This window comes from Athene noctua, chromosome 1 (genome assembly GCF_965140245.1).
Source record: "Athene noctua chromosome 1, bAthNoc1.hap1.1, whole genome shotgun sequence".
Lineage (NCBI taxonomy): Eukaryota > Metazoa > Chordata > Aves > Strigiformes > Strigidae > Athene > Athene noctua.
In genome coordinates, this window is record NC_134037.1 from 114,399,716 (window position 1) to 114,460,663 (window position 60,948).

At 44.1% G+C, this 60,948-nt stretch overlaps 3 protein-coding genes across 6 annotated transcripts; all 3 read right to left on the reverse strand.

The window, feature by feature from the left end:
* Positions 1 to 6,396: 6,396 nt before the first annotated feature.
* On the reverse strand, positions 6,397 to 38,739 carry DTD1 (D-aminoacyl-tRNA deacylase 1). Of its 2 annotated transcripts, none has more exons than XM_074926574.1 (6): positions 38,616 to 38,739; positions 35,391 to 35,481; positions 32,317 to 32,552; positions 21,712 to 21,809; positions 8,997 to 9,162; positions 6,397 to 7,196 (listed from the first exon to the last, which is right to left on the reverse strand). In XM_074926574.1, the coding sequence occupies exons 1-5, from the start codon at positions 38,656 to 38,658 to the stop codon at positions 9,007 to 9,009; spliced, it is 624 nt and encodes a 207-aa protein (XP_074782675.1). In that variant the 5' UTR covers positions 38,659 to 38,739; the 3' UTR covers positions 6,397 to 7,196; positions 8,997 to 9,006. The 2 variants fall into 2 exon arrangements, with proteins under 2 accessions (XP_074782675.1, XP_074782670.1); XM_074926569.1 differs by having other exon boundaries at positions 6,428 to 7,196; positions 8,986 to 9,162.
* Positions 38,740 to 40,082: 1,343 nt separating this feature from the next.
* Positions 40,083 to 41,425, reverse strand: SMIM26 (small integral membrane protein 26). Its single transcript, XM_074926589.1, has 2 exons — positions 41,277 to 41,425; positions 40,083 to 40,481 (listed from the first exon to the last, which is right to left on the reverse strand). Exons 1-2 carry the CDS (start codon positions 41,392 to 41,394, stop codon positions 40,297 to 40,299), a joined length of 303 nt encoding a protein of 100 aa, XP_074782690.1. The 5' UTR covers positions 41,395 to 41,425; the 3' UTR covers positions 40,083 to 40,296.
* Positions 41,426 to 42,140: 715 nt separating this feature from the next.
* Positions 42,141 to 60,083, reverse strand: SEC23B (SEC23 homolog B, COPII coat complex component). Of its 3 annotated transcripts, none has more exons than XM_074897439.1 (20): positions 59,985 to 60,083; positions 57,523 to 57,758; positions 56,301 to 56,358; positions 55,588 to 55,674; positions 55,143 to 55,379; positions 54,681 to 54,766; positions 53,765 to 53,909; positions 53,048 to 53,206; positions 52,109 to 52,224; positions 50,773 to 50,896; positions 50,186 to 50,266; positions 49,767 to 49,856; positions 48,863 to 48,969; positions 48,593 to 48,746; positions 47,591 to 47,668; positions 47,135 to 47,296; positions 46,226 to 46,312; positions 44,460 to 44,615; positions 43,558 to 43,623; positions 42,141 to 42,481 (listed from the first exon to the last, which is right to left on the reverse strand). In XM_074897439.1, the coding sequence occupies exons 2-20, from the start codon at positions 57,741 to 57,743 to the stop codon at positions 42,392 to 42,394; spliced, it is 2,304 nt and encodes a 767-aa protein (XP_074753540.1). In that variant the 5' UTR covers positions 57,744 to 57,758; positions 59,985 to 60,083; the 3' UTR covers positions 42,141 to 42,391. The 3 variants fall into 3 exon arrangements, with proteins under 3 accessions (XP_074753540.1, XP_074753539.1, XP_074753541.1); XM_074897438.1 differs by having other exon boundaries at positions 57,523 to 57,815; positions 59,985 to 60,025; XM_074897440.1 differs by lacking the exon at positions 59,985 to 60,083 and adding an exon at positions 58,817 to 58,923.
* Between the last annotated feature and the right edge of the window lie 865 nt (positions 60,084 to 60,948).

Here is a 60,948-nt window from a genome sequence, read left to right on the forward strand (position 1 = left end):
GCCTTAATCCACTGCAGTGATTTTCGGTTTCTTAGGTTTTGATGACACCTGGTGGAACACAGGAAAAGAGTCTTAAAGCAATAAACATATCCATGTTCCTGCTCCACCCTCCCTCCACCAGCTACATCATACATCAGCCCCTCTGAATAGTGACTTGGCATTTCTATTACTGCAAGCCAATATACTCAGAGTTTTAGAAGAGCTGTCACGGAAGTCTTTTACAGCTTCAGCCTTGACATAGTAACATCTACCATTTGAACTACTGAGTACTTTAGTCTTTTGCATATACTTGTGTTTCTGTGCAAAATGATTAATAACAAGATACACACTTGCTTCGTAGAGCTACAAGCTTTTCAGCCACCCATATGAAATGAATCCCAGCTCTTAGTAGGAAGAAATGGTTTGCCACCATACCTCAGCTGGCACTTGCTAACATCCCCCAGATAATCTAAACACAAGAAGAAAAAACACTGAGTAGGCAGGGATAGCCAAGTACTCCCTTACCCAAAGAGTAAATCTCCTCTCCTTGTATCATGACTGAGCCACCCTCTCCATACACCAGTGTTACAATACATTCATTGTATCAAGCAGAATATGTTGTTGTCCAAGCAATAAATGGAGCAACTCTAAAACATTGTGGGTATGACGTTAAATACACAAAGAACAAAACCATAGCCACATACTTTTGACTGCAAGTATTAAAATATTTATTAAATCAGAGGAGCTCTTTGAAACAAATCAGCATGGAAAAATAAAATATTTGATATTTGGAAAAAACATTTACTTGGTACACAAGTGCCTTCAGTAACACTATGGTGTATTTATTCAACACATATAAGGATATTTGCAGTGTATTTTTGTGTGATTCTCAACACCACACGCCAGACCACAAAACAGACACTTGCCATTCAGCAATCTCATTGAGACTTGAGCAGTATAAGGGTTTATGAGCAATTCTGGCAGTATTCACAAAGCTTGTTTCACACATCAATCTCAGATTTACTTTTTCATGTGTACACTAATTTTTTCATTACCACATTTCCTGACAGAGCCTCCTGTAACATCCTGATTCACCCTCAGGGTGCTACAAACAAATCCACCAAGACACATCTCTTGTGTAAAGGCGAATGCTGTGACGATGGCTGTGACCATCCATCCATGTCACTTCCAGAGCCCCAGTGCACCAGCTCACACAGAGAGCACCCCTGGCTCGTAGCGCTGGGTGTCCGGCACAGAGATGTGCCACAGCCTGGAAAACCTGACCGCACACTTTTGCATTTTTTAAAATCTCTTGCAATGGAACCCCAAGACTGTTCAGTGGACCAGCCTGGACTGTGTAAGCACTTGGTGTTAATTACCATTACAAAGCATTTCTTTAACAAAGATTAGTAGGTTAATGCTAACACATATGGAGCATACAGGAATTAGAGATCAAAAGCCTTCAGAGAATTGTGAAGAGCCAGCTTGAGAGAACGCCCTGACAATTGCATTCTGCTTTCCTGATTTTTTCTTCTGAAAACCAAGTGCAGGGACAGGCAGGGTAGCAGAACAGGCACCACTGACTTGCTCATGGCACCCAAGTCATTTGTGTTTCGCTCACAGATCCGCTGTCTCCTCTCAAAATCCTGCTGTTTCACTGATGTTACCCTGACTAAATACAGAAGCTGTCCCTGCTGTGTTGAAATTGCAACACATCTCTGTAGAAACACTGGGAGTGATCTGTTCAAGTGGCACATGATAAAACCTGGAAGATTTCGAGGAAGAGCAGGGGACTTCAGCATCAGCAGGCCTGGCAAAGCTCAGGTGCCCAGCAGCATACCCTGGTCTCGAGAGGCTGTGTCGAACACACAAGCCTGCACGGGAGGGCTTTAGCACACTTGGAGACATCCTGCCCTCACCATCTGTCCTAGTCAGTGCAAGCAGAGATGCTCAGACCCCGATAAGTTGTGAGCTCTATCCAGCCCCTGGTATTCTGTATCCACCAACACTATAAGCTGCTCTCATCTCTGTTCCATTTACATCTGTGGCTTCCTCAAATATCCTGTGCCAATAAACTGCATAAGGGAAATAGTGGGGTTTTGGTTGGGTTTATACCTGCTCCATCAGCCCTTCTATGCTGGGTATGGGAATCCAAGGTCAGCTGCAGCTCAGCAATTCCATGATCCATTCTCAGGGACAGGGACATTGTCATCAACCCCTCAAGATTCAGCCTGACTCCTCATCCCTTTAAGAGAGTTCAGCTTGGAGTTATTTATGCTAGGACAAACAAAAGGAAGGCCAGTTTTCATAGAAAGGATTAGGACATGGCTTATTTAGCCTAGCAAACCACAGACCGGGAAGGAGACAGAGTGCTCTCCTCTTATGACATTGGAAAGAGCGTTACTTGTGATAAAATTGAGTTTGACATGGAGATGAATGGGTACTCCAGAGTATGGAAAAGTGACCGGTCTTGGGCCTTATTTCAGTGTTGTAATAATATTAATTTGTATTTGCACACCATCAGTTCTGTTTCCTGCCAGGCGTCTGCCATCTCACCTTCACTGACAACCAGATACATGCAAAAAGTTTAGAAGGCTCTCTTTTCAACTGTCACCAAACATTCGTTACTGCGAAGTCCATAGTTACATGCAGCTGAATTGACAGCTAAGCATTTCTAATGACACAAGCGCAAAACTGAGTGAAAACGGGCATTTGTAAGGACAGTGTGGAAATGCTTGGGATGGACTGACAGCCAGGGAAGAGCAGACACCTCGCCACCAGCTGAAAACCTGCTCCAGGAGTTCTGGCTCCCCTTAGCTGGGCAAATGCTACAAGACAGAAACTCCACTAACCAGTGGAGTTTCCCAGAGGATGCTGGGTGGTAAACGGGAGCAGCCAGCCTGCCGGCACAACAGGTTCCCACTTTCAGAGCCCTGTGTTTTTCCATACCACACCATGAAGAAGTACTTCTGCCCTCCTTCCTGTTCTGCAAACTCCAGTGGTCTCAGGTCAATCACTAGCACTGCAATCCTTGAAAGAATTGCAGATCTGCTTTAATTGCAAGCCCCTAAATGGCACCTGAGTGGTTTTCCCTGCACCACTATCCAGCCATGCTAGACTTCATTTTCACCATGCTATTGAAGCACGGTTTGCAATGGACTGGAAGCCCCCTGGTCCTGTGGAAGAACCACAGAAAAGTGTATTTTAGCAAAGTGACTGAATCCCATTATCACACAGCCACCAAACTGGAGCAGAGAGAGGGAGATATTACCAATATGTTTAAACAAGGTTTCTCCAGGAACTAGCATCTCTACAAATCAGATTATTTTTAATTCATTGTCTGGACTAGCTTCTAAAATTGGAAACTGTGATCTTATCCACTGAGCATTTACATCAATAGCCATAAGTTATTTTGTCTTCATTTATATTTATACACCAGATTAGAACTATCCAATCATTTTTTCCAAATAGCTTTGTAGGAACATCACTTACTCCAACTGTTTTATTCCTAAAATACTACTTTTTAAAGCAATGTAGTCCATAGATTCAGAATCTGAATGGAGATGTTTGCAAAACGCCTACAAAACAGGGTTTCTACTGTTATAATAATTAATCTTTTCTGGTTGTAACAAGCCAAGAAAATTAGCAGCAAATTTTCAAATGAGTCCTAGAGTTATTTTCCTTAGAGAGTCTTCTGTTGAAAAAATAAGGTTGGAAAAAAAAAAAAAAGTACCTACAGTGGAGTGTCTGAGTGAGAGTTTTAATACAGAACAGTTTGCCCCTTGTTAGCTAGTACTTTAAACAGTAATTATGGAAAATACATGTATTCAGATTTAGAATGACTCCTAGATACCTGCTGGGATTTTCAAATGGAAAAACCCTGTGTGGCTTTCTTACAGACTTTTGTCGCATACAAACAGTACTGGGTGTTTGCAGAAATCCTACCAAGAATATTTTCCGTAATTCTATGCACGTTTGTTGTAAAGGCAGAATTGCTTGTCGACCACACCATAGGTGTATAGAGGCTGTAGAAAATACAGCAACATGTGAACTACTGAAGCCATAACAAAAGAAAAGACTAACGAGGTTTCTTTGCTTGAGGACTGTAATACTGACTCTCACTTACTATTATTTTCATGGCACTCAGAGACTCCCCAGGCATTTCTCTGAAGAGGATGAGTTCATGAGACAATGCAAGGCAAAAAGACACCAGCACAGGAGGAAGCAGAAAGGAGTCTGAAAGATTCAACCAGCACCCTTGAAGCATTACCACAAATGGTCACAGGACATTTGATTTTTGGGGTGCTCCTCAAAATGTACACCCTTTAGGTTCTGCCTGCAGGACTTTAACGCAAGGGCAGGCAGCGTGCAGCTGGAGATCAGACATTGCAGGCTCTCTGAATCAGGAGTTGCTTTATTATAGCTGGCAAACATTGTCCATAGCCCTCTTAGACTCTACCCTGTAAATCACAAAGAAGCGAACTCTGGCAAAACTGCTCTGTGAGCTGGGACAGGAAAATGGAGAAAAGCCTATAAGTCTGTATCTGTAGAAAAGGGAATAAAGAGCAGCACCTTATCATTCATTAATATTTTATAAACACACAAAACAAACATGTCTTTTTGCTAAATAAAGTCATTTACAGCATTTAGGGGAAAAAAAAAAAACATTTCTTCCAACTAAAAACCTCATCTAGTTCACAAACAGACAACAAAAGCTCATCAAGGCACTGGAAACCAACCAAGACAAAGAAATACCAGGTAAAGGAACAGGACAAGAATTCAAGTTTCCTGGTTTTTGCTTACAACTCAATACAAGCAGGAAAAAACATGGGACAGAGTTCCTAAGCCATTAAACTGCACTTGGAAAAGTGGCCTTTCCTAAGTTTTACTGCCAGTATAACAGAGCAATAACTTTTGCTAAACAGCACTTTTAACAAAATGGACTTGGCTGGTTGGATTTTTCTCGAATCCTGAAATAAATCATGGTGCATGAAATACACTGGACACAGGACAGCAGGAAGCATCTGTCTGAAACATGCAGCTTTACTGGGTATTCCCAGGTCCCAGGCCTCCATCACCACAGACCGTGACCATGACCATACTCATGGTGAGCTTACCCTGACATCTCCCATGCGGGGCAGGAAAATGCTATTGATTAGAGAGACTCAGAAAGACAATGTAGCCTGGTCACTCAGAGAAAATGTGGTTGAGCAGGGTGTGAAGCATCAGGTCCCCCCCCATCTTTGGCCAACGGCCACTTCTTTGCAATTTATTTCTGCTTAAACACAGCTAGAATACCACCTCTTGCCTTCCCCAAGACATATTGATGAAACTTCCTTTTCAATCTTTCTTTGTAGTTTAGCTTCTACCAACTTACCTTTCAGGGTACAAAGAGGCTGTAGGATTTTCTTCACACCTTTATCTTAAGAACAAGTTGCAAAGCAGAAGACAACATTTCAAAGATGCCGGAACAAGCAGGACACTTAAACCAGATGAGATAGGTCTGAGGGCTACTTCTTCAACAACCACATCAACACCTGAAAGGTAGGCACTCTGTTATCCTCCCCACTGAATTTGCCCTCTACAGCCAATTAAGCACTAATCTGACAACAGCCTATCAGGCTGCAGTCCCAGGAGAGGGAGAGTCCAAAGGGACAAGGCACAATACGTGTACCTGGAGGTGAAAAAGCACTGCCTGTGACAAGGCTGTGACTTCAGGCAAACTAAACCGCATATAATGGCCAGATGAAAAATTACGTGATTACTAAAGGCAAGACTAAGTGTAACATTTCAACCTAACCTGGCTACTCACCCTTTTTGCATAAATACTAGGTGTGTGGCTTGCCGAATCTTTACTTAAGCTTGGGGTATTTTAAAAAGCCATGTCAGGGGGCAGTTCTAAAGCTCTCCTGTCTTGATTTGACTGATACTTTACTGAACAAACAGCCTACAAGAGAAAAGGTTTAAAAAGGCCCCACAGTGACTGCATGGTCTGCAGCATTGTAAATATGATATGCATTTGGATTAAGAACAAGGATCATCTGTGAGTTATCCCTATCACCAGGTAAAGACAGTTGTGCAGTAGCATCCTGGCTCTGATAGCAGCTGTGGCAGATGGCTAGTGAAGACCATAAGGGCAAGGCAGGCCTGGAGAACAGCCAGTATAAAAGGTAACACTACCTCTGAAAGAAGCCAAAAGTGTAATGATCTGCAGTCTTTCATTACCCCTGACACTTCCTTGGCTTTAACACTCACAGGAGAGCAGTTTTGCAGCTGCTTCTCAGCTCCTGTTGTTTGCTGGCAGCTTCCAAACACTGCTCTGCCTCTGATGAATCTAACATACGTCAGCAGGCACGTGAGGTAGTATGTGGAGCAGCTGCTGCAGCATTTTGATAGCCACCATAAAGGAACTAAGGAGCTTAGATGTGTTGGAAAGAGCAAAGATTTCAGGTCAGCAACCTGACTCCCAAACTTCCAAAGGAGAGGTGAATGAGTTACATTAGTAGGTGTTTCATGGCTTGTAACTTCTGCTCTGCGTCACTCTCATGGTTACACATGTGGCTATATTTTAGGGAATGCAATACACAAACACCAACAGGCACTCAGCTAGCATCATTTGTTTAATAAAGTCTTTTCTGTTTTTAAAAAAGTTTACAAGACAGATGTGTTCCACATGATAAACGACTAGCGGCTGATCTTTTCTTTTAATAACTTAATCCATGCAGAAAGACTAGACTGCCTGACTTGGTGGTACGTAGCAGCTGAACAATATACCAAAATATACACAGATCTACATGCTGCCATGGAAACAGGTAGCACATGACACCATAGAGTGAGAATCAATATACAAGCCTGCTTGGATCATTTTCATAATTCAAGTGTAAGTTTAAGGAAAAACCCTGATTTATTTTTGAAATGGAGCTTATGTACTGAGAGTGAATGTTCTGCTACAATCTGCCTACAGTCACCCTTTATTCAGCAGTCATGTGAAAACACATACACAAAAATGTTACAAGTCCTTTTTACTACTGATACTACACATTAACAACTGAATCTGATAGCATTGCTTTGGTTGTTTCAATACAGAATGATACAGGTTTCTAATGTCTTAGTTCTGTTTTCCCATTTTCCATTCTTTTCCAAAATTGTTGAAGAGTGGCGCTGAGGTGAATGTTGGGTCTCTCTTCAAGAATCCAGTGTAGCTGTTGTATGAGAAACTGTGGAAGGCAAACAAACAGGAACATTACTACAGGTAGAGTAGAAATATAGTAGGATTAGAGAAAAGTATCTTTACTTATTGTCACAGCATGAAAATTAATTCTAGGTTACCAGTACATCACATTTTAGAAATGTTCAGCTCCCTAGAATTTCAAATGCTATTGGAAAGATCAGACTGACCAAAGCACTCTAGAAGACCTGCAACTCCTGCTAAAACATTCTTATTTCAACACACAGCCCAGAAACAGTGTAGGAAACCTTGTACCCCTGTAGCATAGCAGCAAGGCCAACAATTGCTGAGAAACAGTACATCCTCACTTTATTTCCTAAGAACACATCCTCCTTCCCAATGTCACTGCTCATCTCCAGTATTAAAACAGGAAGGTGCACCGAACATAAAGCCAAGGAGAGCAGCACTCGTGTGATTTCAGGTGTTGCATGATACAACAATCCACTTTTGACTGCAACTCAATTAATGAATGGAACCATTTCTCAACAGCCTTGAAGTTGCTCTTCATGAGGCCAGGGAAAAAAAGCCTGTGGACTTGAAAGTTTCTTTGATCCATTTTCCATTAGCATATTTCCAGAAATCTATTCAATGCCTTATGCAAATTCATTCATATTAATACCACACAGATAATATGAACTTCTTTAAAACAGAAATGTCTGTAAATCCCCCAATGTCTGACCAGTAGGGAAATTCATGGGGTTTAAAAAAAAAAAAACAAAAAACACTTTCCAAGCAATGCGTGATATTGAATTGTATAAATCGCAAGCCAGAGTGAACCCTAGGGATGGGAAAATGAGAGAAAGGTTAGACCTTAACTTTGCAAAGCTGTTAATAATTAAACTGCACAGCCAGCTCAGGGCTTCAGTGTGCAGATGAGGGAAATAATACTTTCTTGAGAGCTTGGACATGTTTGAAAGTTCAAAATCAGCAATGTAGCTATTGCAGGGGGGAAGGCAGGCAAAGAAATCTGTGTTCTGAAGACTTAAAACTGACTGGAGAGTATGATAAATAGAAATCTACATATGTAGATAATCCATGAAAAAGGATTCAGGTCTATAATCAGTCTAATTCAATTCACTCAGGTCCAGGCATGTCCTGCAGGTCAAGTGCCTGAAGTGAGAGGAAATCCCAGTTCTCATATCAAATTCAGGCAGCAAGTTTGGCTCTAAACACCTGGCCTAACGTTCTCATTAGATGGTGAAGGTATATGAAATAGCCTGTTATCAAGTCATCCTGGGAAAGAACAAACTGAGGAGGGAGGAGTAAGAACCATGATAGGAAGCTGCAGTTCTGGCCTGTCTCCAACCTCTGAAATTCTTTCTGCTTCCATTGCTGGGGACTACGTGTTGTTTGGGTATTACAAATGGTGGGGGCTGTTCCAGAGTGACCTGCCTGCTAGGTAAAGACAGGGAGAGAAACACAACCATGTATCTCTGCTCTGAAGAATACCAAACTGGATTGTGAGTTAAGTCACTGCTGTGTTTTAAGAGCAAAATTTTGTATTTCCTGAGTCAACCTGGAAACAGTCGTGGCTGGGCCAGACACAGATACATACCTCCAGCCAACCACACAGATGGGAAGGGGTTTTCACCCACTTCTACATTCTTGTGTGCTGACTGCTGATAGAAGTGGAGGTTACCTGCCAGCAAGATTAACAGAATTTCACCTTTCAGCACTTCTAATGCCCCTTTCTGCACGTGCTGCTTCAGTAAAGCACCGAGGGTTAGAGACTGCCAAGCAAGAGGACACAGCCTTACAGAGGAGTGGAAAAGCCAAACCTGATGCCTGCCTTGGGTGAGCTAAGGCTCTCTTTCTGAAGATACATCTCCTTCTGCTCCACTGCTTGCGCTGGGGTCATCCTTGTTACGGGGGGCATTTCTTTCTCTACTCGACTCAGAGGGCACCTTGGTTCTGGTCTTCTCTTTTCTTTGTTGCTGCTTTTCAAGTTTTGTCAGCTATGCACAAAGTAAGAAGAATGAGAAAACACCTCATGGAATTAAATAATTTCAGGATATTATTTCTGAAAAATTGTGAATGTGAGCATTTGTATAAAACTTTCAAATCCAATTCACACACCAATACATATATCAATAAAAGAGAAAAGAAAAAAAAAGTCCAAGGCTTAGATTTTTCAGATGTTTGAAGACTGTAAATTATCACACACTAACATAATCACCCTGAGTACAAAAGAGAAGTGCATATATACAAAGGCCTACCCTCTGCTTTTCAGAGTTCCTTCTCCACTCAACACAACCTACAAACACGGAAAAGAATAAAACACAAGGACCATAAGGGGGAGCTGGATTCCACCAAACTTCTGTTTTGGGTCTTAAGTGGTAGTTTTGTAGTGTCAAAGTTGCTGACCACAGATATACCAAGTTAGGCCATCCAGCACACAATAATAAATTTATTTTATTCTTTATTCAGAGGAAGAGATACGTAAGTCTTAGCATCACCTAAAATATAGAACAACAATTTCGACTCTGCTTGGAGAAAACCCTTGGCTAACACTGCCTTGCCACCTCTCAGTAGAACTGCTTCCAATGTTACTAAGAGTCAAACTAAGTTGCACACAGCTGTCACTCCTACATCTCTTTCTCATTTTTCAGAGAAGCAGGACACAGTAAGTTTTGGGGACACTACATATTGAGAGCTATTTAAATCACTACACTTTGTCCAGTTTATCCATTTGGATAATTTCTGTAATCTACTAATTTTCTCTACTGCTTCCACAATTTCCCCAAGATAAAGCATACTAGTCATAAATCATAATTTCATGCCAGAAGATCTGAGATGAAACTTTCATAGAATAAAATAAACGAGATTATGTGTGTCAGTTATGAATTAGACAGGCTCATGGAAGAGGCATACAAAGATATAAATCTGAGCTCTAAGTCAGTAAAAGCTAACAGTGCAGACTGCAGAGCCCTGGGAGGATGCACAGCATCCCCTTGTACCTTATCGCACATATACACTCTCCTTGAATACATGGACTTCTAGCCTAACAGAGAATATTCTTAGCTGGCTATTTCAAAACTAAAAATAGTTTTATTTTTGCTATGTGAAATGACAGAGTATGATGTATCTGTTTCTCTGGCATGATCCAGTCCTCAAGTCACGTGCACACATGTAACAATGTGTTGAGCGTGATACAGGCAATATTTTAACTCCCACATCTGACAACATGCACACTACTCCTCTGCCAGCAGGCCTATACAAATAGCACATTGATGTTAAAGGTAATCAAGAAAGTGAGCACATCTGAAGGAAAGGAAACAAAAGTTTGTGAGCCTCTAGTATTAAACGTACTCAACCTTAACTAATGGTAGTCCCATGGTCTCTATGCAGTTGGGTTTTATTTCTGAAAATAGTATTGGGGTCATCCAGCTGCTGAAATCAGAATAGGGGTTTCAATTATCTTGATGGTACAGAAATGTACTGGAAGGGGGAAGGCACACTATATTAGCTGCAGGGTGCAGAGACCCAAAAGCACAGTTCCTAGCTTTCAAAACACAGATTCCTACACATTTAAATAACTACATGAGCAGGTAGTAAATATTCATCATTCCTTAGTGGCCCTCAACCTAGCAGTCAGCAACTGCAAAGAGCCCCCCAACACAAGTCAAACCACAGTCAAACCTGCTGCAACAAACCTATAAGCAGCTGTTGCAATATGTACTTTTACTGCAGCATTGAGGCTCCAAGCAGTAACCTTTTTTCTACAATAATGATGCGGAAAAAAATTTCTGTTACCTCATAGTTCTGTAACTTATAATCCATGAAGCCTCATTGTTTCTGTAAATGTGATTACTGAATTACATGATATCCCCTCTTCTCTAAGTAATGTTTCTTATTACTTGAAAGAAGAAAAAGCCTAAGACAGGTGACATCGATAGTGCAAATTGAGTTGCCTTTATCTTTAAAAAAGCTGTGAACTAACCAAATAAAGCTAACCCCAGATTGTCAAAACATGGAAAACCAGTAGTGTATTCATACTGTGAACCTTGTGTTATGCATACAGAATTCACATCCATAATGTATTTGTTCATATATAATTTACATATAGAGGCAGAACTGAACATTTTCCAATGTGGTCTTGAGGGCAAAAAGCATTCTCACTAAGACTTCTGAAGTCTATATAGTTATATAGAGAGTTTTATAAACAATATATATACACATATAGTCTGATTTACAAGGGGCCATATTCTCTGTTGAAATAAGAGTAGTAAGCATATCCTAGAGTAATCAGCATGCAACAGATGGTCTCCAAAGTTGGTGTGTGTATTTATCACGAAGGACCTCATAAGTTACCCAATTCTGCAACTAATTAGTTGAATTGAAAACAGTGAAGTGCAGAGGGCAAACAAAACAGCAGATATACAGTGATAAAGCCAGATCTACGTTCACACCTAGCTCTGTAGCAGAACCAAAGCTCTACTCATGACTACTCCACTACCTCTCTTACTCAGAGGTCAACATCTCTAACAGATGGAGAAAAAACAGGAGCAAGCACAACCTTGGAATATTTAGAACAACTCCCTGGCTGGCATGATCTGACAGCAGTATTCACCCGGCTCAAAGCAAAATGACAGAACAAGCTCATTTAGACGAGGTGAGGGGATAATTTGACAAACTGTGTTAATCCATGTCTCCTATGAACAGGATTTACTTTTTTTTTTTTAATTATAACAAAGTTCATTTATTAACTGCTTCATCCATCTAAAATTCAAATAATACTGTTTGTACCTATGTGTGTACCTAGGGACATAAGCACACGCATGTGTGCTCTCCAATCTGTGCATACACAGGTTCAGACACAAAGATTAAAATGCACTTCTTTGTACTCAAAATATACACTCTTATTATTACACGGGCAACAAAAGAATTACACATCTCCTAAATTTTTTATTTCTGTGCTTATAAGGTGCTTGAGTAATTCAAATGGAAGTGTTACAGCAGTACACTCCACCACTAAAGACCTGCCAGTGAGTTGAAAAAAGTGACAACAGTTAACTTTGTCATATTACAGACTTCAGACACACGTCTGGTTCAGAACAACATATCTTTATTTGGACAACTGGCCCAAGCCAGAGTTGACCTATAGATGAATCCTGTATATTTTATAACTGAAAGCCATTGTGCTAGTAGGTATTGTACTAAGTTATAACAACCCACTTATGCTGATGTAAAAAGTGCTAAAGCATTGAAATACTGAAGCCTGAACAACAGGCCCCAAGCCAAAGCTGTTTAGTGTGTAATCATTAACGAAGTATGTAAACTCGCTAGTGAAAGAGGCAGCTTAGACAAAATATAATCAGTAGTGAGGAGAGAATGTATCCAACTTCCCTTGTTTAGCCTTGTTCAAGGCTGAGAACCCAAGTATCTGGCCTTGTTAGAAACTCCCTTGGTTTCCCCCTCTGAGCCCTGGCCAGGCTTTGGGTGGAATCCAACAGGAGAATGAAACCAGAAATTTTCTGCTCAAAACAAAGGTGCCAGCTGTTCTGGCTTGCTGATTTGGGGGTGTATAAGGCTGGACCCGCTCACAGTGACTTTGGACGCCTCAGCTACGGGTGGACGCACCGCGTAGGATTTCCCCCTTGCCGGGACGGGCTCTCCAAACCCTCGCTGTAACCGGGGCTGCCCAGCATCTGCGGGTCTGGATGGTGGTAACGTGTGCAAGTGGTGATGGATCTTTCCTAATCTCCATTCTCTCTCTCATGTAGTAATGATTTAATGCATTACCCTGTTTTGTTTTTTGCTGTTTGCTGCTTTAAGTGCACTATTCTGCTTTTTCTTACTGTGTGTTTTCTGTATTACACTGTTAACACTAGTAAAATACGCCTGCTCTTTTCACTCTGGTGTCTGAGTTTAATTGGTATCCTTAATCAGCAGAACACATAGAAGCACAGAGTGCGTTCCATACTCATTGTCTCATCTACACAAATATTATGAGCTGTGGCGGCTACTGCTTTATGATGTTTGCTGGCTAGCTGTGGACATGGGGCACCTGTACAGACAGTGTCTAACTCAGCTTTACATCTATAAAATTAATTCTTTTCTGAGACATCCTGGAAGGCTCCTAAGGATTCAAAGTGTGGGCATCTTACAGCAGAAGCAACACTGTCTCACAGCAAAAGTACTGTGTCTGCCTAAGATGTAAAGCTGGGCTTACTTACATATGCACAAACACTGAAATATTCACATTTATAACACAAGACCAGACATCCTGCACACTGAGCTATGACATGCTGCATCTAGGCAAAAATTTGTGCATAGGATTAGAAACAATGCCCCTCAATCCATTAAGATAGTCTTAACTATGGACATAACAGGAGTAAGTAAGCCTGAAAACTCACTTGGAAAATAATGTGAACCTGTACCTGTCAATCCATCTCAAGCCACAATACCCTGGAATCACTGTGTGTTATGAATTTGGCCAGAGCCAAAACCCACAAACCAACTGGCTCTTCAGAAGAAGTACTTTATGGTCCCTTGTGAGCAGCCAAAATCTGTGCTTTGGGGATTAATACCTGGTCTGACCCAACTGCTGCATTTTTGAATCATGAAAGACGTCAGGAAAGTGGTGAAGCATCTCAAACATCTCAAGTGTTTAAGACCATCTCTATCATGACCATAGACAAAAAGGCAAGAGTCCTCAGTCCACAGAAGGCAACTTTTCTTTTCTCCCATTATAATACAGATATTTTACATTGCTGAGACACCACCAATTAACTAACAATCTCCAACTATGTGGACATTGCTTCATCCCCAACAGACTGACCAACCTACAGAGTAATAGTTTTGAAAAAGATCAAAATTTACATTTGGTTTGACAGGTGCTTTGACAAATTCTAACCTAATGCTATTTAGTAGTACACCACAGACATGAAATTCTAGAAATTTAATAATTACAGTGGAAAGCTAGACTGCACTGTGAAAGAAGATTTCATTGAGGCAGAAATGTCTGCCACTATTGTCAGCTGTAATACTGTGTTACATCACTTTTGCAATTTGCTGTAGCAAAAATATGCTAAAAACCTGGCACAGCAAGTTCCCTACTTGAAAATGCTAATAATTCTGCAGGTTGTTTGTTTTGTTGATCTCCCACATTCAGAAATGCCTTAAGCACCAGCCTTCCTTGAAGTTCTACCTCCTTGAATACAGAAACATACCCAGTGTTTTCCTTCTTCTCTGTGATCAGTGTGTACACGGAGGTTGTTTGCACGGCTCTAGAGACAGCTTTTCCTTTTGCAATAGCCATGAATAACACCAGAAAGAAGCAAATGACACCAGCAAAAGAATTATTTTGTTAGAAGTCTGCCAGAAAATCAGTAGCAGTGTTCATGTTTCTGGAACCTCAAACCACAAGAAGATCTGCAGATGTATCTTTTAAATTTCAGTAGTGGTTTACCAAGCTACTACACTTTCAAATCTAAAAAAAAAAAAAAAAAAAAAAAAAATCACAACAGCTTTAAAGACAGGGTATGTATTTCAGGAAAAGACCAATCCTTTAAACTGCCCCGGGCATTACAAATGTAGTAGTTTAATACTAATACCTAATACTAAGCAAATGATAGCACTGAGATAAAATTATTATCAGAGGTCTACTGCAACGTAAGAAGGGTAGTCTTCACAATCTGTTAAGGAGATGGTGATCGTCTGATTTTTTCCTTTTCCTTTCCACATATCTATACCTTAGAATCACAATCAAAATGTTATTAGGAGCTTTTTTATCTCTGAGAAGAGGACACAGTCCTTTCGGCCAACGAGCAGCTCATGCAAGAAATTCAATACTTCATTTTGTTCCTAGAAGATACGTGAGCAGCACACAATGAAGTTACACTATATGGGCCCAAAGTCTGAGGCAAGAAAAGTACTACCAGGCCTTCAGTTAGCCTGGTCTAACTGGCTGCCCAGGGTCTTGGAAAAATTCCCTAGCCAAGCAGTTTATCAGCCACATGGCTTCCCCACTCATTTTCCTCAACCACTCTTTACCATCATTTAACCAGCTGAGCTCCTTTTGGTTCATTTTCCTCAGCAAAACTTAAATATAAGCAAATGAACTCATAGGTTTTGGATTTGTTTCTTCAAAGTAAGCTCAAAAACAGTGGAAGTGGAAGAGAAACATCAAAGCTGGCAACAGGGCATCTAGAAAAAATACCAGCTGATGGTGTCAAGGAGAGGATTGTAGTTTATTTCTCATACTGGTACATATGTTCACATGGGAAGGAAGAAAAATTAGGTGACAAAAAACAAATTCAAATACAATGGGAAAATCCATTCACTGCAGACAGGCCCTCACTGTACAGTCATTTACCATTATTTATTAAGTTAAATATTTTTCACCAGCTGTGTCAGGACTGTGCTACTGATTACACAATTTCAAGAGATCCTCTACCCCTCCCTAAAATGAAAATGAAAGCTGAAGCAACACCATACTTGGTGAACTGAGAATACCTTCAGCTACATTATATTAAAGTGTTCTAACTGGAAAGTGATATAGAAGTTAAATACTAGATTTGGGTTTTCTCCACATTCAGAAGAGAAATCACTTTTGGCTACACTGTTATGAGGAATTTTTTAATGCATAAATAACAGAATATTTATGTGGAATTTATTTAATGGATCTTCTATACAGATCCTCCTGACATTAAAAATGTAAGTTACTTAAATGTCAGTCTTGAGAAGTTCCTCTCATTTAAAACACTGACATTTGCAAGGGGCACTATGTTATTAGTTACTCTTCATATCAACATGTGCGTGCTTGCTTTACCATACTGATACAGGCAGGTTCAGTAACAAGGATTTGCTTCAATGCTTTCACTCTTCTTATCCCTTCCACTACAGTGTCCAGTTCCAATATATGGTTTAAAATACAATGTAGTTTATTTTCTTCTGGACAGTAATGGAAAAAACAGGCCCATAGAATTCAGTGTGCAAGTAGAATATATGCATTATATACTGAAACTGCTATGACACTTCCCTAGCAGAAATAAAGTGCACAGAGTATTTCCAATCTGCATTCCATAATTATTCATAATGCTTTCAAAGTTCAAGGGGCTTTTTTTGAGTTGTCACCGTCTCATCTCCCCAAGCACTCTAAAACCTCTTCCTGCTCCATTTCTGTCTAGTTGCTTCTACTAGCTACAAATTCCTACAAAAAAATACAAAGTACATCTCCTTCACCTTCCCCAAAACAGGATACAGATGTACAAAGTATTCTGAGCATAGCTAAACTAATCTCAGCAATGATCACAACAAAGTTCATCAAGACAGCACAGAAATTTGCTACACTCTTAGCACTGACCTCTAATTATCCAAATGGATCCATGTAAGTTCGAAAGGAATTATCCAAAATTGCTTCAACCATTAAGTCTGGAAACCACAATGCTTGTCATTTGTACTAGAACATTGGGAAAAATACTTCTGATTTCTGCATCACAGCCAAGTGTGAAGAGAAATACTTGATCTACTTTCACTCTCAAAGACTATGTAGGAAATGTAGCCACTATTATTGAACTCAGAACAGAAACACCACATGCTCACATTGACCTTCTCCCACTGTATGCCTTTTGGTTTTCACATTTCTTATCCAGTTTCTAATCTGTGGCTTTATTTTGCCTTTCAGGCAAATTTCTTGTACATCAGATTTACCAGAAAGGTGCCTTAAGAGCTCAATTAAATGCCAGATATTTTTTTCTTTTTCTATTATTCCATTCACATATCCAAAATTTAAAAAAAAAAAATCAAAAGTCTTCAGAAAAGGCCCAACAATCATTAACTACTGCTGGTGTAAGAATCCTCTGAATCATTTCATACTTTCAAATCATTTCCTTACTATTAAATCAGACAACAATGAAACTGAACAGTTCACAACAAATTGAACTGTAGTAGCTTCCCCTGCTTACTAGGGTTTCACAAACAACAGGAATATTCTCTTTTTATACATATATACACACACAGATATATTTGCTGTATGAGGACATTTTTTGATTAATTTTTTTATTAATTCTGTGATTTATTTATACCTCTCTAGCACAAGGAATATAAAAATGTTTCAATTAATTAATCCAAGCATATTTTTACTAATTACATTGCTAAGGAATTATAATGATATGATTACCAATTACAACTACAGACAATCACTCAGAAAAAGAGGTATTTCACTGTCACATCCAATTACATAAGAGCTATTCATCAGCAATTATTTGTCTAATATCTTCCTGTTAATATCACATTAAACACTGCAGGATGGTTTATTTATTTCTTCTTGCTAAAGCAGAAAGCAAAATGATAAAAAACACACCATTTCTAAGCCTTAGTTCCCATGCTACAACCACATCAGACTGTATAACAGCAGAAAAAAAAAAGCAACAGGCATGGAAAAGGAAAGAGAATGACAAATTTAAATTGGTTCTTCCTCATCACACGTCTTGCACGATGGGTGAGAGATGATGGCACACATGTCAAACAGTATCAGGAAAGCATGCTTAAGAGTGTCAGAAACAGCAGTGCCTCCAACTGTTTGTGTGAAAATTCCAATATGAGCTAGAAAAGATATCCAGTAACAGTTAAAAGAGATGCCAATTTTTGAGTAAATGGGGTTCTTTGAAACATGGCATAGATTAAATTCTCTGTACATCCAAAGCACACACGGCTGGATTGCTTTATCAGTGACTGTACCACTAAGAGCTCATCCATTTCCGTGATGAACAGGAATCTCCCAACATCAGGACATGCAATGAGCTGGAATTCAGGGCGGCTCATGAAATGTGTGTGTGACAGTGCAGAAGGCAGGCAAATAAACTTACATTATGCCTACTCTCACATGCGGACTGTCCGGTACCCACTCTGATAGCCTATACAAGGACTCTGTTCTCCTTTTCATAGGGTCCAGGCACAGACTCAGTAAGAAGATACTTGGTGTAATTTTACCTTAGGACAAGTGACAGTGCTCTAAGCACATCCCGCACAAGAAGCCTCATCTTTGCTTGATGAAATGAGATTTAAGGAGGAAAGGAAGTCAATCAGCAAGCGAGACTGAAGCAGAATCAGACTTTCATATTAAACAAAGATTTCATGCCAATAAAAGTTTGAAAACCAGCATCCTTCCCAGTCTTCAGCCCAGGCTGTGGTGACCAGGAAAGTGTCAGACAGAAAAAGCAGGCAGTCTTGAACTGTGAGGGCAAAATCCTTAACAAGCCAACCTTCCCCAAGAAAGAGATGGAACCTTGCAGAATCCTGCACACCTTGGTGATTCCTCCTGGATTATTGTATACCTGCAAGTGTGACAGCAGGGGTAAAAGCTCTCTCAGTGACTTCCATTTCAGTCAAAAACTGCACCGTGCCATCCTTCAGTGATCCACCTACCCTTACTCCAATGATTCCCACTGACTGCTTGAGCAAAAAAAAAACCGGTAACCAGTTTTTCCTCTACAGACCAAGACACCGTGGGGCTCCATCTCACAGTCACAGGCAGCAGGACACAATGCTTCCATCCACTCTGCCACTAATGCCCTCAACTGCAGCCTACAATAAATGCTGCTACACAAAGGATATGGCCACCTTCACCTGAGACAGAGCCATGCAAGAGCATGGAGAATTTGTGCAGTAAACATTGCTTGGTGGCAGGGAGAGAACGTGTCCTCTCCTATTCCACAAAGAACTGGAGTGGCAAAAGCAGAAGGTTGATACTACTACATGTACCACAACTAAACCTCAGCCTTAACAAGTCTATACTATAAACATGGCACCTAAAAACAGTAGGCCATAACTCTCTTGAGGGTTAATGAACAGTTCGAAGGGGACATGAAAACACTCTGTTTCTCTGCTATCCAGCTTTTTGCAGACTATTTCCCAGACAAATCAAGCAGCAGCTTAATTCTTCCAAGAAGGGAGGGATAGGAGTGCTTACATCTACAAGTAATTCTCACTACAGAGCTGCTGCTGCTAATTACGCATGATTTGGGCTGAGAACTCTTTGTGCTAAAGCTGTGAGGGTACAGAAATAAAGACCAGGATCAGACATAGTTCTTTCAGGGGCTAAAACAACACAAAAAGATACAGAACAGAATTTGTAGGCAGAACAAAACTGACTCCAAACCAAGATACCCTAGCTATTTAAGGCGTTAAGAGATGCTTCTTTAGGTTTTCCCACGGTCTTTTCCCAGTAGGTTCCAAATGCCTTTAGAGTGATATTTTGAGATATGCAGAATTTCCAGGAGATGTGTAATTCCCACCAATTACAGTCACCAGTTGCACTGCAGTTATCACAGAACCTATAAGCAGGCTGTAAAAGAGGACATATAAACATACATGGCTGCCTAAAAACCCCAAAAGTTTGACTTTTAATTCAGGAGAGTGATGGTCAGATGGCAACTCAAGGACAGACCCAATCAGCAAATAATTTTATCTTTCTGGTCAACTGGTCAGGTAATTTGGTAGGATCACTGTACATGGGACAAACTGCAGCTAGAATAGAGTTCCAGTTGGAAGGGACCTACAACGATCATCTCGTCCAACTGCCTGACCGCTTTAGGGCTGACCCAAAGTTTAAGCATGTTATTAAGACCATTGCCCAAATGCGTCTTAAACACTGACAGGCTTGGGCATCAACCACCTCTCTAGGAAGCCTGTCCCAGTGTTTGACCCCATCCCGGTGAAGAAATGCTTCCTGATGTTGTCTCAACCTCCCCTGGTGCAGCTGTGAACCAGTCCCATGCATCCTATCACTGGATCCCAGGGAGAAGAGATCAGCACCTCTCTCCCCACCTCCTCTCCTCAGGAAGCTGTAGAAAGCAATGAGGTCACCCCTCAGCCTCCTTCTCTCCAAACTAGACAAGCCCAAAGTCCTCAGCCACTCCTCAGAGGACATGCCTTCCAGCCCTGCCACCAGCTTTGTTGCCCTCCTCTGGAGACATTCTGAGTACATTCACATCCTTCTCAAATTGTGGGGCCCAGAACTGCACACAGCACTCAAGGTGAGGCCTCACAGCACTAAATACAGCAGGATAATCCCCTCTTTTGACCAGCTGGTTATGCTGTGTTTGAAGCACCCTAGGGTGCTGTTTCCCCTATTGGGTACCAGGGCACAACTGCTGACTCATATTGAACCTGCTGCCAACCAGCACCCCCAGACCCCTTTCTACAGGGCTGCTCTCCAGCCACTCCTTTCCCAGTCTATACTCGTGTCCAGCATTACTCTGTCCCAGGTGCAGAATCCAGCTTTTGGTCTAGGTAAATTTCATGCCACTGATGACTGCCCAGTGCTCTAATCTATCTAGACCCCTCTGCATGCCCTCTTGTCCTTTAAGAGAGTCAACAGCACCTTCCAGTTTGGTATCATCAACAAACTTGCTACTCCTGCATCCACATCACTGATAAATATATTTAACAGAACTGGCCCTAGAATTGAGCCCTGAGGAACACTGCTGGTGACCAGTCACCAGTCAAATGTAGCCCCATTCACTACAACCCTTTAAGCTCTGCCCTTCAGACAGTTCTTCACCCAGTGAACTGTGTACCTGCTCACCTCACAGTTGGACAACTTGTTGAGAAGGATGCTGTGAGAGACAGTATCAAAAGCCTTACTAAAATCCAGAAAAACTGTATCTACTGCCTTCCCTTCATCCACTAGGCAGTTGACCTTATTGTAGAAGCGTATCAAATCAGTCAGACAGGACTTTCCCTTCATGAACCCATGTTGACTGTGGCTGATGATTGCATTGTCCTTTAAATGCCTTTCAATAGCACCCAGTAAAATCATCACCATAATTCTTCCAGGTACTGAGGTTCAATTAATAAGTTTGTAGTTTCCCGGTTCTTTCCACATTCCCTTCTTATAAACTACAATAACGATTTTAACAAGGTTAAGTGAAGTGTTATACAAACAGGGTTGATATGGCCTTGCTGAAGCACAAGTGATCATAACAATCCCTCCCCCTTCTCTTTCAGCCTGGAAGAGTTGGTCACTGTTGTGTTTAGAGGATGAGAAAACCACATCACTGCATTTGGTTTTCAGCATAGCTTGTGCTGTTCTTCAGCAGAGCTAGCTCTCCACTCCAGACTTAAATTTGCTGTTCTTTTGTTTCTGCAAAGAGGCAACTCTTCAGTTCCATCCAGCCACCTACATGCAAAAGCTCCTTAAATATCAAGAAACTTGACTAGAAAAAAAAAAAAGGGGGGGGGGGGGTCCAGACACATTAAAAACATAGTTAATGAGTCATGATTAAACAGTAGGTTTAATGATGAGCAAGAATAAACTGTAAAAAGCTGTTTTGCATTACACACACATGACATTTACCGGGACTGCAGGCAGCTATCAACAGGCCAGGGAACTGAAGAAAACAATGAAGTTATTTAACTTTTCAGAGACTGCACAGGAAGCACAAGGTCCTCATGCCTAAGGGAAGCTATACTGCCTCATAACAGGAATGCTACAAATCCTCAGAGGAGGCACAGCCTATACATCCATCCTTTCCTGACAGACATTCTGGCTCACTTACCTGTTTAGGGTCAACAGTGGCAGCCGGGGACTCCAACTCTATTGTTACAGGACCATCATTCTGGATGTGTACCTGCATGTAGGCACCAAACTTGCCATCTGGAAAGGGAAAAGACAGAAAGCGCTGAGGGCTCTTGGAAGGAAAACCCATACCAAAATCTTTACCAAATGTGTTACTAAAACAAAATAAAAAAACCCATACAAGGACAGCCAGCTAACAAGCTGCAGAAAACTATGAAGAGAAAAACGGTCTGTGTGCACCCAGCTATGTGGTCTGACAGTCAGAGATGATAGAGCTAAGTACAGAAATATCCCCAAAACAAACTAGTCTACAGGTAAACAAGGTGCTCACAGTTCAGGATAGGCAGGATAATTCTTACAAGCAGGAGATTTTAAAGAATGGAAGAGCTAAACCTAAGGATCCAGTCCAGCTAACCAGTTGATGTTTTGAAGAAATCTCATATATAGGTAAAACATAAAAAGACCTGAAGCTTACTCTGAGGCATTTGCTCTAGAGCAGGGGACATTGGGGTACAGCTCAGCCCCAATCTGCTACAGCAATTTCTACATTCTTCTTTGTAACCTAGGCTGTTCTTTGACAGAGTCTGGCAAAAATGGCAGAAAAAAAAAAGGCACTGTTTACTCCCTCAACCCTGTCTACTTCACAGGAATACACTTCTGAAATCAAATGTCCATGTCATTTGTCACCAATAGCATTTATTAGCACACCAGCTGATGCACAAACCACATTTGTGGTAAGCATTTGAGAAGTTTCCATCACAACAGACCCATGACATTTTTATCCTGTAGTCTACAAAAGCCATCCCTTTATATGCTGTCTTCTCCTCACACCTCATTTTTCCTTGTCCAGACTTCCTTGCTCCGTTTTTTCTAGTCCAGCTTTCTATTCCTCAAACTCACCACATCCATGGTTAAGCCTACTTTGACTGCTCACTACCACATATTCTTTTCTCCTGTCCTGCAACCTAGACCTTCTTCTAGGGACAGCAACAAGAACAGATGCTACCATATCAATACAAATGCTTGGAAGATAAAAAGGTGTACTGCAGCAAACAGACAGCAGTTAGCTAAAGACTGGAACAGTCTCATTTACTAGAAAAGCAAGCCTGGAGCCTGCCCAGCAACACACCTCAGACAGTGAGCAAGAATATGACAAAAGCCGTTGGCTCAAACTTCAGTGGAGCAACCACCCACTGTGATTATTTACATGAGACTTTGTTTAGCTACACAGCACCTTTCCATGGCAACACAGGATGTCCCTGACTGAACAGAGGTAAAAAACAAACTGTCCTGATTCTCCATGAACATGTTACTGAGGACAAACAGCTCTCGAAGAGTTTTCAGTCCTACCCTATCACATGCTGTTAATTCAGAGAGAAGTCTGGTTTTTGCTTAAAAGAAAAAGGTAAAAAAAAGGCATGTTCAGGCCTGTCCAACACGTATGGGCCATATCACAACATATCTACCGTCCAATTGCTTTGCCAAAGGCTGTATGCCATGAACTACAGATACAAGCTCTGGCAAAAACTATAGCACTGCACAAGAGTCTGCTGCCAGTGGTCCAGCAGCCAAGGAAAATGTTCTTGGATTGATCACTGAAGAGTCACAGCAATGAAAATGCCAATGGAAAGGGGGCAAGAGCATGATTCAAGGAAGTAATTCTGTGAAAAGGATTCCTGATTCCTTAAACAAAAAGCTGCACAATTTTACCAGCTGCACTCCTCAGACATTTTATGCCCCACAGAGGTGGCGGCAGAAGAGGACACATGCCCAGTGACCCAGCTCACTGTCTCTGCAGGGGCTCCTTTGATCAGATTGACTTTCTTTAATGTGTCACGTGGGCTGAGAAACATGGGTGTTGAATCTAGAAACCTGACAAAGGCATGGCTGCCACAGCTGCACACCCCCAGGTCCAAACAGCAGCAAGGCTCAATATGTATTCCAAGTAAGCACACATGCACATACACATGTATGCTACACACATGCACACATATATATGCACACACATAATCACAGAATCATCTAGGTTGGAAAAGACCTTGAAGATCATCCAGTCTAACCATTAACCTAACACTGACAGTTCCCAACTACACCAGAGCCCTAAGCACTGTCAACCTTACTCTTAAACACCTCCAGGGATGGGGACTCCACCACCTCCCTGGGCAGCCCATTACAATGCCCAACAAGCCCTTCTGGAAAGAAATACTGCCTAATATCTAGTCTAAACCTTCCCTGGTGCAATTTGAGGCCATTACCTCTTGTCCTATCCCTTGTTACTTGGCCCAAGAGACTCATCCCCAGCTCTCTGCAGCTTCCTTTCAGGTAGTTGTAGAGGGCAATGAGGTCTCCCCTCAGCCTCCTCTTCTCCAGACTAAACACCCCCAGTTCCCTCAGCTGCTCCTCATACGACCTGTGCTCCAGACCCTGCACCAGCTCCGTTGCTCTTCTCTGGACACGCTCGAGTCATTCAATGTCCTTTTTGTAGTGAGGGGCCCAAAACTGAACACAGGAATCAAGGTGCAGACTCAGCAGTGCCGAGGGCAGGGGTGAGATCCCTTCCCTGTCCCTGCTGGCCACGCTATTGCTGACACAAGCCAGGATGCCATTGGCCTTCTGGGCCACCTGAGCACACTGCTGGCTCCTGTTCAGCCGGCTGTCAATCAACACCCCAGGTCCCTCTCTGACTGGCAGCTCTCCAGCCACTCCTCCCCAAGCCTGTAGCACTGCTGGGGGTTGTTGTGGCCCAAGGGCAGCCCCCGGCATTTGGCCTCATTGAAACTCCTCCAGTTGGCCTCAGCCCATGGCTCCAGCCTGTCCAGGTCTCTCTGCAGAGCCTCCCCACCCTTGAGCAGATCAACACTCCCACCAAACTGGGTGTCATCTTCAGACTGACTGAGGGTGCACTCGATCCCCTCATCTAGATCATCAATAAAGATGTTAAACAGGAGTGGCCCCAAAACCCAGCCCTGGGGGACGCCATTTGTGACTGGCCGACAACCAGATTTAACTCCATTCACCACAAGCCCACACATACATCCCCCTACACAGATTTCAATGCAGACACACTCAGCACTCACATGAACATAAATAGCAACTACAGCCTCACCCTGAACCCCTCACTGGCTGGTCAGGACGAAGGTCCGTTAGTGGGAAATACAACGTGGAACCCTCCAGCCACTGGGCTTAGACACACAGTCTGCCCAGTAGCTGCCCGTGGATCTTGGCCTCCCCAGATGCTGGCACCTGGGGATACAAGTCAAGGCCCTACTCCAGGGGCTAGTACAGACCTCCTCATACACATGCACATACACACATATCTCCTTCCAGCTCTCTTAACAGTTTGTTGGCTCCCCCCACGGTCTTACCCTTAGAGACACACACACAACTCTTGTCCACAGAGATCCCTGGTCCCTCCAGGAGTTAGTTCCTCCTCTGACTCACCCTCATGGACACACACCCAGACTCAGCTCTGGCCACCGCAGCTCCTTGCCAGCTCGTCCTGCTGTGTATTTGCTCACACAGCCTCACATATAGACACAGACCTCAGGCTCATGATCCCACTCCAGTTGCTGCACTCAGACACCCATTAACGCACACAAAACAGTGGGTACCTTAAAATAGTTAGAAACAGACTTTACTAAGATGACAAGGCAGACTGTGCTGATCAGGTGCAGGGTATGGCCACAAGCATACTGACCAGTCATTACTTACATGTGGCTGACTCTTCTTATACTGTATCCCTTTATTTGTCCATGCTTGTTCCTCCTGAAGTTACCTAGATCCACCCCTTCCCCTGCTTTTGCTTCCTCACCTAAACATCTGTTTTGCCAATTATTAGGCCTAGCATAAAGGACACAGGCAGCATAAAGATGAACCAATAACCAAATTGTATTTGATACAAAAGGGTCAGGACATGGGTGAGTGCTGGGGGTACAAACAAGTCAGATTATACATAATCGACATCAATCCCACTGACCCCAACAACACCACCACATGACCAACAATGGGCGGAAGAAATGGTGAAATGCAGTCTCCCATAGAAGGGACAGGAGATAACTGAGTCAACCAGCCAAATACATAAGAACAAGGAAGCCACACACTGAATCTCTACACAGCCCATTTACAAAAGCCAGACCTGACTGGAGCCCAGTTCCAGTGAGGCAGAAGGTCCTCCCCCAACAGGAAACTCTGCAAAGCACATCAACCTCACAAACAGACACTGCCCCTTCCTGCAAGTTGTCCCAGCTTTTATCCCCAAGTGGGACACCTGACCCTTGTTACTTAATGCAGACACCTGGGGCTCCTTTACCTAACAGCTCTCCCTGCAAGGCTGGCCGCACCCTGGAGGGAAGCCTAAAGGCAAACTCACCCCCCATTTGTGAAGGGCTGTGGGAATCACCCATATGTCAACCTTAATTTGGGGCTTGGGGTTGAAACCCCAGCATTTCAACATCCCATAATGTCTTGTGCCCCCCTGAAAGGCTCTCCTCCCACTTGCATCCTGTATCTCTAGACAGTGACTGCCCTCAGTCCAAAAAGTGCTCTGGAGAGACACTCCTGTTGACTCCCCATGACGGGCATCACACCTGGACCATGGGACTGAGGACAGCCCTGGGAGGGGCCTGGACAGGGTTTGAGATCCTCTGAGTCCAGAATTTGTGTTCCCCTGCTGGCCTCTGTGCTCCTTTCTGTGTGTGCAGACCAGTTTTGCATCACATAACCCAAGAAGAACTACTACAGCAGGAGTAACAACATCTTCCTATCTGACAACTCTACTGGAGAGTCAGTACCCTCTCAAGGGAGAGGACCACTGAGGCTGCAGTGGTGTCACATGTTACATCAGATATTACTGGCACATCAACAGTTACTGCTTTAACAATGTGCAGCTGACTTGACTGGGTAAATAGAGATACCATGAAGCTGTGGGTATTTCAGGAAAGGATCAGTGTGTTCTGAATGCTAGCTATTGGTGCAGAAGAAAAAAAGAGAATTATTAAATAATTACAGAAAATAACAGAAAATTTACAAGACAAAAGCATTACAAAGCAAGTAAAAAATTCAAAAAGATCTGTTCTCATTTTATAAATCTGCAGGGTCTGGAACATGTAAAGGGTGCCACTGAGAAAAGATGTCAGAGCAATCAAAAAAATAGTGATTATAATTTTCCAGCAGTTTTCAAACCCTTTGCCACCCATGACAGATGAGAACCTGCAGAGAAAACCCAGGTAGTTTCTCCCTAAACCTGTAGCTTAGGGTTTCACTGGTGAATCATGCAGATAGGTATTTTCAGAGATGCATATAAATGACTCTTAGTTGAGAAATAAAAGCTTGAAAAATGCTTGCTTTTGGTTAGCTGCTACTGCACACCTGAACTCTAGCTACTGTAATGTGTAATAGTCTCTTAGAGAACAAATACCAACCACAGAGCGGGAATCTCACAGAACTGTCTCCTGCATCTGACAAGCACAATAAAACAAGACTCTATACCTTCATGCAGACCATGAGGGAAGGATCTACTGACATGCTTAGAAAGTGGTTATACTGCTTCTTTGGCAAGATCAAGCAGATCCTACTTGAGCTGCTGCTCACAGAAGGGTTGTTGTTATATTTTCAGTGTATATGGAGAGAGATGTACCTATATGCTGATCACATAAACGAGTCAAAACGAATGTATCTTTCTTTAACAATATAATAACAAAATTTTTTTTAAATCTTAAATTTTATTAGTGGGAGCACAACTTTTCAAATTGCTCTCTACATATCGTGTCATCCCTCTGCTGTACTTTACTCACAGACAAGGTCTGCCTTTTGCACCTCCTGTACATGTATGGACCTAAAAAAAGAGTAAACTTCACAGGCCTATTTTTCCAGAGGCTGATAAAGTGGTCAAATAAGCCCACACCTTTACCAGAACACTCAAAGCACTCCCATGTCACAAGCACTTTTGACATCAGAGCTACTGTCAAGGAACATCTTTCTGTAACAGCTGCCTCCCATTCTCATACTTAAAACTTCCAGTCTCTTGACCCAAGGTCACCCCAGGTCAAGAGAGTTTAAGATTTAGAGCTAATGGAAACAGTGCTTAAAACAGAAATGTCTGTTAACGCTGCCCTCCACTACAGCCTTTCTCTTGCAGACCTTTCTCTCAAAGACAGGAAGGGTCTCAAAACCTTGCAGTGTGGGTTTCAGTCTCAGCAACCTTTCTCTCAAACGATTTAAAAAGCCAACTGAGGGAGAATTTCTTCACACATTCCAAAATCACTTTATTGGTCTTAATCCACAATGTCTTGTGGACCACCACACCCCCTCATCTTCAAGCTTTCAAACATACTGCAAAGGTGATGCTGTTGTCAGAAGCTGCTGCCACCTTCCTTTATCACAAATTGATGTGTCCTGTAGTTTCAGGGACACAGTCCCTGCACAGTATGTGCTTTCTTCATGGGACGCTTCTGGATTTTTGTGCTGGCATCTCCCTTATGCAACACAACCAAAGGGTTCTAGTGGTGCATTGGTCCCCATAACTCTTTTCAAGAAGTGGCCTCACTGTAACACAGTTTTTCTCTGCAGCTTCAGGGTCTGGTCTTGCCTGAAATAACAAGGGAAACCTAAAACCTAGCTTCACAATTTCTTCTTAAGTCAATGCCTAATCCCTCCTTAGGAAGAGATGCTTCTTCAGCAGAATGTCCCCCAGTGTTGGCTGCCTGACTCTAAAACATGCTCCTGCCTTCCTTCCCTTGTCCCACTGTCTACCATAGTTTCAGTACAATTCATGAAACCTTTCAGGGAAGGCATTTTTTATTTCTGTGTTATGGTTTCCAGAAGAGGTAAGGTGAGAGACAAGCTTGACTCCCCTAAAACAGACTGGCATTGGTGGTACCACTGCAATTTGCATTCACCTAGTAGCACACTGGTGTAACACATCACCTCTGTAGCGATCAGGCAGACAGGCTGCACAGGAGTTCATTGTTCTACCCCTGAATGCAACTTCTGAAACTGATGCAGACAAATCCCTCTTGCAAAGAAACTGAAGACATCATCTCTTCCATCTCTCTGTCCCAAGAGTCTGTCCATATTGACTGTCATTTTTCAGTCAGAAGGAAAGGACAAGAAAGAATCCAACCTCCTTGGATTCTACTTGTTACCCCAGCAACACTGGGTAAGTTTATCAAATGACCCTGTACTGTCCATGGGAGACACTAGCAACTTACCCTTAAATACTATTTCTTTTCCTGATTTTTTATATCACGATGCTCTTCAATGTAGTACCTCTCCCCACTGTAAGACTGATCCAATCACCTCCTTGCAACATCCTCTGCCATAAAATAGGATCCTACAAGTACAGTTAAACTGACAAGTTTATTCTGCTGGACACCCATCTCTTCAAATTCCTTTTCCCTTAGTCTGGCAAGCATGCCTTCCTCAGAGGCAAAGATCTTTTATCTGAGGTGAGACAGAAAAGCCACATCAGAGATGTAAAGATTTGAAAATAAGATATAATTTACTTTCAGAGTAAATTGGACATATCTCAAGCCTCATGACCTAGAAACTTCACATTGGTTTTATTCAGAAGTTACTTCTGAGCCTGTCTACTTGGAAAGTTATTCCTAATTAACCCCATGTGGGTACTCTTGCTCCAGATAAGAGCACTTACACCAAAGTGACAACACTCACAAAGGGAATTAATCAGAGAACAGTTCTGCTTTCAACTCACACCAAACCTTAATCTGAACTAAACTCCTCCTTGTGGAATCATCCTCTCACATTTACTCAGATATTGCTATTAAGGGAGTGAGATATTTCACACTCTTTGCCATGTTAATTCTACTTTCTCAGAAGACTAAATCCACATTCAAGACAGAGAGTGAAGACCCTGACACACAAGGATAAGCCTTGGTAGGCCTAGTTTTTGGATATTAGCTTGCTCAGCAGAGTACTCGGGCCTGCATTCATGAGCTCTGCTCCTCAGTGTGGAGTGAGGTGTTAAGGAATGAATTACACAACAATAAAGCACTGAAGCAAGACAAGTAAAGACTTCTGATGCAGCCTTCTCTTTCCTAGACATGGGTGCCCACCTGCAGTCTTAAGACATCTGTGTTAAAATAGAAGCCAAGATTTTGTTTGTTAAACATCCCACTGCTCTGGGTGTGAAAGAATGGTTTGCGTTTTTCTTTGGGGAACACTTACCATTCTGAGCTCCTAGCTGGCAAGCTCCAGATAGACCAGATACCAGATGGAGGAGCTGCCTGCCCAGCACCTACAACAGTGGCACACGTAGTAGCTCAACTTCCAACTGCCAAATTAGTCTACTGAAAAAATATAGGGACCAGAAAACACAAGACAATACAGCAAGATATTTATTGATCCGTCTTTGACTCAGCTACACAAATTCCACTTTAAATTATTAAATTATTCCTCTAAAATGCATTAAGCAATTTGTAAGATTGAAGGGAAGGGCTCCTACAGCAATCCAGAGAATCAAACTCTAATCTCCCAACAACTACAAGTGTATGTGTATGTGGAGCCCATTCATTCACCAGCACTCCTTCCCAGGGCCCTCCCATCACCCTTTGTAACTCAGTAGCATGTAGAACAGCCCCCAGCAAGTCAGGTTGTTTTCCTTAGGACTTTTTCAGGGCAGAATTCAGTATGTTTGCATGCCACTCTAAATCACAGACCAGCTATTACAGCTTCACAAAGTTACACTTACACTCAAGCAGTCCTGCTCACATAGAGCTTGCCAGCGTGTAAAGGCTCTGCGCTCTAATACGCTTCAGCACAGGGAAACTGTAAATTCTGCTGATGCAACCATGCAACTTAGCCTACTACTCATGAAATCACCGAGCTTCAGAAACTTTGTATGCACAAAAATAAATAGATAAAACAAGCAAACAAACAAAAAAACCACTGACAAAGCAACTGGCACAACAGAAACTTCAATCACAAGAGTCTAACAGACTTGGATGCAGCACAACATAGGGTGGCGCAGCCTAAAAAGAACACAAAATTATAAATTAACAGGTAGTTTCAGTGCTGCCAGCACTTTCAACTAGTCACTCTTGGGTTTCTAAATCTATGTTTTCAGCATGAAAAAAAATGCAGAAGTGAAAGCTCTTTTTGCAGGAAGCATGGGCAAACAAGTGCAAAAATATGGGCACTTAACAACAGTGGCTACCTATTTCAGATGTATAACTGCTATTCACTGAAAAGAGAAGTTCAAAAAGCTGCCAAAATACAAACTGATTTAAAGGATTTCAGAAACAGAGCATTTTCCAAAGTCCAAGGATAAAGTTGTAGATATAGAAAGATATATCAACTTTTCCACACCTCATTTAAGCAAAGGATGAAAGTCCATACTTGCTTTTAGTTTACCAGGACATAAGGGTCCAACTCAATTAAATCTTACAAGAGCAAATCTTATTGACTTCCCAGGAAGTTCTGTTACCAGTTCCAGAGGCATAGGAATGGGTCCTAGATTAGTCATAACTCAGCAAAGATAAAGATTCAAAAAGCACATACTCTGAACTCATTAGAACAGAAGTTTTCTGTGTTACAGACTGAAAGAGATGCAGGGAAGGGGTATCAGAAAGGCATTCCTTATCACCAACAAATTTTGATTGGGAGAACATATCAAGCTACTGAAAAGCTGACACAAGATTGGACATTTTATGTGTGCATTTCACTGCGCCTCACTGGAAAGCACGGGGATAATTATCTTCATCTACAGTCAACATAGAGATTAGCCTCTAAATCTTTCCCCAGCTATCAGTTTTATCTCTTCTTCTCCTTTCTTTTCCAAATAAGGAAAGTAAGGCTGACCATTATCTATTAATAGCCCCCATTTAAAATACAGTCTTTTCTAGACACTTGTATTCTGGGCAAGTGTATCAAAAATTCAAGTCTAAATATGAAAATGAATATGAAAATAAATAGTAATGCAAACAGAAAAGCAAACAGAAAAGATTAAGGATGGAGAGAGCATGAATGCACAGTGAAGCCAGGCATTTTCTGGTGAAGAGAAAACTGTTGTATAAGTGGCATAGAGCTGAGAAAAAATAGTCTTAAATCAAATGCTTTTCTCAAATAGCACATTACCCTTCCCACTGTCATCATTACCATTTAACAGAATGTAAAACTAAAGTGACAGATGGAACTACGCTGTCCTATGCTGGTGACACCTTCAAGCCTGACTAACTACATATGCTTCAGAAAAAAATGCTCCTCCTGGGTTAATCCAACTACACAGCACAAAAATTCCAGCCTTTGAGGGAGCTGGACCCCAGAGCTTGTTCTCATGGCTGCAGCCTCTCAGGGTTACGTTGTCAGAGTCATTGCTCATCTTGTACAGCCAGTAACAATACAAGAACATCTACACATCAAACTATTCCAGAGGAATGCCAGGAAATGGCTTGTCTAGAGGAAGAATGATCACCCTGCCAGGCTGCCAGTGAAAATCCCATAACCTCCCCTCATCTACTGCTTCAGGGGGACAGCTCCTTTGCAACACAGGCAGAATAAAGAAAGTAGCAATCAGGGAAGAGCACATAAAAAAAAGGTCCATCAAGGACCTTACCAACCTTGCCCTTACCTTTAATAAGCTCCGGTTTGTAGGCTTTTCTTAGCTGCTCTAGGAAGTTGTTATAAAAACACTCCGCCTGCTCTGTGGGCATTGCCATGTGGTAGTCGGGCTTGTTTCCTTTCAGGATGCATTGAAGAGTAAATTGGCTCACACACAACACTTCATACTGTTTATCCATCACGCTTTTGGACCAGTGCTTCCCACTTTCATCTTCAAATACTCGCAAGTTCAAGATCTTTCGAACCCTAAGAGGAGAAAAAGGTAATTCCTAACTTGTTCCATGCAGGATCAACAGGTACAAGTTACTGCCTACCACACAGGATGACATAAAAGGGAAGGCAGGTGCATATTTATTCTACCTCCGTATAACAAGATACCCCTCTGTCCCTTCCTTTCTAAACCATGAGAATGTCATCACATTAGGCAGAGCCATAACCAATAAAGACCTTGCACCCCTACATAACATTGTCAGACTGTTAATTAACATCATCATTTTACAGAGCATGAGATCAGGACAGAATAACTACAAGTTATAAGGTGACATAAAGATGGCATAGGAAGCAAGAGAGCTTACTTTTTACTATCTGATTTTGTGTCACAACATTATTTAACATATGAATAGCTTTGGGAAGTTTAATCCTCCCACCACACTGGGAAATCACACTCAATATGAAATGAGATCATCCTAAACTATGGTTGCTTCCAAACATATATTCTTCCAGCTTCATCACCATCTAGCACTCTTTCCAAACCCAGCTCCATAAAGCAGATGAGGACAGCACTTTTTCATCAGGATCACAGAATCACAGAGTGGTTTGGGTTGGAAGGGACCTTTAAAGGTCATTTTGTCCAACCCCTCTGCAATGAGCAGGGACATCTTCAACTAGATCAGGTTGCTCAGAGCCCTGTCCAGCCTGACCTTGAATGTTTCCAGGGATGGGGCACCTACAACTTCTCTGGGCAACCTGTTCCAGTGTTTCACCACCCTCATTGTAAAAAATTTTTTCCTTATAGCTAATCTAAATCTACCCTCTTTCAGTTTAAAACCATTATCCCTTGTCCTATCTGTACAGGCCCTATCAAAAAGTCTGTCCCCATCTTTCTTAGAAGACCCCTTTAAGTACTGACAGGCCACAGTAAGGTCGCCCCTGAACCTTCTCTTCTCCAGGCTGAACAATCCCAACTCTCTCAGTCTGTCCTCACAGAAGAGGTGCTCCAGCCCTCTGATCATTTTCCGAGCTGTCCAAGCAGGTCCATGTCCTTCCTGTATCGAGGGCTCCAAAGCTGGAAGCAGCACTGCAGGTGGGGTCTCACCAGAGCAGAGTGGAGGGGCAGAATCACCTCCCCTCGACCTGCTGGCCAAGGATGAGAGGAGGAAGGCAGGGAACAGTGCAGAACTGCAAGTGACAGCAAAGGGGTGACTGGGACTTGTTTGTAGTAAGACTGATTTTTGGCTGGGAGGCAGAACTGATTGGTTTGAATACTCAGAGCGAACAAGGAGACTTTCACAATTGGATCCTGAAAAGCAGCAGGCAGACTTGCAATCCTGTCTACAGCTGGAGTCTGATTGATAACAAGACTGCATGTATGACACTCGCCTGTCTTCGGTTTCTTCTTTTAGCTTCTACAAATCTGCAGCATCTATAAACTAGGGAGCACATCAAGTACAAAACATTTCAGTTGTAGCCATCAGCCAGACATCTTACGCTGCACCAGACATGAGGCAGTTAGTATAAAATGAAAGATGAGACTTTGTTATGGCCATAGAATAGGATCACAGAATCACAGAATAGCTTGGGTTGGAAGGGACCTTTAAAGGTTATCTAGTCCAGCCTCCCTGAGGCACAGTCACAGAAACCATCCTTGCCAGCCTGTGCATGTCCAAGAAAACCAGAATTGACTCCTGAATGAAGCGGATGCTTAAAAGCCTGGAAGGCCCCAGTGCACAGGCTTAAATCATCATCACTGCTGTGTTTTAATGATAAAGATATTTGTTGTTTCATTTACAGGGTTACTAAATTTTCCTTTAATAAGGTTTGAAGAGCCTGGTTAAACTGATTTCTTTCATTCCTTTTTTACAGGTGCTGGCTTTCTGCCTTTCCTGAATCACTCATCCAAACAACCTGGTGTTGAGAGCACAGTCACTACAAATCACCCACTTGAAATACTCAGAAGCACCTCTCACATTCACCAAGATAGGAATGAGAAACAATAAAGCAAATGTTACACACTGAGGAGGCAAACAGTAAGGCAAGCCAGTGGAGCATATCATAATAAAAACACCTTCAGTTTTGCTGCAATTCTCTACAAGATTCACATGTTTATGCGAGATCTTTAGTGACCTTTAGTTCACACTTTCTCTTCCACATCTGCTAAGGATTGTTTTCAGCCTCACTCACATTCTTCTCTCTTCACTGCTTGAGCCTTTCCTCTTCCTGACCTCAGTTAGCTCTATTACCCGTTTCTTCTTTTCCTTCATAAGAACTGAGGTCAAGAACAATAAACAGTCCAAAGGAGGTAGAAAAAGCCTCTGAAGAACTCTCTCATGCATGTGTTTGCCGGCTGAATCACAATATACTGTGGCCTTGGAACAGATGGCCAAAGCCAGCCCTCAAGGCTGCCAGAATCGATGCACTTTTACAGAAAAGTAAATGGTGAGACTATTCAGCCTTTTGGAAGAATAAAACTTCTCATGTGCAAGCTAAAATAAGAGTCTGAGGTTTCTGATATATCCCATTCTTAAAGGATGGAGTCCTTTGGTGTAAATTCATACAGTAAAAAGGACAGATATTTAAAAAAGGAAGATCAAAAAAAACCAACATGTTTTGCTTCTTCCTTTTTGAGTCTGTTCTTCATAAAAACACAGACAGGAAATGATAACAGATTTTTCTCAATGGAACACAAAAAGAAAACTCTAAGAAACCTGTATTTCAGGTAAAATCTGAGGAGTAAGTAACAGGCAAACCTGAGCTTCCCAACAGGAGGAGCACCCCATTTGTTTGGCTACTGCACAGGTATCACTGATTCAGTGTTAGAAACACACAAATAAAAGAGTACAAGACAAAACTAAATATGTGACTTACATGTGCTCCAGCTCTCTTTGCGTATCTTCCAAAGAAATGCCCAGCAGCACACAGAGGCCTCGTCCTATTGAACTTATTTGTTCACCACCCACTGGAGAAAGGGGTAAAAAGAAAATTAAGACTAAATGCACTGTCATGTTTTATGACACAGGTAAGTATCGATTTCAGCTGGCAACTGTACAACCACTAAAGAAATAATTCTAAACCCTTCTTCTCTGTCTTAAGCTTGTTAGAGTAAAGATCATGTAGAAGGCTTCTTTCAAAAGACTTCCCAATGCTGTGACTTATTTGTGAGGGACTAGCCCAAGATGCTCACTCCAGAATTTAAAAACACTGTATAAAGATTTTTTTACTAGAACTAAATCAGCAGTGCTAACCAGAGTGCTCTCCAATCCTTGTAAAAATTATCCATCTGGTTGATACCAGTAAGTCTGCTCTATTTCTCTACTCCACCACTCCCTATATACTTTGCATTAGTTGTGAAAAGGGGATTTCTATTTGATATAGTCCTCATGGATTTTTTGAAATAAGACTTTGAACAACCTGCAAATTCTACCCACCCCAGTTGGGAACACAACTTATTCAATGACATTTACAATAAAACAAACCATCACAGATCCATTATGTTTTCGTGAGAAATGTTTTAAATTATCTTAACATGGCTGAGCCCAAGATGACTGTAGTAAGATTTAAATGAGGTCCTAGAACTGTGATAGTCACCTGCTACCCAGCTGTTAAAATTATATCAAGGCTCATGCAACTGGGAAAAAAAGCCCCAAATATTCTGTAAGACAAAAGGAGAGCAGGCCCCCAGCAAAAGCTGAAAGCTTTTACATGTGCACCAGTGGCCAGATCTGCACTATTCCCAATGGGCAGAAGCAAACCATGGGGGAAAACTCTTCCGTTCCATCCAATGCAGGTATGAGCCCTCCAACCGAGGAATCTATCCTCCTGCTAAGCACAGCACTATCTCCATCTCAAACTCTTTAACAGTCAGAAACAACAGTTTAAATTCTACCCAGAACTGTGGCAGAAAGTCAGCCACAATCCCAGTGCTGACAGGGTCTGATGACAGTACCCGCACTACCAGCTGTGCACAAAAGCTGTGCTCCTTACTTACTCACAGGCATGTTCTTCCAGGGCTTACTGACCAGCCTCACACAAGCAGAAGCTATGTATTTAACGTGCAGGCTATCCTGCTGCATGACACATTGCCCCTGAGCCCCACAGCAGTCACACTTAATGCCTCACATCCAAACTTCTTGGGGATTTTAAGCATCTTGAACACAGAAGGTCCAACTGGTGCAATAGCAGGGACACACCATCAGGACACACCACTCTTACCATCAGCTAAGCAAGCATCAGGGCTATGACTGGCTTCCTTGACCTGCGTAAGCAATGCATGGTGGTGACTGGGGCAGTACTGCTGACCCACGCAAGCAACGCAAAAAAGGTGAGTCCAGCTGCACTGCCAACACGCCTGCAGTGCAAGGGGATGACTGCGATTGCAGTGTCAGCACTGCAAGCCATAAGAGAAGGCAACTGGGATGGCACTGCCACCGCCCACAAGCAATGCAAGGAGGTGACTGCGATCGCAGAGGCAGCACGTGCAAGCCAGGCGAGGGGGTGACTGCAGCTGCACTGCCAATGCACACAAGCAATGCAGGGAGGCAGCTCTGGTTATAGCACCGATGCAATCAAGCCATGGGAGAAGGTGATCAAAACTGCACTGCTGACACACACACACAGACAACATACAGAAAGAGGCAACTGTGATCATAGTGCCAGCACATGCGAGCCATGCGAGGAGGCAACTGGGATAGATGGCTCCGCTGACACACACAAGCAATCCACAACAGTGACCAGGACAGCCCTGCCAACACAAACAAGCAATGAAAGGAGATTACTACAATTATAGTGTCAACATGTGCAAGCCATGCAAGGAAGCAGCTCCCATGTAGAGACAACACATGCAAACCATGGGCAAAGGCAACTGGGACAGCACTGCCGACACACACAAGCAACACAAGGAGATGACTGCGATTGCAGTGCCAACACGTGCAAGCAGTGCAAGGAGGCAATTGTAACTGCACCACCAAAACACAACAGCAGTGCAAGGAAGCAACTTTGATTATAGCACTGACACATGTAAACCATGACCCTAGCAACTAGGATGGCACCACTGACACACAGAAGCAATGCAAGGAGGCAACTCATATTATAGTGCCTGACGCATGCAAGCCACAGGAGAAGGTGATCACAATGGCACTGCCAACACACACAAGCAATGACTGTATCACAGAATCACAGAATCATTCAGGTTGGAAAAGACCCTTGGGATCATCGAGTCCAACCATCGGCCCGACCCTACAAAGTTCTCCCCTACACCACATCCCCCAACATCTCATCCAAACGACCCTCAAACACATCTAGTGTCTTTGACTGTAGTGTCAATGCATGCAAGCCACTCAAGGAGGTAACTGCAACCGGACTGCCAACCCATGCAAGCAATGCAAGGACGCAACTCCCATTATAGACAACACATACAAGCCATGGGTGATGCCAACTGGGACGGCACCACCAAAACACAGAAGCAGTGCAAGAAGGCAAGTCTGATTACAGTGCCCGATACATACAAGCCATAGGATATGGTGATCGCAACTGCACTGCCAAGGCACACAAGCAGCGCATGGCTGTAATCAGGACAGCCCTGCCCAGACAAGCATGCAATACAAGGAGATGACTGCAATTCTAGTGTCAGCCCACGCAAGCCACGCAAGGAGGCGACTGCAACTGCACGGCCAACGCTTGCAATGAACGCAAGCCATGCAAGGTGGCAGGTGATTACAGAGACAACACATACAAGCCTTGGGTAAAAGCAACTGGGACGGCAGCATCAACACCCACAAGCAATGCAAGGAGGTGACTGGGCCAGCGCCACCGCCACACGCCAACAACAAAAACAGGCGCGACGACCCACGCCAAACCCACGCAGGGGAACGACGAAGCGTGGAGGGAGCTCGGCCACCCACACCCGTCAGCCGTGGGAGAAAGCGAGGGGCTGGCGCTGCCCACACACACAGAGGCAACGCGAGGAGGGGCCGGCGCGAAGGGGAAGGCGCTGAGGGGACGCTGGAGGCCGCGGCGGGGGAGCGAGACGGGGAAGGGAGGCCTGCCCCCTCCTCCCCCTTCCCCCGGCGGCCCTCCCGGTGGCGGCACACTGACCTGTGACACTGGCCTGGGCCACCCGCTGGACGATGGCCTTCATGGTGGCGCGGCCGCGCAGCGCAGGCCCGGCGCCGGTGCGGGGCGGGGGGCGGTGGCGCTAGGCAACGGCGGCCGCTCCCTGCCGGACCGCGCCGCTCACGGCGCCCCCTGGCGGCTGGGAGGTGCTGCCGCACCCTCCCTCCCCAGCCAGAGGCGCTGTAGGGCCGCCGAGTCTGTGTCCCGTAGGAGAGGCACAAGCGGTGCCTAAAGGGGCTTCCCCTGTGGGAAGCCTCTAGAGAATGGGAGGTGCGCGTAGAGGCGGGCGGGATGTCTACAAATGTTTTGCGTGCGGAAGGAGTCCCTTCCTCCGAAGGGAGTTGGTGCCTATAGGGTCTCTGGAGGGGGGTACCTACAGAAGGGAGCAAATGCAGGTAACCGGAGTGGTGGACTCTATAGGAACGGCTATAGGGGCACAGGGGTGCTACCCATAGCGATCAGTGGCTGGGAGGAGCCCTCGAGAAAAGGAGGTGGTGGAGCAGAGGAGCCGCTACAGAAACGTGGGTTTTTAAGTGCATCAACTGCGGCTCGTGGCATCAAAGCTCCTATGGAAGCTGGGGTGTGTGGGCAGAGGGGCTGGAGAGAGCTTTCTGCATAGCAACGTGGTGTCTGCAAAGACTGCAGGAAGACCTTACAGAGACCAGTGGTGGGGCAGGGCTGTGGGGGTCCTAGAAAAGGCGATAGGGACAGCAGGCAGCCCCCACAGAAACAGGGAGGTACCTGCAGGGGAAGGGGGAAGCCCCTACAGAACGGAGGGTCTACTCGTGCAGGGCTTGGGTCAGATTGTCTAAAGGGTGGCCGTGTCTATAGGGACTGGGGGAAGTCCCCTGTAGAAAGTAGGAGCTGGGGGCAGCCTTCAGGAAGTGGTGGCTGCAGGGACCCCTACAGCAAGGAGGGTCAGTAGCGTGAGAAACTGGGGGAAACACAGAAAACAGTGGCCAGGAGCAGCTTACTGTGAAAAGAGGCGATGTCCATAAGGACCCTACAGAATGAGTTAGTTACAGCCACAGCAGCTGGGGGACAGTACCCTACCAGGGGAGGCAGCATGTACAAGGATCAGGGAAACCCCTATAGAAACAAGGGCTTAGTAAAGGGCCTGGAGCAGAAAACTTAGTAAATTTTCAGCCTACAGTAGTATTTCTGCACTTGTAATTCATCTCTTGTAAGGTTTTATTTGAAGGACAATTAACAACTCTCATGCCTGGAAGACTACATTCCTCCCCGCTTACTCATCGTCCTTAAAGTATCTGTTTCAGAGCTGATCAGTTGAGGAACCATTTCAGGTACCTCCCGGACCACTCGGGTACATCCTGCACACCAGCCGGGAAACCAACTTCACAAAAAAAACGCAACAGCCACCCAGTCAGATGGCTGGACACAGGACACCAGGCAGCACACAGATTCATTAACAACACACAACACACCTAGTTGAACCCAGTTTGTGTTTAGTAATTTGAATACACTTGCAAAGAACAGCAGAGAGCAGGCAAGAAGGTTTCCAAGTTCTGCAAAGTCGTGTCAGAGATGGAACTGTTGTTTCAGCAATGCAAGAGAGTTTTCCACCGATGATCTGATGCCAGGTGCCAGGATGACTTTCTCGGAGAAGCCAGCTCCAGCACAAAGGTCTGAGCAACAGGATCACTCACTTTTCAGAAGGTGGGTCATCATTAAAACCAAAGAATGACACCACACGCCTGAGCAGTCGAGTAAGAGGAGGTTGAACATCCTTGTATGTTACTACTGTTGTCACTTTAAATCCTAAAGCTGTTTCTCTAGTGAATACTTCCTTGCGGCCTGCTTGGTTTGCCTGAGCATCACCTTCATTCTCTAAGGAACAGGGTGGGTAACAGAGGAGATAAAAAAGAGCATAGCAATTAAAATGTTTTACAAACAAAGATATTCAGTCCTCTTTTTGCTCTTTCTCAAATTCTAAGAAACAGATAGCAAAGATCTGGTGACTGTGTAGACAAAAGTGATTTACTAGGGTAAGTTAGGTCGCTGCACTGGTACTGGACTAGTCTCAATACTAGCTGCAATAACAACTGGCCTCCGAGTTACCCACATTACAGCTAGCTCCATGTTACTACACCTGCATACACATACTACACCTAATGTCCAATCTAACCCTTCCCAGGTGCAGCTTTGAACCATTCCTGCAGTGCGAACAAAAGCAACAAGTTGGAAAGGGTCCAGACCCTGTCCCTTTTCCCATCATGACGGGATTTATCTTCTTTGAGGACGAACCTCCCCGGGATGCCAGGAAGCACTGCACACACACTGAGCCCGCCTCAGCTGCCCTGCCGGGCCCCGGCCGCTCCCATGGGGAGCCCTGACACCCGGCGGCCGCAGAGCTCCGAGAGGCAGGCAGGCTGCCAGGGCAGCTCAGCGCAGGCAGCATCCTCGGCCGAGGGCACAGCCGGAACCGGGGCTGGGGAGACCCCACCGCCGGCTGCGCCTTTCCCTCGGGCCCTGGAGGGTGGCGCCCCTCGGCCGGGCACCCTCGGCCAAACCCCGCCCCCTCGGCCAGGCCCGCCCTCGGCTACGTCACCCCGCCGCCCCGCCCCGCCCCGCCGAGCTGACCCCGGGCGGCGTCCCCGTACTCGGGGCCGCGCCAGCCCGTACCGGGCCCGCGGCCGTCGCCGCTGCTGGTGGAGTTGTAGTGGATCATGGCCCCCAGCATGGTCCAGCTGCCCAGCGAGTACAGCAGCGCCGCCCGCGTGTTCCACACCACCAGCCGCATCGCTCCCCAACAACGCCCGCGCTCATTGGTCGGGCCCTCCCGCCAATCGGGCGGCAGGGGCGAGAGAACGCCGCTGCGCGCGTGCGCCCTGGCGGCGGGAAGGAACCGCGGGAGGGGGCGGCTCCCGCCGCCATTACAGGAAAGCTCCGCGCCTGCGCGGAACGCCGCGCCTCCGTGCGGTGGGGGCGAGCGGCGACGGAACGGAGTTTGGGCGGGAGGTCGGTGCCTGACGCGGCGGAGAGGGTGCGAGGGGATTCAGCCCGGCCCTGGGAGCCCCCCCGGGCAGCGTCTTGCCCGGGTGCAGAGCCCGAGTTAGCAACAGCAGCAGCGCCGGCTCTCCTGGCCCTTTTCAAGCCCGATAATGAAGCGCTCAAGTGAGAGAAGCGAGAGGCGGACGTGCAGGCCCCGCATCCCGGTGACCCAGAGGCAATGCTTCATGCCGCCATCTCGCCCCGTCCCTGGGTCTGTCAAAGCATTCTCTGCCATCTAATACTTTTTCTCCACTGTCTTACCTTTAGGAGCTCCTCCACGTTATTTTCAATACAATGTATGTACCCCAGTGTTAGATTTTCAAACGGGAAAAGGAGGTAGGCCAACTCCAGCGAAGGTACAGCTGAATTGGGGATAGCATTAAATAGTAGCGCTCTTACAGTTTTATTTTTCATTAATATAGTCCCTGGCTGATAAAAGACACCATTTAAGAACACACAACACTAAAATTAAGCTAAAGACTGTTAAAATCTATATTGGTTAAAACATCCTTTAGCTCTAATTACAATATATGAAAAATGTAAAGTAAACAGAATATAGACAGAGGAATACAAATAAATTAATATCTAGAAGGGCCAAGTAAAAAACTCTTCCTAAATATTTATTTCATGACATACTTAAAATCTTAGTCTAAAAGAGAGAGAAGTAAATGTAAGTAATTGCTCCACTTCTGTCACCAACATGATCCATGTAACTCTTCTGTTCTTGCTTCTTGGTTTTATCAAAGTCATGATGCACTTGAAACTGCCAGCTTTTTTAGATGGTCCATGAATACCTGGAGACTAACATCATCTGTCAAGATTGGAGCTCCCGATTCCTGCAGACAAATAAATAAGGAGCTAATAAATCATGGGGTTAACACTGGGTACTAATGGAAAGCAAGTCCGATGTCAGCACTCTAAACTTAACTGCCTGCTAAATCAACCACCTGTTTTCCTGCAAAGGACAGATATCTAGTGGAAAGATGCTACTCTGGCAAGCAGCACTCACACTATCCTTTAGTGCTATCTGAACTACTGGAAAAAAGAGTCTATTTGCTGCCCAAAGCTCTACACAAACAAGGTAAAGGAAGAGGATATACAAGTCTATATTCTCAGATGAATTAGATCTGTATGTATCCACATGCTAATTACTTTTTCCAGAGTACTAAATACACTGTGACCTAAGAGTTTTAAATCACATTTGTAGGGAAGGGTGAAGATAATTTCCACATCAAATTAGCTGCTTCCTTCAACAGCAGCCACCACAGAAAATTCTCCTAGTCTGCCTGTGCCCCACATGTATCTGGGATTAGGAAGGGAGACCAAAGGGGCAAAGCACTGCTTGTGGAGACTACTCGTCTGTCAGCAAGCTGCTGAGGTACCGAGCTGCTGTAGCAGCACCTCCATTTGGACAGCCATTCCTCGGATCCATTGAGAAAAAGCCCCAAAATCAACTGGATTTTGAAAATTAGTTTAGTCACCTGGGCCTGAAAACAGTATTCTGATCATCTTATCTAGTGCTCCCCACTAGTACTGTATTTCATCAACAGCCATGGACTTGAATAAGGAGATTGAATAAAAATCTAACCTGCCTAAGCTTTAGAGACAAATCTAAAGATAAATCAGTTGTGTGCTTTAAAACACTCTAATTATTGCAGTCTCAGCTGGTAATGCCATTATCAGATCCTTTGGTACACAGAAATAATGTTGTCTCCTTACACTGGAAAGCACTGTAAGATTCTCCACTCCAGTCACATACATCTGCAAAAAGCTCTTAGATAAGAAACAGGACAAATGTAATCTGCTCACGACTTGTAGCCATGTGTTGAAACAGGAGAGCTACTGCACAGGCAAATATGTAAATGCACATTTTACAGCATTCCCAACCATGAGCACCTCTTCCATTGCTTACCTGTCCCCATGCATAGAGGTTATTGTGGGTCTGAGAAGGGTTCACTTTAGACAAGAGGAACCGGGCCTATCAAGACAAAACATTACAAAAATAGTTTTGTGAAATGACAGACCTGTCAGCTCCCTTAAGATTTCTTACCACCTTAGATACATGACTGGTAATGTTCCTCTGCTTTTGCAAGCAAGGTACTAATTTAACTTAAACAGGTAAAGGCCAGAAGCAGCCTTGCTTCACAGACAACTTGTCTCCAAGGGGCACAGAGTGCTCTGCTATAGCAAGTGGCACTCGCCTGGCAGGGCAGCTCTGGTTCCACGCGACACGGGCATGTCTCTTGCATGCCCCCATCTGCTCTTCAGAAAAAAGGTCAGTGGAGGACCAGCGTAACACAGTCACATCAAAAATTAATACCAAATCATTGGTTTGGACCATTGATTCCTGCCTCTCCACTGCCACAAACAAGCTAGGCACAGACAAGCACAGCATAACTGCAGTTCCAGGAAGAGCAAAAATAGGAGCTATTTTATATCCTCATTCAGCATTAGAGAACAAAGGAACAGATGCTCAATCATTTGTACCATCCTAGCAAGCTAACTGCACTCCCTGTCTTGGATAAGTTTAGATACACAGCCAAATAATTTCTTTCCCACTTTGAAGAATAGAAAGATATTTAGGCTGACTTTTTTTGGTTTCTTCCATCCTATTTCAAAAGCATATCCAGCAAATGACTGGCTTATTAAAAGACAAAGTTTTTTTCATATTTTCATGAGAAAATATGCAGACTGTGCTTTGAAGAGCTAAATTACCACTGTATTTAACTTGCAGAACTATCCTTTTAGTCAAGCAGAAAGACAGGTGTTTGCACTATTGAACAACAGAAAGAGTTCCTCAGTAAACCTCCTTACCTGACTGCCCCCATGTTCAGTGTGGATGTAACGTGGCATTGGGAATCTAGTCTGCAAGATTTCCTGAGCATCATCCAGTGGGGCTTGCAGTAGGTGCTTGAAGTTTTCATATTCAGGCATGTCTTGGTAACCAGCTTTCTGCCACTGTGCGATAGTCTGTTGACGGGACAGGGAGAAAATGAATAAATAGTAGAGATGTCTGCAAACCTCCCCTTTTTAACCTTCATGTCTTAAGGCAGCAGAACATTACATGTACTTCTGCTTACAGAGCACAAGGTAAATGCATGTTTTCACTACTCTGGCAATAACATCATTTCGTTTCTGTCCCTGAATTTAAGGACAGGCACTCCACACAAATGCTGTAGCAGTTTGTGCAGTGCAGGAGCAATTTGTTGAAAGTGATCTTCAGGCCTCTATGTTTCAGCCTGCACCAACACAGAAACACAAACCATTTATAAATCTGACATTTTAAATCTGACTTTGTCTTAAATTAAGCAGCCATTGCTTTACAGTACTTTCAATATGTAACCATACGTACCTAGCAATTGTTTTACACATACGCAGGTCACACACTTAGCTCTTCCTATGTCTAAATTTTACCCAGTGGCTGAGTGTCTTGCTCTGCAACAGTAGGTAGAAACTATTTCACAGAATCACAGAATTAAGGCAACTCTGGAAGATTTATTATCATTGACTCAAGCATTCAACTCCTGTTCATGTCAATTGAGTATCCCTACTCACTTCTCAAAGGGAACAAACCCTACATGGAGTGAAGTCAGGAGCTAATAATGGAGCTGCTGCAAACCATCATGCCAAACTTCAAGCATTCTAAGTCATTAAATATCAGTGAAGTAACTTAGTTCAAAAACAAAGAGAAGACTTAAAATGCCTCCCAAAAAGTTTTCACTAATAGAAAAGTTTGACCATAAACCAAAATGGGTGTATTTAAACTACTGCAATCTGATGCCATGTTTAGGTAGAAGAAACTGGATGAGGGCCACTCCCCAAGCAGGACTACACAGGACATGAGGGGAAAAAAAAAAGGCATCAAAGAACAGGGAATTTCCAGAGAAAGAAGTGAAAAGCCAGTTTCCTCTTCACCCCTTACCCCATAACTCCTTTAGGATGTGAGGCATTTCTATTAGTCAGCTATGGTAGCATACCGCTGCCTTACAGAACCTGACAGGTCTGAAATACAGATCTACAGGACTGCATACTGAAGAGGCACTGGAGAGCCAAGGCTTTGGATACTGGTATAAATCTGCACATTTAGAAAAGGCCAGTACCTAAGCACTTACCTCAGTCATGATGAAAGGAATACAGGAGAGCTGTCAAAAACATCCAGTATTTAAAAGCAAAAACTGGAAAAATTCATAACTGATTTCTTAAAGAGCAGCAGTATTTAAGTGTCAAAACCCAGCAACCAAATACGTCATGTGTCTGAAAAATCAAACTGCAGCTCTCTGACCTGCTTAATTTCAAGTTTCTCTGGCCTTTTCCAGGTATGGTAAGGGACCACCTTTGTTATCAAGCTAACATGACAGCTGTTGCTCAGTGCAGAACACATCCTTAGCAACTCCAGTAGGATTTGTTTGTTAACTCAGACAGTGGTGAAATCGTATTAAACTGTCAGCATGTATACGATGTCATTATGCTAGTGTGGACTTTGCAAGCAGCTTATTTTATACTAACAGTGACGCTGTCTGCATGCGTGGCGGGGGGGGGGGGGGAATGCACACAGAGAAAGAGAATGTGTTTCACTGTACCTCACCAAGGTAGATAACTATCTGGAAGAAAGTATCCATCAGTAGGATTCTGTCAGGAAGAATACTGCTGCTGTCCAAAAGCACTGGCTGGGGAAAATAAAGAAGAAAGTCAGGCACCTCTAAGCCCTCAGAGCTGTATTAACCTTCACGGTTGGCTGGACATCTTGCTCAGCCCTGCCCATATAGACACAACTCCACCAAGGGCTGTCAGCCCACGTGAACACCTTGTAGAGCACGGTCAGCCTCCTGCAGCATCACTGAATGGAGCAGTACATTATCAGCTACTGTATGAAGCGCAGGATGCAAGACAGCAATTTCTGTGGCTATCCAAGTTTAATTTGAAATGATCTTGAACAGAAGTATCTCAAGAATAAGGAATAACATGTGAACTCTGGCAAACGCTGCCAAGTTTTCACAGTGTTACTCCAGCAGCTCCTGCGTTTCTTTCCTGCCAGACACACCCCTCTCAAGGAAGCTGTCAGTATAAGGGAATCCGTGTCTCTCCATTGAATACATCACGTACTTAAAACACTGCTGCATAAACAACTGAAAACAAGCATCTGATGTGAGATTTTGATTTGGGAAGCCTGAGGCTTGCTGACTGACTTGCAGTGGAGATGGCAGCCTCTGCCACAGACACAAAAGTGATACTGACAGCCACAAGATTCACCAGATGTTGGGGGGCAGAGGCTATGGCTTGGCAGGAGGAAGGGGTTGTTTTGGGGTTTTTTTTAATCAAAGTTGTAAGCTTACTGAAAACACAATTCATATTTCACATTGCCCCATCTCACCCTTTAATAATTACCTTGATTAAGAAAATATATGGGGCCTTTTTGCTGAAATAGTGTTACTGACTGAATACTTGTTATTTTGGATTGATCCACCTCTTCCTGTTAAACAGGGACTCACCTCAGGAGGCCCATGGAAAGAATAAGCATAGAGGATTGGCTGAATCATAATGAGAGACTGGGTCAGATCTTGCCTAGCAAAGTGGTGACGGTAATAAGAAGATTCATCTGGACTGTTATTGAAGACCTGCAGGAATGGGGAGCGTCGCAGATGGAACATGAACTGCACCAGAAAGATGAGGAAGAAGAGAAATGTCAGCAAGTTGCCAAAACTTCAGCACCCAAGCCCAATCTTTCTAACAGCAAATTCTTTGGAAAAAAGTCTACCCCTTATTAACTCCCCAGAGTTCTTCCCTTATCAGTCATTTGCAGCACTGAACTAATAGGTCCAGCCCACCAAATGAGAAAAGCATCTGTTCCTCCCCTCTTGAATCTGATAAATGGTACAAAATGTTTTATCACCACTCTCGCTCACCCTTGCACACTTTTCCTCAGCTGTGGGAAAAGAAGTTCTTACCTGGGGATACAAAGAAAACGATTCTGACAATCTGAAGGAGTTGGGATCATCTTTGCTGTATTGTCCAAATTTCTGACACTGTTGGAAGAAAAATTAATGCTTTGGTTACCTCTCTCTCTTTTTCCTGTTTTTTCCTAGGTTTTTTTTTTTAGAATTAACACTTTGAGGGGGGGTTTCTTTTGGTTGTTTTTAAATAGAGCAACCATGGCATGAACATGACAATAACAAGTAATCTAGAATTTACAGGTCATTTTTCTTTACATCAGTGTTTTCTCTATCTTACTGGAATGAGAATAGTGATTCAATATATTTATCTATTTATATATATATATAAAACCTAGATTTGAAATTATCTAAGAATGAAAGAAGTAGTTCTTCTAGTACTACCCAATTTTTTCCATTAAATTAGGGGAAAAAAATTTCCATTAAATCAGGCTGAAAAAGCTAGTTTTGTTCAGCTGTGAAGAGTGGGATCAGGGAGTCATATTGCTGGAAATGCAATGCTGGAAATGCTGGAGAAATGGAAATTCTGAGGCGGTGGGGGAGGGAGGGAGGGGAAGAAAAAAAAAAAAAAAATCACAGTGACTGTGATCAAACATTGGAACAGCTTGTCAAGGGAAGCAAAATAAATTCCATCTTTGGAGACCTTCAAAACTCAACAAGACCTGGATCAACCTACTCTAACTTCAAAGCTGGTCCTACTTTGAGCAGGGGGGTTGAACCAGAGAGCCCCAGAGGTGCCTTCCCACCCGCATTATTCTGTGTTTCACTATGACTTCTTTAATCTCAGGTTTAACCCTTTCAGCATGATGGGATGTTTACCTACCCCATCACAGATTCACTGACCACACTGGCTTCTGAGCTATCGCATACTACAGCTATGTGACCATGATCAGAGCACAAATGAAGCAAGTCAATCTGGAAAAAGAATACTGTTTTCATTTCCAGAGACCACTTTTACTAAAATCAAGAATGCACCCAACTGCAGTCTGTCAGACTTACCAGTCTGATCAGCTGTCTGTCCAGCCACCGCAGAACATCAGGTCCCTCCTCAGATTCAGCTCTGTACACTCCCAGTCGTGCCATCAGCACAGCAGCTGCTTCCTGGTCAAACGCAGCTTCTATGTGCTGGAGCTGACTCTGTGCATCTGCCCAACTATGGGGTTAGTAAAGGATTAGTGCCACGTGCGTACAAAAAGGTAGAAAAATTCCAGCACAGACTGTAGCTTAAGTTTCTGCCATTCTGCCAAAGAACTGGCATGAGATACTCACTTTCTGGCTATGGTGGTGACACGAATACGTTTCTGCGTGCTGGAGTGTTGATACTGAGTGACAAACTGCACTGCCCCTCTGCCTCCCTGAGGTATTGGTGCGTTGTGCTGCAAATGAAACAAGGTAAGCCTTCAAAACCAGTCTGGCTTTTCTGTAAGTCTGTAACACTACAGAGAACTCCAGGCATTATCTAAGCAATCACAGAATAAGTACAAGCTAGAGAGGGACCAGAGAAGAGACCCACATCTGTTAGTGTTGTGTTTTCCAGCAGCCCTCAGAGTCAAGTGGTGCTGGGCCCATTTAATACTGGGCGTGACACTTCCTCAACTTGTCCCTTAAAGCATGGCAGCAACTTACCATCTCTATAGCAATGAACATAAGAATGGCTGTACAAGGTCTGAGCAAAGGTCCTGCAAGTCCACCATCCTATTCACGACAGTAACAAGCCCACACATCAAACACAGACACACACACGTGGAACTGCATTCCTTTGGGGTAGCCTTCCTAACTTCTAGCTGCCACATGCTCAGAAACTTCCCCAGCCAAAAGTTCCTTCTGAACCATCAAGTTATTACAAGTTGGAGGACCAATTCTCAAAGACTTTGAAGGTATTTATACTTTTATTCTCCACAGCACCTACTGGCAAAAAACCAATTTCTTCCTTGTTAAATAAATACTATAGGAAGAAGACAAGGAGAGAATGCAGGTTTTGTACAGAAAAAAAATATTAGGCAATTTATGCATATGAGAACAACCTCTGAGACTATTTCTTTGGCACAAAACACTTGGTTGCTTTGCAACCATCCATCTGCAACACAGAGGATGTCATTGCTTTTTCTGTTAGAAACAAATAGTTTGGTCTCTAAAAAAGATGACATTAAAAAAAAAGAAAGCCAGGACTGACCTGATTTACCACTTCAAAGTAAATGGCCAGAGTTGTGCTGGGATCCAGACTACAAATTTTCCATTGTGATGTTCCTCCAATTCCAAGCTCCTGCACAGAATCAAAAAGAAAGCAGCATTTTTGTCTCTAGCAGCAGGTAAGGCAAGCTTATGTTAAATTCTGATCAGAGGTACAAGTTACAACAGGCCTTCTAGATTTCTTATCTTTTGGGTGCGAAGGAAGTTACTGACAGCCATGCAGTTAAAAGAAAGCCTGATGGTGCAAAAATTTAGTCTAGGAAAGACAGTGTTTTCATAGGGATGTTTCCAAATTGTTCTTCTCCTTGAAAACTGACATCTAGTTCAGCTGTAGGTCTAGACAGAAACTTTGCATTGTTTATTTACTTCGTTATTAAAGATTTTTCCATGTCAGAAACTTACGTTTTCAGAGACACATGGCCCTTTAGCATTCAGGGATATACATGGTCCAATAGCTCCTGCAATTTTCAGCTCCCTAGAGGTCTAGAATAAGGTAAAAAAAGTTTGTTTGATTGTTTGTTTTAAATCAAGTCAGTCAAATAGAATACACACAGACTAAGTTGTTCAACTTTGATCAGATGATGCATACATCTGGCTGTCAGGGAAGGTGTCTCTGAGTACTCTTCCAGATCACCTACTGCTACAGTTAGTGAATGTAAGAGAATCTACAGAGTCGTATTTTAATAATGAAGACATTTTTATAGTGACCACGAGAAACTATGAAAATTTTCCATGCTGAGTGAAGAGAGGCTGAGCTCAGCTTCTTTTAAACAAAACAAACAAACAACAACAAAAAAAAAGCAACACAAACTTATTAAGCTTCCAAACAAAAATTCCTCCACTCACTCCCGTATGGTGCTTCTCCCAAAATAGGCACTATGGCTGACCTCAAACATATAGAATTTTCTACATCAGGATACTTAAATTGACTTTTTAATGAAAAGCACTTGTATTTCCCAGTTACTGTCATCCAGTGAAACTACTCTCACCTTCACATCCAAATTTGCACCAAAAGCCATCCGAAATTCCCCGTTGAACCCTTTGTTAAATACCCGCTGGAAGGTCTGCTTGAAGAGAGAAGTGTTGAAGGAGTCTCCCATCACCATGTGTCCTCTGGGAAAATAAAAAACAACACACAAGGGAACTGAAGCAACTGGGAACTAGAAAGAAAGCAAAAAGGATACATGCCTCCATGCATGCAAACACATGCAGAAACTGTTTTAAAGCATGCCTTTGCATAGGTAAAATTCACATCAGGGAATGCAGATTCATGGATGCCTCCTCCAAAGCCGGACAAGAAAATGCTCCATCTTTGTGGGCTTGTTTTCTCAACTATATTTCTTGCCATCGCTTTAGCTGCCTTAAAAATGCTCATGTTCCACCAGTTAGGAATATCTCATCTCAGGAAAGAGTGTTGCTCAGCCTGCTTTCCCTGAGCAGGACTGGAACCACCCACACTACAGACAGGATGGCTGCACCACTGCAGCACAAGGAGAGGTGCACGGGTCTGTGCAGTGCCCTCCCCAAGTACCTTGGTAAACCCAGGCCTGATCAGAAGGAGCTTAGTAATGCAACCAAAGAGTCAAACAATCTCTGTTCTGCTTACTAAGCATTATGTGATTATTTACAAATACCTCACATTTGCTCAAACCATCCTCTGACTCCCTAGACATAGCAGATTTTAAATGGCCAGTAAGACCTGCTGAGTCCCCAAAAGGCCCAGTTTAGCAGATAGCCTTCCTCACAGAGACCACAATGTTTTCAGCAATATGGAACACAGACATTTATCCCTTAGAGATGTCACTTAAAACTAGATCCAGGGAAGCCAAGAATCCCTGGAGAAAGCACAAGTGAGCTATTAAGCGGAGAAAATATGGCCCACACGAGGAAAGCTTCTACCCACCATGCCTGACAGTCTGCTTTTCTGATGGCACTTTAGTCATGCACACACCACAAAGCACAGCATCTCTATTCCATAAATTCTGGAAAGGATACTTGCTATCTCCCAAGGAGGCAGAAGGCATTTGCAAAAGACATGTCGCACCATGCTTTAGAATACCTTTCTCAAAGCAGGACATCAAGTTTTCTATCAGCAGTGCTAATTCACATGCTGTTTTGAGACTTCAGAAATGTGGTCTGGGATCAGGTGAGGTTTGCCATATAATTCCTGGCAAATTCAAACCATAGTTTAGAATAGAATGATATAAATCCCATCCTTTTGCCCTGGCAGCAAACTTAACTGCTTTCTGAACCGTTCTCCCCCTCCAAAGAAAAAAAATAAATACAGCTGCCAACTTTGTGGCACAACTCCTGCTATGAACGTACCCGGTGAGGTTTGCACAACACTTCATCTCTAGCAGTCCAGTCTGATCAAGGGCGCAGGCATAGATGTCGATGCAATGCCCGTTGGCTGCAGTGCGATTAGCCAGAGTCTCATAGTGCTGGGGAAAACAGACGTGGTGTTTAGGATGCTGCAATGGGCAATTTTTCTACTGCTCTCCAGCTGAGGCCAACACAGGGTATAAAAGAAGCAATTACAAGTGCTGTGGTAACTAAACAGCTGTTTGCTCTTACAGCTCTGCTGGAGCACACTTCTCCCTCCCAGGATGTTTGCACTTGGATGAGCTTGAGTTGCACGTCACAAATACAGAAAGTGAATGAATTGCATGGCATCTTTGCCTGTGATAACTCAGCGGAAACCCAAAGGTTTCCAGGTGATAGTTAAGACAACACGTGTCATACTGCTTTCCTTAAGCTGACAGGCACACTTTCTATCTGACATTTTTACTATTTTAACTGTTGTTTCACACATCAAGAAGACAAAGGAGACTTTTTGGAAGTGACCAATCTTGGAAGATGGTTTTGTCCTCCCCAGAAAAAGATACAATGATGCTGATGAACAAACTCCACCCACTACCAGCCAAGAAACAACACTGAAATACTACTTTCTGAAGCACTGAGAAGGCACCAGACCATGCTGGACAAGTATCTAGGAGGAAGTCTTTTTTACCCTTCCCTTGACCATTCTCACAATTTAACGTACACAAAAGGTTCAGGCACTTTGAGGACAACTATGCAAATATCTGGACATACTGTTCCCACATCAAGAGAATGGAATACGTTTGTTCCCTGGAGAAGGACACTGGGCAGCTGTCAACACAGCAGCATGTGTAGGTTTGTGTTATATCCTTTCCCCCCATTTAGTGTTCTGCCACAATATTCAGTTTTTGTTTTTAAACACACCCAGCAGGCACTAGCACCTACTTTGGTGGCCTTCTTCATGAACCTTGCGTTATCCTTCTCTATGTCATGCCAAGAACGGATGGGTGTTTTCAGTTCATCTCCTACCACCATGCCTGGTCCTTGTGTTGGTGGCCCACCTGTAAACAGCATTATTCTGGCGCCTGTGTTTGGAAATGTGCCCTGAAATAAAAATACAGACTTGTATCAGAGAACAGGGGGGAGGAAAAAAAGAAGGGAGAGGGACTGATTAAATGGCAACAAATGCTTTCCTTAAAGAAGTGCCTGCATGTTTCTGCAATGTCATTAGGGACTGTCTCTGCTAGAGGCCACCTGATAAACAATGATGCATTCCCTGACAGTCACAGCACTCTAAAGTTTAGACTCAAGCTACACCAAGCTTTGTGTCTTCCTAAGAGGAAGCAAGCAGTTTCTGTTCCTTTTGCTTACATCTTAGATGACCCTCAGATAAACCCAGTGCATCACCTCCACAGGGCAATACACAGAAGAATCAGAGACTTTGAACACCTGCACATTTTACTATTTAGACGTAAACTCCTGCTCGCTCTACACCAACTCGTGCTAATACATGTCATATGTCAGCAGAGACAAATTGCAGCTCTGCAGCCCAGTGTAACTGGGCTACAGACCAAGGTGGACTGACACCTCTGCGTGTGTCAGCAAAGACTGCCAGGTGCTTTACTTTGGCCAGCTAATCTCAAACAACAGCACTAAGAGTACCTCCAATAAGCCAACAGCAATTGAAAGAGCTACTCCAGTGGAACGTAAAGGCCTCTTTCCCTGGGTCACTGGCCACGGGTCCCTTTGCAGTTCTCCAAGCAGATCTGTTAAATTCATGTCAATCTTATGTACTGGCTGAAGAAACCTGCAAAAATTCAAATAAAATGTTTTCCTGCTTGCAAGTTTAGGAAGAAAGAACATCCCTCTTTGTTCCTGGCACACATAAATTGCACTGAGATAGTTATTAGAAGCAAAAAGTCACGTGGCACATTCCCTTCTTACATCCAAACTTTCTAAAATAACAGGCCTGTGCAAAATAAAAAAACTGATAAAAGCAAGATATCAGGAACTGCCAAGAAGTCTAAGTCACATAAAGCATAGGAAAGAACTTCAATGGTGATTTAGTCTCCCAAAACACACAAGGGCTGCCACTGAAAAAGAGGAGTTGAGAATGAGAAAACTGTATTCAACAGAGTCAAATACAGTTTTACTGTTCAAGGGTCACTGCTTGCCTGTCAATCATTTTTTGGACTTGCTGGGTCAAGGGGGTAGGGAGTGGTTTGTAGAACTGTTATGCACAGACCAGGCCCCCCATTGGGTAGTCAATCAAAAAGACAGGCCCTTGCTCCAAACAACTCCTGAACAATATGCTTTCCAAAGACAGCTACTCTAAGTTTTTCAACTAGAGATCCAGCCTGAATGGTAATCATGTGCTTGCAACTGCAAAACCAAGATACTATAGAAGTCTAATACATCACCTTCAGCTCTAGTAAATCCCATCCATACGTATCACCTAATGTGACAAGACAATACCATCTAAATCTTCTTACCAAGACTCCTCTTGGGAAACCCAGGTTTAGAAGCATAACCCCAAAGGGGCATAAAACATCTGCCTTGCTGTGGTGGTGCAGCTTACCTGCTTGAAATAACAGGTTGCTCTGAAGTTTGAAGAGGTCTTCCCTGTTGAGTGGGGACAGCTGGCCTTGAAAGCCCAAGCATATCCTAGAGAACAGTGAAGAGGAAGCAGAGGAGAAGTACTATTCAAACACTAAACATATTTGCTGTCAAGCAATACACCCTGAGGCCTGCAACACTGTAGCATTAAATACATTAAAATCTGTGAAATTATTAACCTTTGCATTCCCATTAGGAATGGATTGATGGGTCCATTATACGAGATACATAAATTCTACCTTGGACAAGCTTCCAAGGAATTTACAAAGGCAAAAAGACAAGACAGATATTGGGAGGGAAACAGGCTCAGTCAAGAGCATTGAACCCTGCTTCCTCCCCAAGAGCCCAGCACTTGAAAGACCAGCAGTAGTGTCAACAGAACTAACAGGAACAAGTCACTGGCCTAAGAGATGGCAGAACATACCTGTATTTGCTTAGCTGTCAAGTCTTTTGTGCCCCTAAACACGTAGCTCTTGGAAATCCCTTCACAGCTCAGCTCATGAACCTGGACCATTCTGCCGAAAGTGATAAGCCCGACCAGAGCGTCGGCAGGCAGCAGACTTAGGGACATCTGAAGGGACTCCTTCAGTGCCTGCAAGTCCTCCTCTTCCAAGCATGTGTCAACAACATACAGAAAGATCAATGGAGTCTGTGGACCTCTCTAGTGTGGAAAGAGATGGATTTAATAGGTGCATGCATATGCAGGTGACACTTCAGAATACTTCAGTCAAGGAATAAAATAAGCCCCATATTAAGCACCTTGCAGAAATGTTATTTAATTGCATTACCTTTAGTAAATCTAATATATACATAATCTGTCACAAACAAGACAATTCTGGTGGCTTCAAACTTGCATATGATTCATTTACCTGCACTATATATTCAACTGTTGAAAACTGAGGCATAAGCTCTGCTGGTTGATTGACTTCAGATATGCCTGCATATGCTGGAGGGAACTGAAAAAGAGAACAAAAAATTAGGACAAGGAAGTTGCAGGACAGAAATGTAGGGCCCTCCTCTGCAGTACAGAGGGTGCCCTGCTCATGATGGGGTTATTCAACTCTTTATTTACTGCACCAACCTGATTAATTCATGACAAAAGACCCACACTGCTGTTTTCCTAAGCACAGACAAGAAGTGGCCAGCAGTACGGACAGCTGCTCAGTCCAGCACAAATAATAGGACTAAAACAGTGACTATGCATTAGCTGAAATTCACTTAGCCACGCAACAGCTTCTGATGGCAAAAGTCTACTCAAATCTAATGAATTTAATACTTGGCAAGAACAATAAATGTCAAGTGCAAAAACCACACTGGAAACACATGGGTCAAAACAGCATTTTTATCTCCTTCTTATTCCCTGCATGCTGATAAAATCACTGGCAAAACTGAAGTGAAAATAGACAGTATGTCAGTTAAAACAGACCCACTAACAAGTACTCTGCCTGGGTTCAGCAAGAGTAAAAAGGCCAAGAGAAGGGATCTAGAAAAGTGGAATTTATGCTTAACATCCTTCGCCAGGGGATGCCATCAATAAAATGTTCACTGAAAAGATGGAAGGGCTGATCTTTTTCCAACTTACCTGATTTCTCTGAAAACAGAAGTTACAAGCCCAGAGCTTGGCCCGATAGTCAACTTGGCTGCAAGGGAAAGATGAGACGTTAGTATAGCTATAGGAACAACTTTACAGCGCAGCTTCACAATTATCTATGCTGGTTCACAGCACTGAGGAAGACACAGAGTAGTAGACACTCCAACTTGAATGACAAGAGTTGTAGGGATTCAGACTCTTGTTCTATGGCCAGAAAATCCATTAGCTCTTCCAGCCCTGCCACTTCCAGGCTTGTCAGTGTGATGCACCACTGACAGCTCTCCAGAGCTTAGCCTTCAGCAGACAAAGACTTGGGTCTAATCACTCTTTCACCACACTTGGGCTTATCTCAGGCATCTTATTGTTTGCAGAGCTATAGCACACAAGTACTCCAGTCACACAGCAGCAGGAGCCATTCGCCCAGATCCTGTGCAAACACTGAACAAACAGGCTGTTCCCTGCCCCAAAGAGTTTATTCTCCTCAGCCCCTTATGATGTCCTGTAACTGCTGGTGCGGTAAAGCCTGGCCATATCTTATTTCATAGGGTTGATCTTCTCTTACTTCTTCTTACTAGCGTTCCCTGCTTTTTCTCAGCCCAATGCTATGCTCTGAGTATGTATGATCATGATTTTGGGACTCAATCATAGAATGGTTTGGGATGGAAGGGACCTTAAAGATCATCTAGTTCCAACCCACCTGCATGGGCAGGTACACCTTCCACTAGAGCAGGTTGCTAGATCTGAGACTGAGATTATTCCTCTTAAATTCTCAGCAAAGCTTCAAAGAAATCCTTGATGCTTATGTTGGAACTGACCTACAAACAGCAGGACGTATAGAAAGCAGGAAACCAAGTGAACATTACAGCCCAGAGGACAGTAGCAGTATAATCAGCATCTTTGTTTATCTTCAGTTTCATCATTCACCACAAAATTCTCTGGGATGGTAAGAGGACTGGCCATTTCCATATCATCTCTACCTTAATAGCCTCCCCAAAGGCACTTCTCTCTCCTCTGGTTCTGGCAGCTCTAGTAACGGGCTGGCATTCAAGGATCTCATTAGGCACACATGGACTTTAACAAACCAGTACATCTAAATGAAAGAGGCTGTCAGGCACTGGGCAAAGAAAAAGCGGAATAAGGAAACAGTGAAGTGCATATAAAAAAATCAGTATTATCCAGCCTCTCTTAACATCCCCAACCATGAAATTCATACCAGAGTGGGTTGAGCACTGCTTTGCAAGTCGGCCTGCTGCAAAGCACCGGTTCATACTGCACAGGCGGCAGGTCAAGACGCTCCTTCAGTGGGGTCAGAAGACAGGCCAGGGGGACAACCATCCTTGTGGCCTCCAGCCTGCTGGAGGGCCACACGTTCCAGCTGAAACGCACTCCATCACGCTCCTCATTTTGCTGGATGAACTCCAGGTACGTCGCCATGGAACTGCAGAAGCTCTGAAAGGATGTAAGCAACACACGTTCAGGCAGTGGTCACCTGTTTGCACAACAGTCCTGCAAAGGAGATCAGTAGATCAACTACATGTAGGCACAAGACATTGCAAGACAAAGCCAATATGTTACAATGAGCTAATCCCATTATCAAATGAACCATGTGACTACATTAATCTCTTCTGTGCAGTGCTCTCATCAACATTGCAGACAATTAAAACACCACCAAATCCAACAAAGAAATCTGACACTCAAAACCCGAATGCAAGGGATTTTTTCTAGTGATCCACATTTAACATCCCAATACCAGCTCAGCCTCATGCTGACCTCAAGGCAATCCTGTCTGACTCAGTAAAGGAAAACAGGTCAGATTTGCAACACATCCTGAAGCCTACATCTAAAACCTTTGGGGTAGAAAAGGAGGCCAAGTTTGAGACCAAAACACTCACCACAAATATCACCTGGTTGCCAGCCTGACCTGCTTACAGATGGAAAGGAGCACATGACAAAAAGGTCAAAAAAGGCCTTTGGTGATTTTAGACACCCTCTGTGCATGGCACAATGTCCCATTCCCTGTAAGGGAGGAATTGAGAGTCCAGCAGACTTCAGAAAATACATGCTATTCAAGAAAGGATATCCCCAACACATCAGAGAAGTCACTCTCTGTATTGCCTTACTAAACTCGGAAGAGTAAGACATGAACAAGAGCTCCCAGGCCAGCTTTGCTGTCTCTGAGAAAGGGAAAGACAAGCCTGCCAGAAAACTCACTGAATCCAGCCCACAGACATCACACAGCACTGACAGCAATTCACAGAGCCAAGAGCAGCAGCACCACGACCTGCTCTGGTTGAGGAAACTCAGAGGTTCACCTGTGGCTGCAGTGCTTCCAGGATTACCTTATTCCTGGTGCTCACTGGTGGGAGATTCAGGGAGGCCACAGGCATGAGAAATCAGAAGCGTCACCTCTCCCTGAGGAGAAGTTTTGATGTAATGTTTTCCTACAGACCTCCAAACTCATTGACATTTTCTTTGTCCTCTCTATTAAGGATGTAAATCAAACTCACAGGGAATTGCTCTGTATTTCCACCCCCACCTCTGGATGGGCAGAGTTCAGCAACACATCCCCACGACAAATGTGTCTCTGGAGGTAAAAGTCAGACCTGAGCCTCCCTGTAAAAGATCCCACACATCAGAACAGCAAGACAAACACCTGATATCTCAGGTATGCAGCGCAACCACAGGTAAATTTACTCCATGTTCCTCCAACTGCAGCCTAGCACCACTCCCCTGCCGTAGGCTGAATCCTGATTGCCCGGCTGGGTTTGGCATGGGCCGTGGTCCTGCTCTGGGGTCACGACAGCAGGAGGGGAGGCACCCCCACCCCAGTGAGAGCTGTATAGGGCCGGTTTAGGGCCAGATGCCTGCCCGATCTGTCAGCCTCCCACCTGTGCAGGGCTCTCCAGCCCCAGTTCTGAAGCAACCCCCAGGGCCCATCCCAGCAGTGGGGATGTCCCAAATCCCCTGTTCAGGAGAAGAGCTGTGATAGTATTCCAGGCTCCACATGAGATCTGCTACAGGGCACACTGCTGACACCCACTCCTTCCAGTAAATGCTTCCTATCAATGCTACAGGGAACGCCAAAGATCACCCAGCTGCTGCGCCTGGCCCAGCTATAGGGGACACTACAGATCCCCAGCCCTTCACCAGGAAGCGTGCAGAGGACACCACAGATCCCGAGTGCAGCCATAGGGGCCACCTCTGACCCCCCACTCCGCTGATCCCCAGCGCTGCCGTAGGGTAAAGCTACTGCTACAGAGACCATTGCTGACCCTCAGCAGAGCCCCAGGGGGCATTGCCAGGCCCCAGCACAACCCCGGGGGACACTGCCTGCCGATCCCCGGCCCGGGCAAAGCTACAGGGGATGCTGCTGAACCCCCGCGCTGCTCTACGGGACACTGCTGATCCCCAGGCAAGCACTGCTAGGGGGAACACCACTAACCCTCCCCAGCACCCCTTTAGGGGACACCACTGACCCCCCCAGACACTCCTGTAGGAGACACCACTGATCCCTCCCCAGCCTTCGCTATAGGGAACGCCACTAGCTCCCCCAGTCTCTCCTCATGGGAGACGTCACTCCCCCTCAGGCTCCCCTCCCGGGGGACACCACCACCCGCAGTTCCCAAAACAGCCACAGAGGACGGGGACCCCCGGGACCGCTCCCGCAGCTCCCACCTGCCCGCGCCGCGCCGCTCCCTGCCGCCGCTCTCTCCCGGCAGGCCCCGCGCGCCCCGGCAAGGCCAGCTCAGCGGTACAGGGTGCCCACAGCCAAGATGGCGGCACCAGCACGCCCCCTCCCCGGCGAGGCTTCTCCGACATCTTGGCTAAGGGCACCCTACGCGCCGTTCTGAAGGAGAGGAAGCGGCGTGACCCTACCAAACATGGCGAAGCGGCGGCGTCAGGGAGGCCATCTTGACTAAGGGTGCCAGGTGCAGAGTTGGACTGGAGACAAACCGGGTGCCCCTACAAAATATGGAGGGGAAGGCGTCGCCTTCCCGCACCGGCACAGCCGGCGAGCTGCGAGGTGGGAGACAACACTTCTCCCTGGGGTCACGGCAGCTTTGGAGGGTGCTGTCGGGTTCAGCAGGACGAGCTGTCTTTGTAAGTGAAAAAACTCCCGGAAAAAGGCTATTAATAACAATTTACTGAAAATATAGACACTTAAAAAAAAAAAACCAAAAAAACAAAAAAAAAAACACGACAACTTCAAGCCCCCAGCAGCCTCATCTTTGCCTCAGTTTGCGGCCCCCCTCATCAGGCCGGGGTGAGCTTCCCCCAGCACATTAGCTCTGGGAAGCGTGCCATGCCAAGGCGTGAGGCTGCCCAGGCCAGCAGTGAGGCAGGGCCAGCCAACTGGGGTGGCTGAGCTGGGAGCAGGCATGACTGGAAACTGAAAAGGACCCACACAACTTTTGCCTGGTTTGGTCTGCCCTGAGGACACGTACCCTCTGACAGCACATCGCTCACCATTCACATACCTGGTTGCTGGTGTTTGCTTTCAAATATGCCCGACCCAGGTAAATGTGATTTTCCTCCCTCGCTGTTCCCAGAAAAGAAGCAGGAGCCAGCTTTACCTTTACAGCTGGCTTGAGACCACAGTGGCTCATCATTCTGTGAGAAAACCTGTACCCCAGTCACC

Coding starts and splice junctions, on each gene's coding strand:
- DTD1 (XM_074926574.1), bottom strand. CDS start 38,658: ATGAAGGCCATCGTCCAGCGGGTGGCCCAGGCCAGTGTCACAG. Junction 35,482..38,615: donor GGCCCAGGCCAGTGTCACAG/GTCAGTGTGCCG, acceptor CCCTTTCTCCAG/TGGGTGGTGAACAAATAAGT. Junction 9,163..21,711: donor CCACTGTTGACCCTAAACAG/GTAAGTGAGCCA, acceptor CTTTGTGCATAG/CTGACAAAACTTGAAAAGCA.
- SMIM26 (XM_074926589.1), bottom strand. CDS start 41,394: ATGCGGCTGGTGGTGTGGAACACGCGGGCGGCGCTGCTGTACTCGCTG. Junction 40,482..41,276: donor CGGCGACGGCCGCGGGCCCG/GTACGGGCTGGC, acceptor CCTGTTCCTTAG/AGAATGAAGGTGATGCTCAG.
- SEC23B (XM_074897439.1), bottom strand. CDS start 57,743: ATGGCGACGTACCTGGAGTTCATCCAGCAAAATGAGGAGCGTGATGGA. Junction 49,857..50,185: donor GGCCATGTGTCTCTGAAAAC/GTAAGTTTCTGA, acceptor GATTCTGTGCAG/GAGCTTGGAATTGGAGGAAC. Junction 48,747..48,862: donor GTCACCACCATAGCCAGAAA/GTGAGTATCTCA, acceptor CTAACCCCATAG/TTGGGCAGATGCACAGAGTC.